The sequence below is a fragment of the Dasypus novemcinctus genome, chromosome 1 (genome assembly GCF_030445035.2).
Source record: "Dasypus novemcinctus isolate mDasNov1 chromosome 1, mDasNov1.1.hap2, whole genome shotgun sequence".
NCBI lineage: Eukaryota > Metazoa > Chordata > Mammalia > Cingulata > Dasypodidae > Dasypus > Dasypus novemcinctus.
In genome coordinates this window covers 65,316,550-65,388,638 of record NC_080673.1, presented here as the reverse complement: position 1 = coordinate 65,388,638, position 72,089 = coordinate 65,316,550, and positions in this window count along the sequence as shown.

Below are 72,089 nucleotides of genomic sequence, written 5' to 3'. Positions count from 1 at the left end.
CTAACATAGCAAAAAGTATTTAGCAGATATGAATGATTGAAAAATCTCAAGATGAGGAGACTTTCCTGGATTATGAGCATGGTTCTGATGCAGTCACAAGTGTACTTTTAAGTGACAGAGGAAGACAGGAGTTTAAATGTCAAAGTCATGATATTAGAAAGATACAACCTACCATTTCAGTCTTTGAGGAGAAGGGGGACATGAGCCAAGGGATGTGAGTGGTCTCTAGAAACTTAAAAAGACTATAAAACAGTTTCTCCCTTAGAGTTTTCATAATGGAATGGAGCATTGCCAACACATTGATTTTTAGGACCGTAAGACCTATTTCAGATGTCTAACCACCAGAACTGCAAGATAAATTTGTATTATTTTTAAGCCAGTAAGTTTGTGGTAATTTGTTACTGCAGCAATAGGAAACTAATTAAATATCCAAGTTAAATGAATATATATGTCCACCAAAAGCCATCTACAAATAAATTCAAAACAGATTTAATCATAATTACTTAAAATGAATACAAGTCTTACTAAGTGTAGAATGAATAAATATATTATTATATACTGTATAATGGGTATATAAATTGTTACAAATTAACAACAACTAAAGAAAAAGAATAGAGGTAAAGATAACATCAATGATATTTAGGGGATTTGAATCTCTGGACTGACAATGTGATAGCCAGGTCCTGAGCCTCAACAGACTCCAGCACCTACAATCTGATCTATTGGACTTACCACACTCAGCTAAGATGGAGTTGAAGAAGGACAACCACCACACCATGGAGCCTAGAGTGATTACAACTGAAAATGGGAGGATTGCATCCAGCATCCATGTGGAATCTGAGCCTCCTCTTGACATAGAGGTGCAATGGACACAACCAATCCAATGTCCACATAGAAGAGGTGGCATTGGATTGGGAAAAGTGGACATGGTGGACGATGGGTATGGGGAAAGGCAGGAAGAGATGAGAGGTGGAGGCGTCTTTGGGACATGGAGCTGCCCTGGATGGTGCTTCAGAGGTAATCACCGGACATTGTAAATCCTCACAGGGCCCGCTGGATGGAATGGAGGAGAGTATGGGCCATGATGTGGACCATTGTCTATGAGGTGCAGAGGTGCCCAAAGATGTACTTACCAAATCCAATGGATGTGTCATGGTGATGGGAACGAGTGTTGTTGGGGAGGGGGAGAGGGGGGGTGGAGGGGTGGGGTTGAATGGGACCTCACATATATATTTTTAATGTAATATTATTACAAAGTCAATAAAAAAAAACATAAAAAAAGATAACATCAATGAATCTCACAGGTATAGCTATAAACAAAAGGAATAATATACAAAATAATACTTAGTGTGTGATTCCAATCCTCCTTATTGGGAGAAAAATAAAAAAACAAATTATAAAACAAGACAGAATAGTGATTATATCTAGGAATCTGTTGATTTGTTCTTTGACTGAGAAGCCACAAGTTTGTGTGTTCTTGGGTGCCAGATTCTCCTTTATCTTGATCTGAATGAGGTTACATGGATAAGTATATACATATACATATGCACAGAATTATCAATCTCCATGCTTAATATTGGTGACTATATATATTATACATGAGAAAAAAGATATTAATGAATAGCAAAAGTGTCAGCAGAAGAAAAATAAAAACTTTGCTTTCTGTTTGCCTGCAAAAATATCTAAGAAGTAACTTTAAATGAAAACTGCAATGTCATTTACACATTAACCGGTAGGGATCATCTCTCAAATTCTCCTGCTTTCTAATAATTACTGCATAGCTAAAAATTGTATGTGTTCCATCACTTAAAAATAGAATGTTATTGATCCTCCAACTTAAATTCCTTGATTTCTAGTTGTCTTCTCTAATCACCTTTCTTGTTGCTTCATCTCCATGTTTGTTGGGCTTTGGTTAATGACCACTTTCCCCAAGTTTAGCTCTGTAATTCTTTTAAAAATCCCTTAATTCAGTAAGTTTAGTTGGTACAACCTGACTCTTGCTATCTTGTATTAATACTCAAGAAGACCCATGTTTGAAACTAACACACAGATTTTATAGAACATGACATATCTAATATCAATTATTATGATGATTTTCTTTAAATATTTTCTTGCAATTTTCATAAAACTCATAGGTTATATATTCCTTCATTGAACAAAATTAGGATGAATTATTAGATGCTAAATTCATTGAAATTCACTTCATTTTGATTACCCAAATCGAAATTAAAAAAATTTCAAGTGTAAAAATTAATGAATGAAGATTCTTTACCAGATTTACTTTTACTAATACAGAGCAACTATGAATTTTCAACATTACCAGAACACTTAAATGATGGCAAATTTACTACTGTTATTACATAGATGCCTTGTTTTCTAATGTTGATCATCTCAAAATCCAACCGATATCATGGGAATACAGATTCACTACATATAAAATGTTCTGGTAAGGTTTAGATTTTTTGTCTCTTTAGGTTGTCTCTTAACGCTCTGTCAACTGGATATGTAATGAATTTGTACAGCCTTCTAAATTATACAAAATTCCAGCTCAACAGAGATAATCAATTCTCATTTTATTTTCTTGAAATTTTAACCTGTTTACTCATCAAACTTGTAGCTTTCTTTACACTGAACATCTTAAGACTCCTATTTTGTCTATTTTTGATGTTCTTAAATAAAGTTTATAATATAAGGCAGTAATTACAAATAAATTCCACCAAGTATAAGAACTGATCACTTTGATCATTAAACTATTTTCCTTGCATATTGATTGTAAAATAGTGTTCTTTGTTGTTTGAATGTAATTATTTCAATGAGTGATGCATTTTCTTATAGAAGACTAAGAAACCGATTTTTGCAAGAAAGAAAAAGAAATGATAAATCTCTAATGTTGGAAAATTAAATCGTTAACTTCTTCAACCATGAAATACATGATTTAACTTAGTAGGTTAGCATATACATTTTTTTTCCTATAGAAATATCTAGACATTTATCTCCTGACAGTAGTATTAAAAACTGAAATGTCTATGTATTCTTTTTTTTAAATTATTTATTTATTATTATTTTTTTAAATTACATTAAAAAAAATGAGGTCCCATTCAACCCCACCGCCCCCACCCCCCACTCCCCCCACTCCCCCCACAGCAACACTCTCTCCCATCATCATGACACATCCATTGCACCTGGTAAGTTCATCTCTGAGCTGATCACTGCACCCCATAGTCAATGGTCCACATTAGGAAACTTATTGAAATGAGTGGGGATTTGATTAAAATTTAAAAAAAAACAATAAAACTACAACCTTGAAATTCATGTTATTATGAACATCAGATTCAAAAGGGGGAAGAAGTTTTTAGAAAGCAGTAACATTTATTTTTTTAAAAAATATAGTGGTATTAACACTTTAATTTGGTTATACATCAAAAAGTAGATTTTTGACATTTTAAAAAGAAAAATCATAAAATTTCTCTTAAAGTACCACATTTAAATAAAAATTTTGCTTCTAGTTTACTGTAATTTGGTTTTCATCTTCTGTGCAACCGTACAGAAGATCCTTGAATTGCTTATGTTTATGCTAAATTATCTATGATATAGATTTAAAGGTGAATATTTTTCATAATGAGACATACGTTTTAGCATTTAGTATTTAGGAAGTATAACACAAATGAACCTAATATACACGTACATTTTATATTACTGGCATTTTAGAAAGGTAACACATACTAGTATCTATCTCTTTAGACTAATGTACAAAGATATTACAGTTGTCAAACCTCAACAAAATAGAAAAGTATCATCACTTATGTATCTATTCTGCCATAGAAAAAAATGCCATCATCTGTGTTTTAGAGCCTCTTTTATAGGTTGAATTAGCCTCTGAATTTCTATCATGTATATGTTTTGTTTTGTTTTTTAATGTATATGTTTTATAAAATCTTGAAAAGTGACTTTTTTTCAGATTGCAGCCAGGTTTAAAAATAAATCATAAATAGCTTTTCCTGCTCTTAACAAGTTTAGCTTTAAAAGGAAATTAAATTTTGAAGATTTCTGATTGGCCAGGGAAAAACAAGTTCAGAAGGAAGGAGAGGAATGGAGTATAGTGAAAGATAATAAAATAGTCAGAGGACAAGTGGAGTAAAAGCAGTTGGATTCAAGTTGTCATTTGAAGGTATCTTAAAATATTATAAAGAATTTTTAAGGTTAAAATTTTAGAAGCAGTATCTTCTGGAAACTTCCTCATAACAATTAAAATGCAGATCATAGGAAGTTTGGGACATTGCTTCTCCTTTTCTCTGGCGCCTGTCAAAAAACAATATCACTCATAACAAAATTTCCCAGGTCTTTTTAAGATGGTGGTGGTGTAGGGACTGGCAGGGCTCATCTCTCGTACAAACACAGCAAGAAGGAAGGCAAAAGCTGTCTCAAAAGCAGATCAGGTGAGTGCTGCGCATCACACAGAAAGCAGAGGGGTGGGGAGATGGAGAAACCAAAGCAAAAACTGAGTTTTTGTTTAGAAACATCTCACTACTCAAACTGCTTCTTGGCTTTGTGTCAATGTAGGAACCACATTTCTCTTTCCTCTTCCTGCTACCAGTGAAACTCCTATATTCGCAAGTTTAGCGTAGGTGAAGGCCTCATACATAAAGGCGTTGATTTTAATTGTAGCTCCACCTGAAATATAACTAAGTAAGTTTGTAAATTGGTGGCGATTTTTCTAAAAAATGTGGACCACGTTTTCATGTAATGAAGAAAAATGGTTTATATGCTGTCAGGGGAAACAATAGTAAAAAGCACACTTTTCTATAATGAGATTGTTCTGTTTCTTAAGAAACAACAATGGTAATAGTTACTGGATTTACTACTCTACCTTCTAATAAAAAACATCTGTAGACAGCGATTCAGGAAGTTAAATTCCTCCGAACTGAGTTTCCATTAGTTTGCTTACAGATGAAGATAATCAAGGGAGGCCCTGGGCAATAATAAAAGTAACAGGGGATTTTCTTTGTTACATCAAGATTTCCATTCTTTCTCTTCTCTTCCACAACTAATCTAGTTTGTTTGTTTTATATATTTATACTTCATATGGTTTACTTCATTTACCTGCAAATATGTTTATATTTAAACCTATCTTATTTTGAGATGAAACTTATTTGATGTCTTGTAAGAAAGATGATTTTGATAAGAACAGTGTGAGGAGAAAACCCTATTGATTTCATATTTGTTTAAAAGAATTTTCCATCCTTCATGTGATTCACTTATCATATTGTCAATGTCATAATTTAAAGTACCTTAATGAGATGTAAATTTATTCATAAAGTCAGATTAATTTTATAGTAGTATTTATATAAATGTTCAGTGTGTTTATGTTGAAATTATAATTGATAATAAATCAACATTTATATTGTATCTTACAGTTATGAATGTAAATTTTCACAAGCATTGTCCTTAACATCTGATTCTAATGATCATATAAGATTTGTTTCAGTGTATCAATCTTTTCTCAGATTGCATAGTATTTTGGAAAAATTGTTTTTTACATTGCAATAATGTATTAGTGAATTGCATAAAAGGAAAATAAAGAGAAAAAAGTCTTGTTCCTTAATTCAAAATTGAGAATGATATAAGGGACTTTAATTTTGTGAGTGGGAAGGCATGATATAAAAAATGCTATTTTAAAGGTAATGTATATATGACTTTGTCATCAAGCTAATTCTTGTTTTGTAGAGCAGGTTTTATGTAGTGAACATTTAATTCTAATATTTAGGGCACATTCTTCAAAGGTGATGGTAGGTGTATTTCCCTTAAAGCCAAATAGAACATTATTTTTAGCTATCTGGAATGTTGCTTGTTCCTGTTCAGAAAGCAACCCATATAATCAACTTCAGAACTTAATAGTTTTCATGAGAATAGGAATATAGGAAGATAGACTAAAGAAAATCAAGTGAATGCAATAGTGCACTTCACCTTTGCAATTAGGTAATTATTCCTTAGGATGCTATAATCCTGCAATTAAAATTTAAAGATAATTTTAGAAATCCTAATTAAAATTAATTGAATGGTTCGATTATAAAGAAATGCCAAAAATACTTTTATAGACCTTCCTTTTTATTAGAAATGGATATCTTCATTTGCCTTTTGCATAAGAAGTTAGGATTTTCTCCATCATTAAAAAAACAATTTGAAAATAATGTATATTTTAAGAATAAAATACTGTAGTATTTGTCATTTTTAAACAGCCAAAGTATATATTTTGAAACATTCATAAAATAGTATATGTAAGGCAACATATATTGCAGAGATATTGATATAACATATATGAAGCATTTGGACTGACATAATCAAATCTGGATTAACTTGTACATATTATTAAAAAATGTAGAGTATTTTATTGCTAAAATTCTTCATATGACCTAAATACACACACACACACACACACATTTTAGTTGGGTAAAATTACACAGGATGACATGAACAATTAAGTATATTATTCAATTGTTTTGAGAAATGCAAATATATGTGAAATCTACACCCTTATTAAGAAATAAAACATGTCCCATCACCCCAGAAAGTTCCCTTGCGGCCTTCTCAATGCATTCCATTTCCCTCCAACCACATAACTCAGGACATAAAAAACAAAACTAAAATTATGATTACTTTCAATATTCAACCAAAGTTACTTATTTTATAACTTTACTATAGATATAGTAAAACAGTTTTTACTCTTTTTTTGTTTCACCTCTTTCTTCTAGGATATTGTTTTGGGTGTTTATTCCTGTTGATGTATGTATCAATATTTCATTTCCATGTATGACTTAATAGTATTCTTCTATATGTATGTGCTGCATATTTATTATTGATTTACCAGGTGAATGACATTTTAGTTGTTCCAGTGTTTATTATGACTAAACCTACTCTGTACATTCATGTGAAAATATTTGTGTAGAAAGTATGTTGTGTAGAAACATGTTTTATTATGTCAGTTAAGTAGAAAGCTCCATGTATTTGAATATACTTATGAATGTTCCACATACATTTGAGAAGGATGTATATTGTGCAGTTCTTTACATTTTAGTAATGTCAAAGTAGCTTAATAACTATTGAAATGTACTATATCTATACTACATTTTCCTCTGAATGTTTTATTAGTATAGAGAGAAGGACATTGGCATTTCCAACTATAATTGTGGACTTCTCTATTTCTTTAGTTATTTCAGATTTTGCTTTAGGTATTTAGAACTTTTTTATAAAGGGCAAATGAATTTAAGATTGTTATGTTCTCATAAGTAATCAATCATTTAAGCATTATAAAGTCCACTTCTCTATCTCTTCTAACTCTCCTTATTTTGATATCTAATTTAAAAATTTAATATAGCCATGTAGTCTTTGCCCTGATTACTATGGACATATATTTCTCTGTCTTATTACTTATTTTAAAGAATCTTGGTAACATGAATTTTAACTATTTTAAATTTAATTAATTACATTTACAATCTTGTGCTACCATTACCACCATTTATTACTAAAACTTTTCGTGACTCCAAACAGAAATTATGTACCCACTCAATAATAAATTATTGTCCCCACTGCCTCAGTCCCTGGTACTCTAATCTACTTTCTATCTCTATGAATTTGCTTATTGTAGATAATTCAAATAAGCAGAATCACAGAATATGTTTCCTTTCATTTCTTGCTTACTTCTCTTATAATGTTTTCAGTGTTCATCCATACTGTGACTATACCATAATAGCATTACTTTTGATGACCAAATAATATTCCACTCTGTGTCTGTATTACATTTTGTTCATCATCCCATTATATTTAATATGATTTTTAAGATCAAAGAACATCTCTCATAGTCAAATTTTCAGCTTCTTTTTAGCTAGTGTAACAAGATTTTCTTTTGAATTATGATATATTTTCATTACATTTAACATAATTATTGATATGGTTCAATTAAGATCTACTAACATACTCTTTCCTTTCTGTAAACCCTCTCTCATTTCTTCCCATTACTGTTCCCATACTTTGAATTAATTATTTTTAGTTCTTTTTTTTTTAATTTAGAAAAGTCTTGGTAATTGAACCCAGGATCTTGTACATGGGAAACAGGCACTCAAACCACTAAGCTACACCTGCTCCCCTAGTTCTAAATTTTATCTCTTCTAATGTTTTTCTGCCAAATATATTTTGTTTGTGTGTATGTATGTGCTTTCTCTAGAATGATTTAAATATACATCTAATCTTATTTAGAAAGAGACAAACCCTATACCTGATCATCCACAGCGGAGCCCAGAGGGGGAGGCAGGAACCTCTACATAGATAAGCCCTCATCTTGATTCACCACATGACAGGACCCCAAGATTAATAGTAGCATTTTTGTCTTAGGAAACCCATGGGATATGCATTTTTTATATGTGTCTTTTTTTGTTTATCTCCTTTGATTAACTTTATGTAAGGGAAACACTTTTCTACTAGTCAGTCTTCTGAATTTTGCTCATATGAAAGTTTATGAAACTAATATGAAAGTTTAGTGAATAGGTTCTGAAAAGTAAAATCCCAAGAAATCCTGTCATATTAAATATATCAGAGTACACATGCATCACCTCCATTAGTATTTTAAGACAAAAATGAATCTGAGGAAAAAAAAAAAGTCAAATTATTTCCCAATCGTCTTAGTTTACCAAAGGGCTGTTGATGCAAAGAAATGGGTTGGCTTTTTTAATGGGGATTTTATTTGGGGTAAAAGCTTACAGTTCTGAGGCCATGAAATGTCCAAATCAAGGCATCATCAGAGATGCTTTTTCACCAAAATCAGCTACTATTAATCTTGGGGTCCTGTCATGTGGTGAATCAAGATGAGGGCTTATCTCTGTAGAGGTTCCTGCCTACCCCTCTGGGCTCCGCTGTGGATGATCAGGTATAGGGTTTGTCTCTTTCTGGGCCTCCTCTCTCAGTCTTGGCTGCTCCACTTTCTTCCTGAGTTCAGCTGTGGGCTATCAGGTATATTGGCTCATCACCTCAGCCTCAGGCTGCTCTGTGGGCCCAGCCCCTTAAGGGCTCTTTTTGTGACTCTGTGCTCTGTTGCTTCCAGACTCTGGGAACTCTCATAGTCCCTCAGGGCTCCTCTGTTTTCTTTCAGTCTTCTCTCTAACAAGGAGGCTTCCTTTTACTTTATGTCTCTCTCTCTGTCTCAATTTATTTAACACTCAGGTAAGAGGGCAGAGGCACAAACAGTCATGACTCACTGATGAAGTCCCATCTAAAGGGATCCACAGCCACAAGAATGGATTCATTCAGGAACATAACCTTTTTCTTTTTTGGATTGATAAAATAACTTCAGACTGTCACACCAATATATTTCTAAGCAATTAGACAATCTCTGATAATGGGAAGAAATAAGGTGTCACAGATAGAAACATTCAGGAAAATATATATTTTTTAAGATATGTAAGTAATTTAAAGATAGTGAGAGTGACTCAAACAGACAAAAGTTTGGAAGAGGGTTTGATTTTAAAACTTGTAACTAGTAGGGATAAAAATTGTATTTTGGCTTATTAACTGAGTGTGTTTCCTGAATCCTAATCTTAGAACTAAAGAAAATGACAGTAGGGAAAAACATAGCCTTACTGTCTGTATGTTCCAGAAATAAAAACTCAGGCAAACAGCTATGAATTTAAAGGGAGGAGTCATTGCCTTAATGAGAAATTCAGAAAGGGAAGACTAAATTTCAGAGGATAAGATTTCCAAAATCTTGGATAAAAGAAAGAGCATATTTGTGTGGGGTAGGCACTAATATTTCCTGAACAATATAAAGGAGGATTTCTAAGAGAAATCTTTTTTTGAAAGATAGAAGTCATCAGAACCATATCTCTTTGTTTTCCTTACAGAGTACTTACCTCAATAATATAGGGATAAGACATCAAAAAGAGGAAGCCAGTGGGCTTGAAGTATCAAAGTACAGAGATCAAAACTAGGAGAGTAACTCAAATTTAGGGTTATATCCTAAAGCATGGAAATCACAGAGATGGTGACTTTCATCTCTGCCCCTGAACCACTACCTGCTACAAAATAATGCTGTCATAGGGTTGACTTACAGTAGAGAAGGGTTAAAAAGCAGCAATAGGATGACATAAAAACAGGTATGTACACACATGTACAAATGTACAAAAAACAGCTTGTCACAATGGAAAGAATATATTAGTTTGAAACCAGACAAGTTAGCAAATCACAAGACCAAAATCCAAATAATCCTCAGAAGAATATGAAGCAATTCAGAGTTGCTATAAAATAATATTTACACTGTCCAGTTTTGAAACGTAAACTACTAGATGTGCAAAGAATGATAATGTATGCCTCAAATTCAGGGCAGAAGTCAACAGAAACAGATCCTGGTAAGTAGGCAAACACTTCAAAACAACCATCGTAATGACTATGTTCATATTATTAAAAGAGTGTAAGCTTAAATATTGAAGGAAATTATCCTCTCAATGAAGAACAATAAAGGCAATATGAAGGATAAATGAAAACTATAATAAAAGGGAAACTTAGACTTAAAGTACACAATAAACGGAATAAGTATTTTCTAGATTAGCGCACCATCATGGTGAAAAAGGTAGAAAAACAAATCAGTGAAGGTGGAGATAGATAAATAGAAATTAACCTAGCCAAGAAATAGTGAAAATATGGAAGAAACTTAAAAAAAAAAAATCCTAAGAACATTGTGGAGCAAAAGAAGTGGCCAAACAGCTGTGTAATTGGAGTCCCAGAGGGAGAGCAGAGCAATAAAAGGAGCAGAAAAAATATTTCAAGAAAGAGTGGTTGAAACTTTCCAAATTATAGAAAATACTAATTTACAGATCCACAAAGTACAATGAAATCCAAGAAGGATAAACAAAAAGGAAATCATTATATATATCATATTATATATACATATATATATATAAAAAATAATGAATTTCTGAGGACAAGAAATAAAGAAAAAAATCATAAAGCTAGCCTAATAAAAGCAGCATACCCCATACAGAAAACAGTGAAAGATAAATGACTGATTTCTTGTTAGAAGCTATAAAAGTAGATATTGAAGCAACATTTTAAAGGTGCTGGAAGGAAAAAAAAGATTGTTAACCAAAATATCTATATCAAGTGAAAATATTTTTTCAAAACTGAAAGGTAGAGCCATTTTACAATAGTGAGAAATAGAGGTTTTTATCAGCATACTTGAACTAAAAGATACTTTCAGTGAAGTTCTTTATTTTGAAGGGAAATTGTATATTAATATAACTCATGTCTATAAGAAAGAATAAAGAGTATTGGGAATAATGTGTTAATATTAACATATATAAATGTAGGTGTATGAGTATGTGTGCCTCTGTATTTTTTCATTTTTATCTTGTTTCATTAACATGGCAATATATAACAAAACTAAAATTTTACTGTTAGGCTTACAATACGTAGAGTACATGAGACAAATGTATCACAAAGTTTAGGTGGATAAACTGAATCTTGCTATTGTTTATAAAAGGCATAGTCAGATATTTAGAAAATATAAAGAAATGTACAAGAAAGCTTTTATGGCCCAACAGTGAATTTAACAAGGTCACAAAAAAACAAGATCAATATAAATAAATGAAGTGCATATATATATACCATAACCAAGCATTTTGAATTTTAATTAAAATATACCATTTTCAATAGCATAACATGAGAAATATGGGATATTTATAAAAATATTAGAAAATATTTGCCAAATTTCTATGTTGTAAATGAATTAATTATAATAAAAATAATGATTTAAAATTTGCTGGGAAAATTTAAATAAGATCTACTTGAATAGCAAGCTACACCATGATAATGCATTAAAAGACATAATGTTGTTAGGATGTTAAGATGTCAAAAGTCTTCCATATATATCTTGGCCCAGTGTTAGGGCGTCCATGTACCACATGGGAGGTCCGCGGTTCAAACCCCGGGCCTCCTTGACCCGTGTGCAGCTGGCCCATGTGCAGTGCTGATGCGCTTAAGGAGTGTCGTGCCACGCAGGGGTATCCCCCGCGTAGGGGAGCCCCACATGCAAGGAGCAAAAGAAAGTGCAGCCTGCCCAGGAATGGTGCCGCCCACACTTCCCATGCCGCTGACGACAACAGAAGCGGACAAAGAAACAGGACGCAGCAAATAGACACAGAGAACAGACAACCGGGGGAGGGAGGGGGAATTAAATAAATAAATAAATCTTAAAAAAAAAAAGTCTTCCATATTGATCTATAGCTTCAGTGTAAGCCCAGTTAATATTCTGGCAGAATTTCTTGGGCATTGAAACAAGGTGTATAAAAATACAAATATCCTAGGGTAAGCAAAACAATTTAGAAAAAAAAAGAATATTATAAGAACTATACTAATTAATTTCAAGAATTATTATAAGATATAGTAATCAATTCAGAGTGGCATTTTTATAAGAGAGAGTCCAGAAATACACACATATTGTCAATTGTTACTGGCAAAGGGACCAAGGAAATTTAAATGGAGAATAATGTTTTTGAAAATAGTTATGGAATAAATAGTTATGGAATAATATGCAAAAACAAACAAACAAACACAAAAACACTTTAATTAAACCTCAGGCCTTACCTCATACTGCTTTCAATAATTGACTTAAAGTGTATCATGAACCTAAGCATGAGAGTTAAATATATAAAACTTCCAGAAATAAATTATATTTGATATTTTCCCATCTTTTATATGTTGGTATTTGCTATGGTGCTCAATTTTTTAGTCCATGAGCTAAGGAATCAGATCAGCTAAATCAAATACTGTAAAGTGTTGAGCACAGTATTTCACAAATAGAACTGTATTACTCTTTAGTTATAGCTGTAGTTTAAAAATATTGTTTATTCAAAGTCACTTTTTGATCTGTATCAGATAAAACAATAATAAGAATACATATGATAATTATTTTAGCCTAAATAAATAATTTAGCCTAAATAAATAAATATTTTAGCCTAAATAAAAGTTGCAACGAAGAAATGAAAGAAAAAGTCCTATTTGTTTAATTGTACTTAGCATTTGTTAAGTCTGCAGTTCAATTATTATTAAATAATTGCCAGGATATTAGCAGCATTTTATATGAGTTTTCAAGTATCAAATTATAGTATTGTTAGAAAAAATGCAGAGCAAAATTCTGATTTCACTCCTTGTGACTTTTTGCGAGAATTAATTTATTTATGGGTAACAAAGCCAAGTAGTACATTATGAAATTTAATAAGAGTCTTGCATGAGGTCTTCAGCAAAATTGAAGCAAGTGAAAATGTGGGAGAAAATATTAAGATCTAAGGATAAGAGAAAAGAGAAGAAATAAAAATTGTGTTTCCTTGTTAGAAGATTTTGCTAATAGATATTTCCTAACATATCCATATAAGATGGGCATGTTGTAAAACAGTCATCCATACTGTATTAGTCAACCAAAGGGGTGCTGAGGCAAAGTACCAGAAATCTATTGGCTCCTCAAAAAGGTATTTATTTGGGATAGAAGCTTACAGTTACCAGGCCATAAAGCATAAGTTACTTGCCTCACCACAGTCTATTGTCACATGTTGGGGCAAGATGGCTGCCAATGTCTACCAAGAGTTCAAGCTTCTTGGTTTCCTTCTTCCCAAGGTTCCTTTTCACACTGGGTTCAGCTGCTGTGCTCTCTTCACAAGGCCAGCTGTAGACAATCAGGTGAATGGCTCTGTTCCTCTCTCTGGGGCTTCTGCCATCTCTGTTTCTTTGTGTCCTTCTCCTGTGTGTTCACTTCCCAGGCTCCAGCTCAAAACTTCAGCCTCTGTTCTCTGTGGTGCAGTTTTTTCTGTGAGTTCCTGATTCTATGACTACTGACAAGGCCCAATAAAACCCTTAATCATTATTTAATCAAGTAAACCTCTGAATCCAATATAATCTAATATGCCCAGAGGAAAAGACCAGTTCACAAACATAACCCAATATTTATTTTTGAAATTCATAAATAATCCCAAACTGCTACACTCCACTCTCTGAATTCCAAAAAAATTACAATATTCAGAAACCTTATTTCCGTAATAATACTCATATCATAATTAGTTTAAAGAAATACAGTTTGTCTTGGGGCAAAGTCTTGTCTGCTGGAGACCTCTGAAACTTACAAAACAATTTATCTGCTTCCAATACACAAATGGACCAACAAAGAATAAAAATTTTCATTACAATAAGGAGCAATTGAGAGGGAAACATGAGTCATGGATCCTCTAGAATTCAGTAAACTTGAGGATATACTTCATTAGATGCCAAAGTCTAAGAGTCATTCTTAAGACAGTGGTTTCTCATGAGGTCCACCCATTCCACAGACTTGCCCAATGACCATTTTCTTGGTTCCACCCTCATCAAGCATCTGGGTGGTGGCCAAGCTCCAGACTTCACCCTCAAAAAGCATTGGGGGATTGCCATACCTTACCCAATCTTTGGGTTAGAGACTGTATTAGTCAGCCAAAGGGGTGTTGATGCAAAATACTAGAAATTGGTTGGTTTTCATAAAGGGCTAGGAGCTTACAGATACCAGGCCATAAAGCATAAGTTACTTCCGTCACCAAAGTCTATTTGGAGCAAGATGGCTGCCGATGTCTGTGAGGATTCAGACTTCCTGGGTTCCTATGTTCCTGGGGTTTGCTTTTCTCTGGGTTCAAGGTTCCTTTCTTCCTGGGACTGGCTTCTCTTTCCTCTGTGTGCTTACTTCTTGGGGCTCCAGCTTAAGGCTTCAGCATCAAACTCCAACATCAAAATTCCAACATCAGAAGCCCTCAACTCTGTTCTTTGCCAAGTCTTTTATCTGTGAGTCCCCACCCCTTGTAGGTCATAACTCAATCATAACCAGGTACAGATCAGATTACAAACATTATCCACTATCTATTTTTGGAATTCATAACCATATCAAACTGCTACAGAAACTTAACCCCCCTAGGACAGTGAAGTGAAGGCAACATCTTCTCTAACCTTTGGCATACAGGTTCAACACTCTCAGAGCAGCAAGTTGACCACCTGCCCTTCCCTAATCCATGGAGGACAGGTGTACCCCCCTTAGATCTATGAGGTGCAGAACTTAGCTGTCCTAATCTATGAGGAGTGTGCTCCATACTCTGTGTACCCTGGGGTGGCAAAATTCTCCCTCAGCATTGGGTGGGAACATCCACCCTCTTCAACTGCTACTGCAAACTCACCCTCTCTGTACACATGGGTGGGTTTCCTCTCTTGGCCCCAGGCAAAGTCTTAATTCTAGATCTCAGCTTCCACGGTTTTGCTCTTAAAGCTGTTTCTCCTTCAATCTCTCCTTTTCATGTCCCTTTTAGTCCAAGTTGACTGTGGTTTTGTTCCTACAGCGTTCTCAAAAAGCTTGTTGGTTTAGCAAGCAAAAACCAGGAACCAAGGCATCAAATAGTAAGATTTTCCACAAATCTTTCCTAGATAATGGTGTCTTCAATCCTGATTTACAAGTTCCAAGTTTAGTTGAGTCCTCAAATGGGGCACTGACTTCTGGGGACTTGATTTCCAGAGGCTTTGAATTTCTAGAATCAGATTCTGGATTCTTTGTGCCTAACAATTCAGTCATCAGCATATCTTACTCATGAAGCAATTTGCTGTAAGCTGCAAGTAGAAGTCAAGCCACATTCTCTAAATTCACTTTTGAAAGTTCTTTAGCTAAATGCCCAGGCTCACCATTTTCAAATTCTGTCTTCCATAAATCACCAGAAGTCAATCTTGGTAAGTTCTCTGTGACTTTAAAACACAGATTGCCTTTTCTTCAATAATAGTTTCCAATAATAGTTTCATCATTTATTTCTAAAATGTCATGAAAAATCTCTTTAGAGTCCATGTTATTATTAACAGTCTCTTCAAACACTATAGGTCTTTTCTACCAAGCATCTCACAATTCTTCCCAAAAAATGCCCCTTACCCATTTATAAAGCCATTCCAGCATTTTGGTAATTGCAAAAGAACGACCCTAGTTTTTTGTACCAAATTCTGTATTAGTCAGTCAAGGGATGCTGAGGCAAAATACCAGAAATCTGTTGGCTTTTATAAAGGGTATTTATTTGGGGTAGAAGCTTACAGTTATCAGGCCATAAAATACAAGTTACTTCCCTCACCACATGTTAGAGCAAGATGGCATGCCAGTGTCTGTAAGGGTTCAGGCTTCCTGGGTTCCTCTCTTTCCAGAGATTCCCAGGGCTTGCATCTCTCTAGGCTCAGTTGCTCCAGCCAACTTTAGACTGTTAGGTGAAAGACTTGTTTCTCTTCCCAGGGCCTTCGGTCTTTCTTCACAACTAAGCTCCTCTGTGTGCTTACCCCAGGACTCCAGTTCGAGACTCCAACGTCCCTTCTCTTTGATGCAATTTCTCTGTAGGTTGGTGGATGGGAACTCAACATCCTACTGACATGGTCCAATCAAAGCCTTAATCATTATTTAAACAAGTGAAAGTAAAACCTCTGAATCCAATATGCTCAAATATGACCAGATGAGAAAAGACCACTTTACAAACATAATACAGTATTTCTTTTTGGAATTCATCAATAATATTAAACTGATACACATACCATTGATTACAATGCCTGAATTAAACAGAAGATGTTTTGTATTTCAGAATGTTTCCATATTTGATAACAGTGATGTGACAAGCAAGAAAAAATAACTGGAAAATAGAGCATATTTTTCTAGATGTGGAAAATAGATGGACAATTTTTATGTTAGGAAATCAATATAAATTAAAAGTAACATGACTGTCTTGAAATAAATTAGAAAATATAGTAAATGTTAAAATCCGTTGCTACAAATTTAACAAAGTGAAAAGAGCTTCCTTCCTTTTCAAGTATATAACCAACCACTTCAAACAACATCTCAGAGAAATAATGGAAGAACAGGTACTTGGGATTAGGCCTGTATTCAAAACATTATTCTTCCCAATTGAATCAATATGTCCAGTTTTTGACCATCCATGGCTGGATTTCCAAATTTTCTTAAGTACTTATTGAAGAAAATAATATAAATAATTGTTCTATGGAAATTTACTCTTGGACAACAGGTAAAGCAGAAGGATTTAAATACCTTTGAGCATCTTTCCATGTAATTACTGGACTTGAATTTGAAGTAACCCATTTTCATAAATAGGTGCAACACTTGAGAGTACAATTATAGGTGTGTTGTTTTTCAACTTAAAGTTAGAGAACATCACTGCTTCCCATCCCTCTTTTCCATAAATCTCAATTTACTCTAAAATATAAAAAATAAAAGCTTCATGATGGAGGAAAATAAGGAAAACTATATCTGAAATAGATGTAAATAATTTAAAATAAGGAAAGTGAAAATTTTAAATCAATATTTAAAAAAGCAAGTTATAGTGAAGCATTGTAAGGAAAAGTAATTGAATTTAAATTTCTGTTTAGATATATCCTATGTTTGAGTTTATTTTATGTCATGCTGAGATTATTACTAGCTGACAGTTGACAGGAGTTGGGGATTGTGGCTAAATTAAAGTGATAACTTTGTAGGTGAGGTGATTATGTACTTAGATGTGCAAAACATACATGAAAGAACCTTGATAAAGGAAGACTTTTTTCATCCACATGTAAAAAGTAAGGGCCCATTAATTATAAAGAATAATATGAGAGGACAGATGATGCCAATCAGATTGACAAAGGATATATAGGGGAGAAAAATCCCAAAGAAATAGAAAAAAATAAATTTAGCTCCTAGGAAGACATGTAAATAACAAAGTAGGCTGGGCTATTCCCCCCAAACTGGTTGTTTCTTATTCCATCTTACACAGCTCTTTGCATCATATTGAATGCTCCTTAACTGAAACTAAGAGCTAACTATTATGAACTACCATTAAAACGTTTTCTCATTATGAAATAAATGTTTTCTTCATGTCCTAAAATAGTGGGTACAAGGAACAAAATGTGCCCATAACCAAATTATTAAAAATATTACTATTTTTGCAGTCTTTACTGGTAGCACTCCTTCTTTACTTTTATATCTCCAGTGTTTTAGATCAAATCCCAAGCATCTTATTTTTATAGATACATACTTTATGATTTCATGCAACATGTTAACATGAAAAATAACTGTTTCCTTTAATTACATCATTCAAAAGATTTAAAAAAATAAAGAAATAAACGAGAGAGCAAAAGTTCAGAAGCATTATAGGAATGTGTGGATTTTATGGCATTTTCAGTGCTTATTCAAACAAAGACCAAACAAAGGCATGAATTATTATAAAACAATTGGAAATTTAAATGCCTTAATGGTATATAATTTTGTGAATTATTTTTCATTTTTAAACTTTGAAATAGTTCTGTTATAAATTTTAATTAATCATTTTCTTTTTGGAATGCAAAGTAAATTATTAATTAAATTATTTACATGATGTGATCATTGGTATTGACTACAAAGTAAATTAGAATGGAGGAAAGATATTAAGTGTAAATGAAAAAAATTGGCTACCATGCTATTGATAAAGTTGGGTTATGAAAACATGGATGTTATCCCTACCTTGTTATCTATTTGAAAATGTTTGTAATAGACATATTTAAATTACTCTAAACACTATAAATTAGGGTTGCCAGATTAAGTAAATATAATACAGAACCTAGATTTAAATTTCAATTTTAGGTGAACATGAAGTTAATTTTCTGTTTCAAGTTGTTCCTTGCAACATTTAGGAAAAAAATATGCTAGAAATTTATTTTTTTATATGAAATTTGGATTTGATGGGACATCCTGTATTTTATCTGACAAACTCTACTATATATTGTCCATCTATAACTTATTGATTTGAAAAGAATATAAAATATCCACTCATCATATTTAATTGTTATGTATCATAAGTATATTTAAGTCAAAATTAATCAAGAATGTTATTCTGCATTTGTTGTACTAAGATATTCATTTCCATAATGTCCCACAATCAAAATTTGGCAATTGATTCCTTTGGGTGTAATTTTGCTAACTTCTGACTCCTGTATATTTCTGTAGATTTGAAGCGAACTCTTAATAAGATAACTTAGTAGAAATTAGCTAAATTTTCTTACTTTTATTTTCTTAAATTGTAGCATTTTGGAAATATAAATATATATATATATAAATATATACACAGTATATATGCACAATAAATATATACACAGTGTATATATATATATATTATAAATATATAAATATATACACAGTAGGAATTACAGAGACGTTTTCTATGCCTTCCCAACAGAATTGATCTTTGGACCATATACTAGATATTATTATGAATAGGAATCAATAAATTTGGTCATGATTCAGTTATTTCTGGATTCTAGATCAGTTGGGTACAAAGCCAGTCAACTTGTCTCAGTTCACAGGCTTGTGTTTAGATTGGTTTCCGGCTATGTGATGTTATCAACAGGTTCCACCTCATAAAGGGAAGAAATGGGTATTCAGAATAATTCCTCTCCCTTTGACCTGTACTACAGGATATGTCTTATTCCGATCTATACTTGGGAAAAGGCAATCACAGTACATCAATATAAATTACAAGTGTCCCTAGAAAACTTCTTGAGGTGTAGAGATCTGTAAGATTGCCATAGTTGTGCCCTTGAGCTTCAGCAGCTAGCTCAGAGGGACATTGTTCCATGGCTAATTCAGTCTCCATTTGTCTTCAAACAATCCACAGGTCTTGTACAAGCCCTTTACCAGTGCTGAGTCCTAGCACTTCCATCATTAATTGTTGGGTCTGTCTGCCTGGCCTACTTCACTGAAGTTTTACAATTTTTCCAGTCTGATTCCCATCCCTTTCCTTCCTATTAGAAGATAATTCACTCTAATCTATTAATACTTGTTCTAGATAATAAACCTTTTATTTCCCTCTCTATGCTATTCCTCATTACAAGTGAATTCATCTTGTTCCACAATGCCTGGACTGGCAACTACCTCCCCTAAAGTCTTTTTACGTTTTGGGGGCCACTGTTATTTAACCCACCATACATGTTGTTTCATGTGGATGAATGGCAAGAGTACAGTTAGGATATATACTTTTTACCCCAGAAATGTTGGTAGGGTTAGATGAATGGAAATTACACTTGGATATAATTTAGTCTGCATGTGTCAGAAGGTCTCTCATAGCCTTTGTCATCTCAGAGTGCATGATTCTCCAGATGTATGAAGGTTCATCATGTGATGCCTGCTGCTTTATTCCCACGAGCAACCCATTGTCCTTTCATTATGTTTGATAGCTTTCCTTGCAATAAACCATGGGTGCTATATTTGAGCATAAAGCACTCTGGCATGTTGAGTATGCAACTTTTATTTCCTGTCCCTTATAACCAGGGTCCTTTCTAAGCATTCAGTCATTAAGGCTTATAGTTACACAATTATCAGTCTGTCAGGACTTGTAGACTGCACAGTCTAATGGCCTGGTGAAAAAGAAATTCCCAGAAATTCCCTCCTAAATGATATCTTTGTAGCAAATTTAACCTAAAGTACAAGCATCAAAAGATATTACCACACCACTAAACTTATACTCAGTTATCAACAAATGTTCCAGTTAATCATTACATCTTATGATCAAATGTCTCCTAAAACAATGCCATTCAGTTTTATAGACTTCTGTATGACCTTGTCTGTTTCCAAAGAGCAGAAGTGGTCTTCGTCAATATGTGACTTCACATTTAGCATATCTGATATAATTGTGCTAACAGCAAAGTTAAGTCTTTTGCTCTGAGCCTCCCTCAAGATTCCAACATAATAGATTTATTTCATTGCATAACTCTTTATTCATTCCTATATTCTCAGCTTCTATTTCTCTTCTCTCCATTTGTCACTAATTTTAACCCAAACTTTCGCACCTGTGTAAGGGACATTAGTTTCTGCCACTATGCTGGTCCAGACTGCCAGCAGCAATGCCAGCCTAGCAAGTGCTTACCTCAGTCCATTCCCATTCATATAAGATGGGTTTACATAGGTACAGAAATCAGTGAGATCCCTTAAACACTAGGCAACACAGAAATTCATTATCCACTCCAATTTGGCAATGTGGTAACGGCTCAATCTATCCTTTCAGGCATTAAGTTATTCTGGCATAAAGATATGATGGTATTCCAACAGATTTTTGTTTAAGGATTATCCATGCTTCTAGCACCTGTGGGTTAGCTCTGTTCCCAGGAACATAGCATCAGATAGAGAGAAAAAGGAAACCTGAGGTTTTATGGAGAACATTTGTATAATTGTTAACAGTATCTTCCCACAAGTCATCATCCTTAGATTCCCTGTAAAAGTGAAGGAATCTATTGAGTGGGGAAGCTTCCTTGACCTCAATCATGATATGCGTGAACACATTCATTAAGGTGTGTGAATCAGATTTTCCTGCCTTTATTCATGTTTTAGGCAAAAATAGTTCAATAACCCATGGTAATTCTCTACCAAACCACTTGTCTGAGAAAGATATGCAACATTATATGTCCATTTGATTTGATATATCTTTGTCTGTTGTTGGACATAATGCTTTTTAATGTATGTTCATTTGTTTGAAGAAATGTAACATGGTGATCCCAACTGGTACAGTATCATCTGTTCTAATGCATTTATAATGCTGTGAGCATTTTTATCTTCCACTGAGTATGCAAACCTCAATTCAGAGTAAGTGTGTTTCCTGTCAAGACCTGGGGCTAATGATATTTGTCCAATGAAGTCTACTTGCCAGGTCTTGCCTGTGGAAATTGACTTATAATCATTTTCAACCTCTGTAACCCTAGCTGACAGACAGTTGTTGACAGTTTGCCTTAGAAGTTGCAGGAATGTTGATGATCAGCCATCTGGTCTTTTTTTTTTTTTTTGAGCTTTAAGGTTTTTGTTTTGTTTTAAAACAGTCTGTTCCCTGTTGGGCCATCTACTCATTGATTCAACTCCTGTATATCCCACATTCACAAATTTACATGGCTACCTGAGGAATGCTCCAGGAAGCAGAAACACCAGGATATCCACTTGCTGGTTCCAATCATCCTCAGTTATTGGCAAGAAGTTCTTCTTTTGGAGAATCAAAGTGTTGTACTTTAAAATGCCCCCTAAATTCTCATTGTGATTTTAATAGGGTGACTTCATGTAGATATCCCTCTAATAGTCCAATTTTCCATTATGTGTCTTCCTGACCATGTAGCCAGACCATTGTCTACTGTCTATGAGTTGGAATACACCTAAATATCGGGGCTTTTGTTTATTTTTTAATTAATTTATTGATGTATATCACTCATGCATAAACATACATAAACAATTAGTGTTTAATAATAGTTGTGAGCTTACAAAACAAATATATATAACATCATACAGGACTCTGAACTCACCCTACCACCAATAACTTGTATTGTTGTTAAACCTTTTTAACTAACAATTAAAGAACATTGTCAAAATATTACTACTAGCCAAAGTATTTTCCCCCCAAACAATCCTATTATTATCTTTATATCAGTTATATATGAACATGCATAAACAGTTAAATGTATAGTAAAAGTTGTGAATTTACAAAGCAAACATGCATAACATCATACAGGGGTCCCATACATCAACCCTCCACCAACACCTTGCATTGTTGTGAGATGTTTGTTACAAATTATGAAAGAATATTGTCAAAATCTTACTACTAACCATAGTCCTTACCTTACATTTGGTGTGTTTTTCCCCCAAACCCCCTATTATTATTTTTTAATATATTTTTAATAACAGAAGTTGTATACTTATAAAGCAATCATGCATACATGCAGAATTCCCAAACAACACCCCTCCATTGACACACCACACTGTGGTGGAACATTTGCTACAGATAAGATAATATTGTCTGATTGTTACTATGTCCATAGTGTACATTTGGCTTACATTTTCTATACTGTCTCATTATCAACACTACATCTTTTGCATAGATGCAAGAATATTATATCATTACTGCTAACCACAGTTCATAGGTCACTCCAGCTGGATTTTTCCCAGGCTTCTCCACATTCCTGACAACCTGCAGTAGTGAGGTGCATTTGCCCTAGCTCACAAAGGACACTCTTGAATCTGTACCATCAACCACAATTTTTCATCCGCCTCTTGGTTTACTGTTCCTTGATTATTCTCTAGCATTCTGTCAATTGACATTTACATACCTAGATTACCATTTTCAGTTACATCCCCATTTATAATCCAGGTGTTTCTCACTATGTATTACCATTCACTCTATACATTTCCACACTTTTACAGTAAAGCTAATTAAAACTTCTACATACATTAAACTTCAGTAGTTCATCTCAGTCCTCCTCTTATCTCCTTTATGAATCCACCACCTACCATCAGGGTTGGAAGATATTTTCTACAATTTCTTCTAGAAGTTTTAGGGTTCTCAGTTTTATTTTTAGGTTTTTGACCCATTTTGAGTTAATTTTTGGATAAGGTGTGAGATAGGAGTCCTCTTTCCTTCTTTTGGCTATGGATATCCAATTCTTTCAGCACCATTTGTTGAATGGACTGTTCTGCCTGAGCTGTATGGGTTTGACAGGCTAGTCAAAAATCACTTGATCATGCATGTGAGAGTCTGTTTCTGAACGATCAATTTGGTTCCATTGGTCTATGTGTCTGTCTTTATGCCAGTACCATGCTGTTTTTACCACTATAGCTAGGTAATATAATTTAAAGTCTGGAGATGAGGGTTCACTTTTCCATTTTATGATGTTTCTGGCTTTTCAGGACCACACATCCTTCCAAATAAATTTGATGATCATGTTTTCAATTTTTTTTTCCAAATGCTGGTGGAATTTTTATAGGAATTGCTGAGAATCTGTATATCATCAATTGGAGTTAGAACTGACATCTTAATGAAATTTAGTCTTCCGATTCTTCCAGTTATTTAGGCCATTTTTTTACTTCTTTTAACATTGTGTTGCAGTTTCCTGAATACATGTGCTTTACATTGTTGGTTAAGTTTATTGCTGACTATTTGAGTTTTATCTGTCATATTTTATTTTCACCACTCTTTTGACATTTTCAGTTACTTTTATTGATATAATCTTCATTTCTAGATTCTCTTCTAGGCCTCTCTCTCCTGTCTTTTCTTTTCAAGCTCCAGCACAGACTTCAGCATTTCCTGAGAATCTGGTCTCTTGGTTAGAAATTCTCTCAGTTTCTGTTTATCTGTGAATATTCTAAGCTCGCCCTCATTTTTGAAAGACAGTCTTGTTGGATATTAGATTCTGGGTTAGAAGTTTTTCTCTTGTAGTATCTTAAATATATCATATCACTGTCTTCTTGCCTCCATGGTTTCTGGTGAGAAATCAGGACATAATTTTATTGGGTATCCCTAATATCTTATGCATTGCTTTTCTCTTGCTGTTCTCAGAATTCTCTCAGTCTTTGGCATTTGTCATTCTGATGAATATGTGTCTTGGAGTTGGTCTATTTGGAATTTTTCAGATGGGAGTATGTTGTGCTTCTTGGACATGGATATCTATGTTCTTCATTAGGGTTGGAAAATTTTCTATTATTTCCTCAAATATTCCTTCTGCCAATTTTCTTTTTCTTCTCCTTCTAGGACACCCATGACATGTATGTTTGCATGAATTTTGCTGTCATTTAATTCCCTGTGATCTTGTTCAACTTTTCCCATTCTTTTCTTAATCCATTCCTTTTTCTGTTTACTTTCAGAGGCCATTTCTTTAAGCTTACCAATCCTTTCTTCTGCCTCCTCAAATTTGCTATTATATCATTCCTATATTTTCTTTTCATTTCATTTTTTGTACCTTTCATTCCCATAAGATCTGCTATTTTTCTATGTATGCTTTCAGAATCTTCTTTGTGCTTATCCAGTGTCTTCGTAATATCCTTAATCTCTTTAGCTATCTCATTGTTAAGGAGATTTGTTTGAACATCTATGGTTAGTTGTCTCAACCCCTTTATATCATCTGGAGGCTTATCTTGCTGTTTAACTGTGCCATAGCTTCCTGTTTCTCAGTGTGGATTGTAATTTTGTTGGTGTCTTGGCCTCCGGTTTACTAGGCTATTTATTCTGGAGTAGATATTCTCTTTAGTTTAGGGCTTCCTGCCCTTTCTCCCTTGCTAGTTGCAGTAGGAGCCAAGTATGTAGTTGGTGTTGTAAGCTGTGGAGTCTCAAACTGCCCTCCTTGTGCCAGAGATTGATAAAAGCTTCTTCCAACTTTCTCCTTTGCCAGGGTAAGGGACAGAGTCATAGCTGTGTGGAATAATCCAAGTCATGCAGGCCTAGACTTTAACTATCCAGAGAAACTAATGAAGCTTCACTCCCTTTTCTCCCTTGCCTGGGGTGAGATGGAGCTGCAGGTTTGGGCAGCAATCTATGCATTGTGAGTCCAAGATGATGGCAGTTGCCCCAGTAGACTTCTGATTATTCAGTCTGTGCCAGCCAAAGTCACCTGCAGTTACCTGGATACACTGGTGCAGGGCGCACCAGTCTTCTCCCTGCCAGAGGCAAGGCTGAGGCCTAGGCTAAGGCTCCAGGCTGATCTGGGTGAAAGAAAGCAGTTCCTACCATCACTGTGATTTTCAGTTAGTCTGGCTTCCCCTCAGGCTGGTGGTAGAGTGAAAATAGTGGCCACCAGCCCCTTTCTGATTCACACCCCTGCTGTTCCCAGTGTCTTATCTTAGCCAGCTGAGTCTACCAATCAGTAGCTGAAATCAAAAGCCAACTGTCTCATCTGCCCCTGTTTTTGGGAAATGGAGCTTCTTATTCCAGTCATAGAATAGCTCCTGGGGCAGCTTCTGCAGCCTGAGTAGGATAACAACTGGCCTTCGTGCCTTGGCTGGTAGTTTCTTGGAGAGGCTGGCACAGGTCCCTACTACCTTTTCCATGCTGGAGGTGGCACTGGGGCCTAGGCTATAGCTGCAATCTGATCTGAATGGAAAGAAGCCTGTCCCTACCAGCACTGGGATTTTCAGTCCACCCTGCTTCCCCTTGTGCCAGGTGTGGAGTTAAGATGGCAGCTACCAGCCTCTTTCTGGCTTGCACAGTCTCAAACTTTAGCTCTTGTCAAAATTATACTTTAGCCCACTGAATTTACTCATCAGTAGCTGAAACTGGTGCCCAACTGTCTCTTCTGCCCCTGTTTTTGAGAAGTAGAACTTCCAATTCCAGCCACAGAACAGCTCTTGAGGTGGCCTGTGCCTCTAGTGGAAGATGGGCACTGGCCTCCATGGTATGGAGTGACCTACATATGAGCCTTCTCTGCAGATGGGCAGTCTCCCCCTTCCATGCCTTCAAGGATGTTGTAGGATGCTCTTCTGGCCTCCTGGAGCCCCCAAACAGGTGCTTTAGCTAGCTTCAGATAGCTCTGTGTGTTTACTAACTCCCCTGTAGCAGGAACTGACTGTAGGATCTCCTTACTCTGCCACCATCTTGCTAGTTCTCTTGGGGCTTTTATTTTTGTTCAGTTCTTCTATAACTGCAAAGGAAACAGAATGCAATTTAGCCCAGTGAGATGATTTGTTCTTATTTTCTTCAATCAGAGTTTTTCCATCAGCAGTCATTGAGTAATGGCATTCCTCACAGGATATAATTTATAAACCTTGAAACTTCCATTTGTTTTTAACTAAGCACCATTATGTTCACCAATCAAAAGCTATTCACAAGGTATTGCTCATGTGACAAGAGATTCCAGTGTGGTGTACTATCGTAAAATGATTTTTTTTTTTGACATCTGGTAAAATCAGGTGGACTTCAAATTGGCCTAAATGCAAGTTCTCCCCTTCATTCTGGGCATGAGAATTAGGTTTCCTTATCAAACAACCATCCTTATCAAAGATGCCAGTCAGAAACCCTGTTTATCCTTAAGCTACAAGTTTAAGTTTCCTGCCAGTGTGTGGGATTATCCAAAAACAGACTATCATATTTTCCAGCAGGAACCAGGGGATATTCCACTCCCTTAGTACTATAAAACTTTCCTCCAAGAATACCTATGTGGTAGAATGAATCATATACCTCAATTTAGATCTATTCTTGATCTTAATCAACATTCATTTGGGTGTGGACACAACATAAATAGGATATCCTGAAGATGCTATTTTTAGTTATGTTTTGGGTCAATTGAATACAAAGTAAGAGAAAACCATTGGTAAGGGTTAGAAGCAAGAATCCAACTAACTCAGAAGAGAAAAAGAGAGCATCATCATGTGATGCAAGGTATGGATACAAGCCAAGGTTCTCTGGCAGCCAGCACCATAATATTCCAGACTTGGAGTGAAAGCACCACCTTGCTGATGTCTCAATTTGGACATCCCCTAGCCTCAAAACTGTAAGCTAATAAATTTCTGTTATTTAATACAAACCTTTGTGTGGTATTTGTCTTAGCATCTGGCAAAGGGAGACAGGGTTTTTTTTTGTTGCTGTTGTTGTTATTCCAGAAAGTGGAGTGCCACTATTAAAAATATCTAAAATTGTGTAAACTACTTTGGAATTGATTATAGACAGAGGCTGGGAAAATTGTAGGTTGGTTGATAGAAAAAGCCTAGATTGCCCTGAAAAGACTTTTGGTAGAAATAAGAATATTAAAGGTACTTCATATAAGGCCTTAGAAGGAAGTGGTAAATGTGTTATTGGAAACTGGAGGAAAGGCAATCCTTGTTATACAGGAAGCAGAGAATCTGGCTTAAATATGTCCTAGTGTTGGATTTAAAATGGAAGTTGGAAGTGATTAAGTTGGATATTTAGTTGAGATTTCCAAGATAAGGACAGAAGGTGCAGTCTGGTTTCCCCTGTCAGCTTATAACAAAATATGAAATGAAAGAGATAAGTTAGAAATGAATTCTTAAGCACAAAGGAAACAGCAATTGAGTTGGGAAATTCTCAACCTATCCAGATAGTGTTCTCTGAGACTAAGACAAGACTTGATTCTAACAGTTCTCTCTCTGGGTTTCTAGGAAGTTAGTCCCAACAGAACAGGGCACCACAAGATGGCTTAAATGATGAGCCTGTTGCAAAGAGGGTGTGGCTGAACAAAGATCCAGTCAGCCACTTAAAAGGAGATCAGGATTGGAAATAGACTTAATCAGGAAGGATCAATGGGAAATTTTTTCATCTGATGATTTAGACCCCCTGAAATGCAGGTAAAGTTGAAAGGTTCTTATGAAATGTGTATGAACAAAAGCACTTCCAACTTGTGCTGAATGGGACAAAGAAAGATAAAATGAAGGAAATATGGCTTCAAAGTCAGGACCATGGAAGCAGAAGTTTGGACTGAAAAAATCTCCTCTAGTGAAGGAGGGCCCATCCATGTGTATGAAAAGGGTGGGTCTCTTCTGATTTTGGGGCAGGGGCACCTGCCCAGGTGCTTGGAGGGGACAGGAATTCTGCACCAGGGATAGTTTGGCTTCCACTTCTAAGACAGAGAGGGTGGGGTCAACAATCTAGTTTTTGGGCAGAATGAGGTCTTGACACCAGTTCTTGGATATGTTGGGGTTTAGACATGAGAACAGGGCTGTTGTCCCAGTGCTTGCAAAGGGTGAGGCTGTCACTTTAGAAGTCCAAGAGTACAAAGCATCAATCCATAGTTGAAATTTAACCCAGTCCTGCTGGGACTTGCTTGAGTCCCATAACTCATGTTTTCCTTATTTATCTTTTCTGGATTTGGAATGCCTATCCTAATCCTATCTCACTATTTATTTTGGAAACACATCATTTTTTAAATATGATTCAAATGGTCACAGATGGAGAAGGATATTGCCCCTGAAAGGACCATACCCATAACTGATATTGATGAGATTTTGAACTTAAAATTTTTACCTAAATGGCATAAGCTTTGGAAATGCTGTGATAGGGTGAATATATTTTTCACATGAGAAGAACAAGTCTTTTTGAGTCTAGTCCAAAGGGTGGACTATTGTACACTGAATTTTTAAAAAAGATTTATTTTTTATTTATTTCTCTCCCCTTTCCCTCCCACCCCCCATTTGTCTGCTCTCTGTGTTCATTTGCTTTGTGTTCTTTCGTGACCACTTCTATCCTTATCAGTGGCACAGGGAATCTGTGTTTCTTTTTTGTTGTGTCATCTTGCTGTGTCAGCTCTCCGTGTGTGTGGTGCCATTCTTGGGCAGGCTGCATTTTCTTTTGCACTGGGCGGCTCTCCTTATGGGGTGCACTCCTTGTGCATGTGACTCCCCTATGCGGGGGACATCCCTACGTGGCAGGGCACTCCTTGCATGCATTAGCACTGTGCATGGGCCAGCTCCACATGGGTCAAGGAGGCCTGGGGTTCCAACTGCAGACCTTCCAAGTGGCAAGCAGATGCCCTATCCATTGGGCCAAGTCCACTTCCCTAGACTGAATTTTGTACCTGAATTTTGACATATTCTTTTTTCCATTTTTAAAAATTATTTATTTATTTATTTATTTATTTACTTATTTTTATAGACACTTTAGATTACACAAATGTTACATAAAAAATATAGGGGATTACCATATGCCTCACCTCCCCCCCCCAACTTTCCCACATTAAAAACATCTGTCATTGGTGCAGTACATTTGTTACAATTGATGAACACATATTGAAGCATTTCTACTAACTGTGAACTACAGTTTACATTATAGTTTATACTTTACCCCACACAATTTTATAGGTTTTGACAAAATGTATAATGGCCTGTATCCAATATTACAATGTCATTCAGGACAATTCCAGTGTCCCAAAAGTGCCCCCATGTTACACTTATTCTTTCCTCTCACTCTCTTCAGAACCTCTGTGTCCACTGTCTATATATCAATAATAAAAGTTCCTCCATTGCTAGAGTAATAATAAGTCTATAATAGAATAACAATAAGTCTACTTTAGTCCATTGTTCATTCCCCAATCTGAAGTAATTTGGGATAGTGATGCCCACTCTGTTTCTATTTGAAAGAGGGCTTAGATCCCATCTACCGATGGTTGGAACTATCTTGCTTGCTGTTGCAGACACTCCATGCTCCCTGGGCTGTTCAAAATATTCTTGATCCTAGTCCTCATTCCTGTGGTTGTGAAGCCTTTGTAAGGGGTATGTCTTGAAGATGTTGTTTTACCTAAGGTGTGGTGCAATTGAATCATGTTAAGCTTCCATCTGGATTACTGGAAGCCTTATAAAAAGAAAGAAACCAGAAGTCAGTTAAAGAAAGTCACAGGAAGGAGACAAAATAGAAGCCAAGAAACTCAGAAGAAAAATGAGAGGGCATTGCCACATGATGCAAGCCAGGGGTAAAAATCAAGGAACCTGTGGATCACTGGCAGCCAGCACCAGAATGTTGAAGACTCTGGAGAGAAAGTATTGCCTTGCTGATACATTGATTTTGGACTTTTCTTAGCCTCAAAACCATAAGCCAATAAAATACTGCTATTTAAGCCAACTAATTATTTGGTGTTCATCATAGAAAACTAGCAAACTGAGATACCCTACTTGTTCACTCAGTTTGCATGTACAACACCTGTGTGGCTGTAATCTGGGCTATAAATATATGTGACTAAGAAAGAAGGAAGCCAGGAGAGATAGCAGGCAAAAGATTAGAAGTAGTCTAACTTGCCTGAGGAGATAAGAGGGCAGGGAGAGGCAGCTTAGCTTTCAGAAGAATACCTACCCTGTGGAGTGTGTGTAGCTCCGTGGATAAAAACCTACCTCACATATACTAGGTCCCTGTGCTCAATCCCTGGTACCATCTAAGAGGAAGGATCCGGAAAGTGATTGAGTAGGTTGTCAGGCACCCAGATGGCATCTTGTGACAGGTTACTTATAAAATGAGGGGTTTTTAGGTTTTTGATAGTTGTTTTATAAATTTTAATTTTTAAAATTATTTAAATTTTTTCTTTACTTTGTTCTCTAAAACTCTAAAACTGGGTAACTTGTGGAGGGCAGCCTGCATGGTGATTAAACTGGCAGCTTGAGATGTTTCTTAGTGGCCTAAGAAGGAAGCTTATTTTTTCTGGGTTGTTTTGCTTTGTTTGTTTTTCCTCTTTTTCTTTTCCTTCTTTTTTCCCCTTAGTTTCTTTCCTTTCTTTCATCTTTTTTTCCCTCTTCTATTTCTTTTCATTCATTCCAACTTCTCTTGTTTTTTCTCTCTCCTCTCCTCTTCTCTTCTCTGCTTTCTGGTCATTTATTTTATTTTATTTTCATTTATTGTTGCATTTATTTCTTGTTTCATTTTTTTATCCCACCATTTTAATTCTTATTCTTTGTATTTTTCTTACAATTTTTTTCACTCATTATATAATTTTTCCTGACTGTATTATGATCCTTTTTCTGTATTCCTATTTTATTATTACTCATTTTTTTGGTATTCTTTTATCTTTCCTTTTCTATGGTCTTAATATTTTTTCAGGGAAACATGAACAACTACAAGTATATATAATAAGTGTAATGGAGTGTCAAAAAGGAACCTTAACAAAAACAAAATAAAACACTAGAGTAGAAAGAGAAAGTAAGCATCTGAATTAGTCTATCAAGATAAACAGATACTGAATTGGAAAAGCTAATTATGAAATTTATTTGGAAGGGCAAAAATATATTGAAAAAGAAAAATGAAATTGGAGGAATCATGCAACCTGACATTGAAGCATACTACAGAACTACAGTGATCAAAACTGCATGGTATTTGTACAAGGATAAATATAGTGACTGATGGAACTGAACTGAGAATTCTGATATGGATCCTTACATATACAGTAAATTGATATTTGACAAATTGATATTTGACAAGTCACAAAGGCCCCTCAACTCAGACAGAATGACTCTTTCAGCAAATGGTATTGCAAAAATGGGGTATCCATATCCAGAAGAAAGAGAAAGGATCACCATCTCCCACCCTATATAAAAAATAACTGAAGATGGATCAAAGATCTAAATACAAGAGTCAAGACCATAGAGCTCCTAGAAGATAATGTAGGAAAGCATCTAGAGATCCTGTAGTAGGGAATGATTTCATAAACTTTACACCAAAGCATGAGCACTGAAAGGAAAAATAGATAAATGGAACTTCCTAAAAAATTGAACATTTTTGTGCTTCCAAGGAGTTTTTCAAGAAAGTGAAATGTAACCCTACTCAATGGGGGAAAATATTTGGTGACCATTTACACAATAAGATCTTAATATCCAGCATATATAAAAAAATCTTACATCTTGAAAAAAAAAAAAACTACCCATTTGAAAAATATGAAAGGGATTTGAATTGACACATTTCCAAATAAATTCAAATGGTAGAAAAGCACTTGAAAATATGTTCAACAACAAGCTATTAGGGGAATGCAAATCAAAACTACAATGAGATATCATCTTATACCCATTAGACTGGCAGCTATTAAAAAAGCAGAGAACTAAAAGTGTTGGAGAGAATGTGAAGGTAAGGGAGCACTCATCAAATATTGGTCGTACCCTTGAATAGTGAAGCCATTGTGGAAGATGGTTTGGTGGTTCCTCAGGATCTAACTATAGAATTGCCATATGACTCAGCAATGCCAAAGCTGAAAGAATTGAAAGCAGGAGAACAAACAGATATATGCACATCAGTGTTCATAGCAGCATTATTTACTATTGACAAAAGTTGGAAGTGATCCAAGTCATCAGTGAAAAGATAAGCAAATTGTGGTATATACATACAATGGAATATTACTCAGCTGTAAGAAGGAATTAAGTATTAACACATGGACAACACGGATGAATCTTGAAGATCTTATGTTGAGTGCAGTAAGCTAGTCACTAAAGGCTAAATATTATGTGACTTCACTGCAATGGCTTAAGCAAATTGAACAGACTCACAGAGCTAGAGTCTGGAAGATAGGTTATCAGGAAAAAGAAAGGGATTAGAGTGTGTGAGCTGATGTTCTATATGGGCCAAACCTATGATAAGGTGAAAGAGAGTGGTTGGGCAGTGGAGGGGGATGAGAGTGGTGCAGTGATGTGTTTGGGGTCAACAATGCTGGGATGTGAGAGTGAGTATGGTGGGGGTCTGGGTTGGGTTGGACTATCAATGGAAATGGGGGAAGGGCTGCAGGAAGGAATAGAAGAATTCTTGGAATTTGTAAGTCTATGTTTAAAACTACAAAGTTGGGAATGTTCTTTTGGCAAATATGACAGGGGAAGTTTACTGGTGCAGGGCCTTGGGGTGGGGGGCATATGTGGGATAGGGCACACATGGGACATACTTCTGTGGAATAAGAAAGTGTTCCTCTTGTCATAGGGTGCTCAGTGGGTGGAGACCTATACAATATAGTAGAAAATATTAAAATCCCATCCTGGGGAGTCCTGCTATGTTCTCAATTAGAAGGATAATAATCTCTCAAGAGCACAGGCAGTGCTTTGTAAAATAAAGTAGACAAATATGTCAAGCCCTCAATATTAATGCACTTAACTATGAGCCTTATTCATAAAAAATTGAAACATAGTGGTTACCATAGGCTTCAAGGGGAGGAGGAGGGAAGAATAGAATAAATGGAACATAGGGCAATTTTAGTGCATTTGGGATTGTTCTGCATGATATTGCAATGATGGATACAGGCCCTTATATATTTTGGTAAAACCTGTAAAAGTGTATGGTGCAAAATGTAAATTATAATGTAAACCATTGATCATGGTTAGTAGCTGTATTAGTCAGCCAAATAAGTGCTGATGCAAAGTACCAGAAATCTGCTGGTTTTTATAAAGGATATTTGTTTGGGTAAAAGCTTACAGTTACAAAGAACTAAAGAGTCCAAATCAAGGTACTACTACAGGAGGTAATTTGTCACATAAGTCAGTTACAATGTGTTGAAGCAAGATGGCTGGTCTGGTCTCTTTCCTTCTTCCTCTTAAGGTTCTGTGGCCTCTACTTCTTCTGATCTCACCTGTAAGCTGGCATGACATTTGTTTCTTTCCAGGCTTCCTCAGCTTAGCTGTTCTGTTCTCTTCGACTGCAAACTATCAGGCAAATGACTCATCTCTCTTCCTGAGGCCACATGTTCAAAGTTCTCTCCTTTGCCATGTCTATGGAACTCTTTCTTCCTATGACTTCTGTGTCTTCTTAAATGAGTGCCCATTTATATCAGTCCACCAAGGGCATGGGGACTTAGCCTGAGTTATACACTACTGTTGTGGTCAAATCAAAGCCCTAATCTTAATATAATTTTCTCTAAGACATCTCAGCAGAATCTAGTACAATCAAAGTGAGTCACACCCAGAGGAACAGAACAGTTTACAAACATAATCTTCATTTTTGGGATTTATAAATAATATCAAACTGCTACAGTAGATATGCTTCAATATTTGTTCACCAACTACAAGAAATATACCATACTCATGTAAGATGTTATTAATAATGGTAAATGTGAGAGAGTGATGGGGCAAGGTCTATGGAAATCCCTTATTTATTTTTTTGTGAATTTTCACTGTAAAATAGAGTGAAAAAATAAGACACTAGGGAACATACAGAAGAAATCATCACTGTACATAAAAGTAACAAATATCACAGTGATGAAAGAAACAATGCAATTTTAAAAATATTTTGTCATTTTTAAATTATTACTACTATATTTTATTATTTTTATTCTTTTAACTTTGATTTGGGGATGGTTTGGATTGCAGAAATGTCACAATTGTGGCGGGCGGGATCACTGCTGAGGAATATTGGTGGGGAGGGGTGAACCTGGGGCACGGCCCTATGGAATATGAATGTGTTTAAGTGGTCAAGGGTGTTGTAGACCCATACAATAACCAAAAGAGTATTGAATTCTCATCCTTGAAAGTCCTGCTACATTCTCTAATAGTGTGGTAGGAATCCCTAGAGTACATGGGCAGTGCCAAGTGAAGGAGGACAAATAAATATTCCAGGACCTTGATATTGATACTTATACTTATGAACCTTGTTCTTGTGAAAATTAAACTTAATGTCATATTATATATTGCTTAAGACTTACCGCCTGTAAGTGTCCTTGTTGCTCAAATGTGAACTATCTCTAAGCCAAACTTAGCATGTAAACTCACTACCTTTCCCCAATGTGGGACATAACTCCCAGGGATAAGCCTCCCTGGCATGGAGGGATTATTGCCAAGTACCAACTAGTGATGCATCTGGAAAAAGATCTTGACAAACAGGGGGAAATATTAAATGTGTTTTTATGGCTAAGAGATTTCAAAGTGAATTGGGAGGTCATTCCAGAGGTTACACATATGCATGTCTCAGTGATCTCACTGACTTCCACAGTAAACAATGCCTCAAGCAGGGGGGCTCCTAAGGGCTCTAGAGATATCTTGAGACCATACACAAGTCAGACAATGCCAGAAATTTGGTATTCAGCCAGTGGGCCTTACCTTGGAATATATGTTCAATTACAGAGTTAGACTCATTTATAGTTTTCCTACCCATGGCTCTTCTGCCCCTTTTATTTGAACTTCTAATTAGTGCTATTCTATTTAAATTTATGTCCCAGAGACTTAAATCTTTGTTCTGTTCATATGCAGTTTGAGCCCTGAATCTCAGCAGAGTTGCAACACCTACTCTCCAGTTCAGTGGACTCCCAGGACAAGTAAAAAATTATCATAATGGACAATGCCCATCTCTCAAAATAGACAGTATCTACAATTGCATACAAGATGGTTCCATCTAGAAGGCCTATAGGATCTGAGACCCATCTCAATAAGAAACAGAGTGGGCATCAATATCTCAAATCCTCAAGATCGAGGACTGTACAAACATAAGGGGAGAATGCACCTATGCACTAAAGTATACTCATTATTATGCTAGTATTGGAAAGCCTTTTAGTATTGATATAAAGGCAGTGGTCACCAGAGGTTGTGAGGGAAAGGAGAGTGAAGAATAAGTGAAACATGTGGCATTTTTAGGACAATGAAATTGTTTGCATGATATTACAATGACAGATACAGATCATTATACATTTTTTCAAAATCTGTAAAATTGTACTGTGCAAAGCAAAGTGTACACCATAATGTAAACTACAGACCATTGTTAGTTGCAATACTTCAGTACGTGTTCATCAGTTTTAACAAATGTGCTGCACTAATGAAAGATGTTGTTAATGAGAATGTATGGGAAGGGGAGAAGGTTGGGTATATTGAAATCCTCTATATTTTTATGTAACATTTATGTAATCTAAAGCTTGTTTAAAAATAAAAAAAAAGAAACCTTAAAAAAGGAAAGGATGGCTTCCCCTGTCCTCAGTTCCTTATCATTGCTGCATGAGCAAAAATGCTGTGGTAGGCCACTTTCTGCCTGACTCCTTGACCCCATGAGGAGTCTTTTGAGATCACCCTAGTGAATAGCAATGGAAGTTTACACTTTGCAGGTGTCATCACCACCATTACATGTGATGGAGTTCAGTGGAATATTGCTTCTTTCCATCCTTTAACCAGGATGTCCCTGATAAAGAACAGGACCAAGAGGTCAGCACAAATAACCGAACTTTAGACAGTCATTTTAACACTGGATTTCCTGGTCAACAATTTTGTACCGTCTGTATTTTTTTTTAAACTCTTGGACAATTGTCTTTAGGAAAAACAAAACAAAATGAAATGAAACAAACTCTGGAATTTCTTGCTTCACAAATATTTCCAAAATATAAATCATGGTAATGGATACCACTAAATATCCTAAGGCCACATTATAAGGTCTTACCCAAATGCTCTGATCCCTTTCTGAGTCCCAGATATTATTGATAGTGTGCAAGATACTCATTTCACCTCTCAGAATACACAGTGCTGGGCTCCTGAAGAAGACATTCAATGGAACTTCTAATTCCTTTTTGACTCCAGTCAATCTGTTTAATTTAGAGGGCTAATGAACTCTTATTTAGAACTCTAATTAAAGAACTCTTACTAAAGAACTCTTAAAATAGGTCACAAAATGGCAGACAGACTCCTGCTGAGTGCCATTATTGCCACAAGCATTTATAGTCTAACTTCAAACCGTTTGGAACATGATCTCCCTATGTAAATGCCACTCAGTTTTCTTATTACCTTTATTGACCTTAAAGGGGGGCACCTTTAAAGTTCATGTTCTTAGCATTTGTCTTCTCATGTGATCCTTCTCTGCCTAGTCAAGTGCCTACTTCACTTCCTAGGGAGGGATTTCTCCTACTCCTTAAACATCTGAGTCATCACAAAGCTTTAAATTGATGCCAACACATCAAGGGGTCATTGTGGTATAAGGTCTAAAATTCATATGCTGTTTTGATAAAATTGGGAGTGCCTTGAATACCCTAACCTGAAGTAAGCCTCCTCATTAGCTCCTGTGAGTAATTTCACCTAGGGAAATAACTCTCCTTATCAAATGAACCAGGCACAGTTCCTGACTTGTATTGAGTAGCATGTTTCAAATCCCTGCCATTCCATAGAATTATTCAAACAAGCCTATTCCACCCACTCACAGGAACCAGGAGGCACACTACCCTTTTGATAAAACAAAGTTTACCTCCCACAGCCCCCCACATTCACTGTGTTCTAAAATGCTTCTTCCATATGGCCCTGCATGGTATGTGGTTGTGTCTTCTCCATGGCTTTAAGTAAATATAAATAGACTTCCATCAGCCTCATTTCTCCAGTGTTGCCTTCTGCATTTAACCATCATCAGAACACTAGTGCAGGAATCCCTCCTTCACACCTGGGAGAAGAGGAGGTAATAAAAACATCTGACAGCTTCTCATTGGTTTCTAAGTTAGATTCTAGAGGTAAAGATGCAACATTCTCAAGAATACAATGAATATCTCCTTATATTACTCTGGTAACTCTTCCTGTACAAATCATTTTAACTTTACTTTGGAACTCTTATGGGCATGTCCTCCCTCAGATGGTTTCTCTGACATTAACAAGACCCAAAATTATTTAATATGTCAAGATTATCTTGTGTCCTTTAGTCATAGGGGAACTTCCAGTTAATGCCAAATAGCAGATCAATAATTATCTCTCAAATGATTTAAACTATACTGTTGCATCTAAAAATTTTTCTGGCCCAAAATCCCAGCAGTCATTTCTGGGTGACATTTATAGTATTTTGCAACAAGCATCAGTCTGCATAAGTTCAGGTTGCAGAAACTATCAAAATCTTATCTGAGTGCAGATTTTAAGGATGCAAAAATATTAATTGTGGTACTGCTTTTAGCAGTTTGAACATAATTTTCTTCTTCAGGCCCCCATTCAAATACAGACCTCTTTGGGTATTTTTATGGATAAGAGTTAGAAAAATCCCCTTAAGTGAAAAATATATCCTCCAAAATTCAACCAACCCAACCAACCTCTGTGCTCCTTGCTTAGTTCGGGGGATAGGCAACAACAGAAGTTTATTTTCAATTGCCTATGAAATGTCACAGTTGGCTCTTCCCCAAGTTATCCCTTAGAATTTCACCACTTGGATGAATAGGTGGCCCTTTGCCATTTTTATCAGCAAGACTTTGTTAATCATGGGGTTCACCATTGCATTTAAGAGTAGTATTAACTTGTTCTTCCGTTGCAGATATTACCATGATATAAAAAATGTAGTGCATTATCAAAATCAGGACCCACATCAAATGTATATACATTCTAATCAAAACATGACATTGAGCTGGTGAATCAAAAAAACCCTGTGACAATGCAGTAAATGTAACTTGGGATCTTCCTATATGAAGGCAAACTGTTTTTGGCTCTTTCCTGAGAATACCAAAATCATTTTGCTTGTATTTTTTGCACTATTGAAATCATATAATGGACTTCAAATGCTATAGGTGGTAATAATTTATTCAGGTCTTGATAATCTGCTGTTAGTCCATATGAGTCACCTAAATATTTTATGGGCCCCACAGGACAATAAAATTTGCTGGAACCAGTCCTCTACTTTCAAATAAGTCAATTAAATTGGTAAACTTTTTGTCAACCAGGTTTCAATAGTGTCCCAAATTTGTGAGCTCAGTCAATTCCATAAGTTCCCATATAGCAGGTACAATATTGCCGACTGAAGGACGAACTTACATACTTTTGTTTTATTTTTCATTATTAACGAGGGGAATTTCATTCCAGTCAGATTTAGTATCCATCTCAATAATATATTTGGGTAAAAAGATGAAATCACTTCACATAAAGTCTGTCGAATTTTCACTTAGAAAACTTTTACTTAAATCCCATCAAGTCTTGAATGTAGTCCATATTAGGACAAACATGTTAAAATCATCCTTGGTTCTCATGCCAAGGAACTCCAAAAAGGTTTCTCTCCACTCTCTAACCATTTTACCCAGGTATGTGTACATGACCTTGGTTCACCAGCCAGGATTCGAGCCAGGAGACACTGGCATGCCAATCATAATCCCTGATTGATTTGCCAGACCATCACCTCCATCATTTCAAAGTCAGCTTTTTCTGGCCTCTTTTCCTACCAGCTTTTGAAATTCATGTACACTGTGGGAAATAAAACAGATTTGTTCAAGATCCTTCAATGTTGGGGGAACAACAATTACTCCAACTTCCGATAGTGATTCATTAAGGCATTTGTATCTGATCCATCAATGTAAATTTTATTCATCCAATTCCTTACTGAAAATTTAAAGTCTTATACCAACCTTGGATATATCTGTGGACTATCTACTTTTTCTTTTCCTGTTTCTTTTGAATTACTTTAATTTTCTTGGTGTCCATAAGAGATGTATGGTGAAGCTGAGACAACATGCATGATATGAATTCTTATACCATTGCTTGATGTGCAGCACTAAGTTTACATGATAGTTCATACAAAAGTAAGCCAAATAATTACAGCAATACCATCAGCTGGGTAAGGGACACATTAAGTGGATAAACATATAGACCATCAAAAAGCCAATCCAGCATGATTTGCATACACAGCATATTAGCCACTTCATTTGGGTTGTTCACTTGACATTTAAAATAGGAAGGATGATTGTAAACAAACTTACTGCATTTTTTATTCTGTCCACCAGGCTAATTTTTTCCTTGGAAATAGCCTGCTGTGTATTTGGATCATGTACAGCCATCTATGATTATTCAATAGTAAGCTGTGGTTTCTGCATCTACCCAAATAACCTCCTCCATTTTATAGCATTCAAAACCAAGGACCACCACCCTTGCATCTCCCCATCACTGACTCCCTGCATCAATGATCCTCCTCTGCGATTTTTAAAAAATGAAGCCAACAAAATAACCAAATACAATTAAAAATAAAATGAAATAATGATAGTTTTAAAAATAACAAATAAAATACAAAAAAAAATTGAAATAATAAAAAAATTTAAGGGAATTTTTTTTAGCATTGTCTTTCATCACAGTAAGATCTGTTGTCTGTATGTACAGTGACATTGTCTTCTGTTTATTCCCTTAGTGTCTTATGTTTTTGCATTTTATCTTCAAAGAAGCTTTAGGTTACAGCAACGTTACATAAAGAATATAGGGGATTCCCATATACCCAATATCCTCCCTCTTTTCCCCTTTCTACTACTAATAACATTTTACATGTGGATAGTACATTTGTTAATCCACACTTAGGGGCAATGCTCCAATATGTGTTTATCAATTGTAACAAATGTACCACACTCATGAAGGATGTTGTTAATGTGGGAAAGTGTGGAAGGGATAGGTAGTGTTGCATATGGGAATTCCATATATTTCTTATATAACATTCATGTAATCTATCATAAAAAATTTTAAATGTATACACATAGTTTATGATATACATATTAAATGTTTATTTATATAAACAAGGACACGGCTCCTATGTTAGTCACTCAACATCCATTTTAGTAAATGCTCTTAATGAGCCTAATACAGTCAATTGAAAAATGACTAATTCCTTCACAGAATACTTTTTGGTTTCAGCAGTTTCTTGGATTTGCTCCACCATCTGATTTCCTTCTAGAAGATGTGAAGTCGTTGAGGTGCTATCTCTTCAAGCATAAATTTTCCCTTTGGTAGTGGCTCTGAGTTCAATGTCTGTAGCTTGACCCAGTCAAAATTTAAGCATCTGAATCTAACTTAATACTTTCCTTTTCTTGCATTTTAGCTATTACAGAAGCAAAAAGTAGCCAAAAGATTTTAAGTTCTGCTAGTTTCTTATCACTTTGCATTTTATTATATAGCCAATGAGACAACTTCTTGGGAGTTGGGCTTATCATTTCTAAATTCCATGGGGAATTTTAAATCCATTAATTGTTCACAGCATACCTGTTGTCTTAGTCCATGCTTGACAGCCAATAAGGTAACAAAGGTTCTTTATCCTCCACCCTGTCATCATTCCTTCTCCAAAACAATTCTTTCTTTATGCATCTCTGAGTTAAGATTGTTCTAGTGAATTCCATTTCCGATGCCAACTGTGTTGGAGGTACCCAGACCACCATCAGTCTTGATTATTTACTAGATGAACTCAGCACTCAAAAAGCTTTTATACTTTCGGTATGGTTTATTTCAGTGCAAAGAGACAGATTGTGATTCACAAAGAGAAAGGCATATGAGGAAAAATCCACGAGAAACCAGGTATGAGCTTCCAGGTATAGATTAATTGATGCCTTTAATACTCTTAGCAAATATGTGTGACAGAATAGGCAGTGTTTCCAACCAGCGAAACTCACCTGAAATTTGATGTTTAGGGCTCTTATTGAGGGTCAGTCACACATATGCAAATACACTCAAATAAACATTTTTAAACCTAGATTTACAGTGAGGCAGAAGGTGGAAGAATAAAGTTCAAATATTGTATTTTGCCAAAAAATTAGAAATAAAAAAAAATCTTACTAAAAAGGAACAAGAAGTGAGAAGAAAAGAGGAAAGTAGAAAAAGCGAATAGGCCAGACAGTGAAAAGTTAAATTAAAAGAGTGGAAAACAAGGGCTTAGAAAAATGAAAACAGTAGAACAAAAAAAATACAAACTTTCCTATGTACCAAAGCATCCTATTTTCAAAAAAAAGAAAAAAAATCTATAAAATAGGAAAAGAGCATAATTATAAGATAATACATATAATCATAAAGTAGTATTGTGCAGTGGAGGATGGATACGCCAGTCATAATAATAAATTTGGATGGGTAAATTCACTTACTTAAAAGCGAAAATATGTTCAGTCTGGTTCACAAACCAGTACCCAGCTATATGCTATATATAAGAGACACACCCAAAACACTGGGTTTCAGAAACAGTAAAAATCAAGAAATGCCAAGGATATACCAAACAAACTTTACCTAATTTAGTGATCCTAACATCTGGTAAAGTAGAATCAAGAGAGTAAATATTATACATGACAAAAAAGGCACTTTCATGCAAAATAGCAAATTATATTTTGAAAATATAATAATTATAGTAACTATATAACAAAAAGCCCACCAGAGCTGATTTTTATGAAGAAAAATCTGTAAGTGATGAGAGGAAACATGAGCAGAAACACACTAATAGTAGGAACATTTAATAAACAGCCCTCCATACAAGACACATTGAGTGGACATAAAAGAAATTTTAATATTTATTTATTTATTATATTTAAGCTATAAATATCCTAGTCAATTATATGGATCATGTAGAGATATTTTATCTATATCTATCTGATAAATGAGCACACCTACTTCTTATGTATTCATGGAATATTCACAAAAATTACTCATATAATAGGTTACAGTGAAAACAGTAAATTTCATAAACTAGAACTATGATAAACACTATCTATAAAAATATAATAGAACTTGAGATGATTAACAGTATAATAAAGAGATGAGCCTAAATTTCTTTTTAAATAACTCCTGTTAAAAGACGTAAAAAATTGAAATTACAAAATTTCTAAAAAATGATATTCAAAACATTTCACATATATATGGGATATATGGGATATATATCAGAATATATGGGATATATTTAAACTAATGATCAGAAGGATATTCATATTGCAAACAATTATATTAGTAAAAATAAAAGCATTTGGCTAGATTATTAAGTCCTGACTCCAAAATATCAGGAAAGAAGATCAACAAATAAATGATAAGTAAGCACAAAAAAGGAAATAATTAATATAATAGCAGAAATTAATGAGAAAATATTAGAAAAGCTGTAGAGCTAAGCAATATGCTTAGTAGTGTCTTTATTTTAATATTAACAAAGTAGACAAATCACTACCTAACACAATTAAGAAAAAGGATAAAACAAAAAAATATAAAATGAGAAAGGAGGAGTAAATACTCTAAAACACTTTTTAAAAAATCAAATTACTATTTTGCAAATCTCTGTGTGTATCACTTTGAAAATTTGGATGCAATAGACAATTTCTTAGGCAATATTGGTTTTGAGTACCCATTTAGAGATACAATGCTTCTCCCTTCCATAGAAAGACCTGAAACAATTATTAAAGACCAAATTTCTAATAGTAGCACCAGATGCAGATGCATCCACACTGGGAATTTTTGTATCAGGCCTTGAAATACTGAGTATTTTCATTGTTTTGTAAAATTTTTAGAGCAATACAATGAAAGTAAAACTGCATTAAATTTAGAGCTCAAATTTGAAAATTTATGACTATTGATACAAACACATTAAATAAAATATTAGCAAACAGAATTCAACATCAAATTAAGTAAATAAATACACCATGATTTAGTAGTACTTTTTCCTGGAAGTAAGAGTTTGTTAAAACTAGAAAATATATTCATAATATACACCCTATTAATAGATTAAGGTAGGAGGAATTCTAAAATGACCTTCACGACGCACACCTGCTGTTGTTCATAAAATGTCCTCCCCTTGAATGTGTATGAGACTCATGGTTTCCTTCTAACCAATACAATATGGGAAAAAAAAAAAGAGTTTTTGAAGTTGTAATTAAGATTTTAAATCAGTTGATTTTGAATTAATCAAAAAGGAGATAATTGTGGGTGAAACAGACTTAAAAAGGTGAAAAATCTTTTACAGAGGGCTTTTGCCCTCCTGATGTCAGAAAGATTCTATGTGCTACCTTGATGAACTAAATGTCCATGTCAAGGAAGCCCATTTTGTGAGGTACTTCTAGCATCCTCTAGAATCTGAAATCCTAGGACCAGCAGGGTCTCCAGCTGAGAGGCAGCAAAAAAGACTGTTAGTCATAGAGCCTTAAGGCAATAAACTCTGCCATCAGCCTGAGTTTGGAGGTGGAATCTTCCCTAGGGTGAGCCTGTAGATAATGACATACATGGTGAGACACTGAATGCAGGATCCAGCAAAGGGTGCTGCTCTCCTGACAGAAAGGGTGAGACAGAAAACACGTTTTGGGTTATTTTTTTCTTAGCTACAAAATCTGTGATAATTTTTAATTTAAAAAAATGAATACAGATTTAGGTAAACAAATATTGATAATCACTCAAGATGATGAAATAGTCTTTGACAAAAGTCAATGGCCAATCCTGATGAAACTTTTCAAAAAAAATAAAAATTGTTGTATGCTTTTTTAACATGATAATATACCCATCCTAAAGACAGTATCTTAGTGGTGAAAAACTAGAAGCATGTCAACTTAGATTAGGAACAAGGCAGAGATGTTCATTTTATTCCCTGTAATTCAACATTGTAGTAAATTCACTAGCCAATGTAATTAGACAAAATACATAATTTTTAGACATAAGATACGGTAAAGAAAAAGTATATTTGCAGATGAGTAATAGTATACCTATAAAAGGGTGGAGAATGAATGATTAAAAACTAGCTCAAAAATAAATTAATCATTCAGCAAATTTGCGGAGCATAAGCTTAATATAGGGACACAAATTGTCTTCATTTAGGCAAGCAATAGCAAGTTAGAGGACAGTTTGTTAGAAAAAAATCCATTACAAACAGCAACAAAGAAGATAAAATACTGTAGGAATTCATGTAAGAAATGTGCAAAAGAACATTTGAAAATTCTAATTAAAGGCACAAAAGTAGACTTGTAGAAATGGAAAGTTATCACCTATTCTTGAAAATAATGACTTAATACTATAAAAAAAATTTAAAGTCAATTTTTCCTCAGTTAATATATGAATTTCACTCAGTCTCAAGGAAAATACCAATAACTTCCATGGGAGATTATAAGTTGATATAAAAATCATATATAACAAAAATAAAAAAATAGTCAAATAAACACTCACACATTAAAATATCAAAGGGGCAGTGCCCTCTCAAGCATGAGAACATATTTTAAAGCCTCAATAAATAAAACACTGTGGTGCTGGTGCATGAACTGAAAATGGAAAAGAATTAAAAGTCTAGAAATTGATACAGGTCCATGTGGACTTTGAGTATATGACAAAGTTAACATCCCAAATCACTGTGAAAAAGATAGGCTTTTTAATAAATATTGCTCAAACAATTTGGCAAGCATTTGGAAACAAAATAAAACAAAAGTAGATTCATAGCTCAAAACATACACTGAACAAATTACATGTGGATCAGTGATCTAAGGATAAAAAGTGAAACCCAAAACATCGCAGAAAAAAGCATGGATAAATTCCTCTTAAACCAGAGAAAGCCTTTTTGACAAGAACTTATAAATTCAGAGACAGTTAAAAAAATTTGATATATTTGACAATTAAATGATGGATACATTTCTAAATATCATATGGCAAAATAACCATAAAAATCAATAGAAAATTGAAAAACTGGGAAAAATATTTGCATTGTATAAACCAAAGAATATACTGACACTCATATACTCACAAATTAAAAGGAAAAAATCCAAAGGCCTGATAGGAAAATTTGGAAAGAAAGAAACAGAAAGTTCACAAATAATATAAAAATGGTTTTAAGCACATAGAAGTAGTCCAAATTCACTCATAATCAGATATAAGCAAATTGAAACAAATTTCGTTACTGAAGTTCTAAGAAAACAGGTACACATATATTTCTTCTGGTAATGCAAACTGTAACAAGCCTTTTGAAGAGTACTTGGTAATATCTAAAACACTATTATACATATGCACTTATTTTGATTCAGCTATTTCATTTCTAGGAAGGTTAACCCTTAAGTCCATGAAAATACATATGAAATATTGCATAATATTTCAAAATGTCAGAAATAATTAAAAAACCCTTACATGGAAAATTTGCTCAATGAACTATGAGAGAGCCACACAATGGAATACTATGCAATTGTAAAAGATGGAAGTGCTTTGTATTGATTTTCATAATATATCAAATGATAGAAAATGTGCAACAGAGTATCTTTCATGTAAGAATAGAGGGGAATTTATAAATTATATATGTATATATTATATATGCATGCATATGCATATGTATTTTTTAAAAAGAAATGAGGGATACACTAGACACTAAATTGGTTATATATAGTGGATGAGTGGAAATGGGGTGGAAAATGGAGATGCAGGAATGAGTTAGAAGAAATGAGGAAGGGAATAAGGTTTCTCTGAGTATACCTATTTATATGTATTGGACTTTTAGAACAATATTAATGATGTTTCACTTTTATATGATTTTATATTCCAGATAATGGTAGTACATATCAATATTGATTTTCTGATTTGGCTATTTATATATACCTAATAAATAAACATTCACATATAGGCAAATTGCACCAAGAATATACAATACTTGTGTGTATTGTTTCTGCAAAATTTTTGCATCTAAACTTATTTCTGATTAAAATGTAAAACAAAATAAAATAAAAAGCAATTTTTATTGCTTGAGTTCCGTGATGTGAAATTTGGCTTCCATGTTTGGGATATAGAGTCTCTCAGTTTTTCTTTTTCCCAGAATTAAAGGTATGATGATTACCTGGGACTTCTTTATTTATCTATGCTTGGGTATTTTAACACTTAGTCATTTAACATCTAACATCAACATGAAGATTTCCATATTTCTATTCCACATATCTGCTTGGATATGTATAAATATTTCAAGTTCGAGTCATCCCAAAGGGGTCTTTTGGGTCTTCTTCACAATGACATCTGTTCCTCCTCAGCTATTTAGTAACACAGTAAATGACGTTTATATTCTTCCAGATAATAAGATCTAAAATATCAATATCATCCTGGATTTCTTCCTTTCTCTCACAATCCATATATTTTAAACACATGGATCCCATTTTCAAAATACATTCAAAATCTAAAGACTCTCCTCCATCCCATCATTATCGCCCTGTTCCATGTTACCACTCTCTCTTGCCTAGACTGCTTCCAGATTTTTCTCACCAATTTCCAGCTTCACAATTTCCAGCTATGCATCCCCCTTCTGTACCTGGCTTCCTGCCCACTCGACCATCACCACCCCAGAACAACATTTTTCCTTCACTTAGCAAAATAGTGATACAATTAAAATATGTCACATCAGTTTACCCTTTTGCTTAAAGCCCTCTCACGTCCTCTCATCTTAGAATAAAATCTAAACGTACTAATCTTGTATAGCTCTATAAATTGCTACCTCAGTTTGCATCTCTTGTCATCTCTAAGCATTCTCTTAACTGTTCATTTAAGTCACATTGCCCTCCTTGATCTCTCATGAACATCCTTTAGAGTCTTATCCATACTATTTCCTCTGTTTGCGATCTATCCTTTCATGCAATTTTTTGAGATCTCTGCTTAAGTAATTTGATAAATCTTCCCTGACCAGGAAGCTTATCAAGGGTTTTTCTTATGTGATTCACAATTCATTTTTATGATTTATTTACGTTATGTCATTTATCAGCTCCCATTGGCTTTCTCCCCCTGCAGAGTGGAAAGCAAAGGGAACAAGTCACTTGTTCTCCTTACTGCTGTATCCACAGTGCACGGAGGATGTCTTGACATGTAGTAAGCTCTGACTAGTTGTTGGCTGAATAAATTTAATCAATTGAGTTAATGTGAGAAATGTGTATGTTAAGGCGAGATCATTTTCAAGACTGATTCAGAAATGGTGTACGTCCTCCATCAGAATGGAACATTTTAGGAGAATACTAGCTAAGAAGGAGATGACCAGGGATGGGAATCAACTGTCCAATAAAATAATTTGCAATTACTTGCACTTCTAATTTCAGAAATAACAAATTAAAACTCCTTCTTTCTTACACAATGGTAAAACACTATTCTTAATTTATTTATTTGCTTCTTTATTTAGCAGTAAATTTTATATAGAAACATATATTTCAACTATTGTTTATTGGTTTTGGAAGCAATTCATTTAAAACAAATGAAATAATTCTTAACACCTGAGGAAGATGAGAACACTTCCTAAAAAAAGATGAAAATGTGGGCATGTCTCTAAATTTGTTTCTAATATACTATTGTCAGCACAAGGGAACTTTATTCTTTATTCTGCTAAAGTCTCAGACAGATGGGAACAGAGCATTACATATTACATATACTGATCCTTTTATTGTTAATTTTAGATACCCATCAACTTTTAACTAAATAGTGGCAAGACTTTTTAAAAGACTGTCTAATTAAGGAAAATGGGATATTTTTCTCTTCCTTATTAGAGTGTTTTAAAATTTAAACTCTTTAACTTCAACATTAAAATCAACAGTAATTTATATTACACTTTTAAATTTTTCATGCTACTGGTATTATCACATTTTATATGAAATGATATAATCTTTAATATAATTTGGTTATTTTAAGAATTACATTTGTCTTTTATATTTAAAACATGATTTCTGCTGTAAAAGCCACTGAGAAAATAAGCTTTATGTTTTCTATTATCCTAAAATCATTGCTATAATGTAATAATTACTATAACTAGTAATTTAGTTCATGTTCAACATGTGTTCTGACTCATTTTTCACTTATGTGGTTAAATACCTGGGAAGCATATTTTTCATCTCTAAAATTAATGCGTATATAATTTTATTGGCACTGGGAATTTTTTACCTTGTTTATAACCATTAATTTAACTTTCTCTTCATTTCATGGACACAAAGGAAATAGAGGATTTTTCACAAACAAGCTAAAAAGGATTCTTGGAGCAGGCAGGAGGTCATTAGCACCAATCCAATTATGAAAGATGACTCCTAACACTGTCTAACAGAAAAACACGTTGAAGGGGATGGAATGCTGACATAGCTAGGAGGGGGTCACAACTCGGTGTCTGGCATTAATTTATTTCATCCTTAATTGCTTAGAAAACATAGGTATGTTCAAAAGAATAATATTATCATTCTTATGTGTAACTGGTATATTTTCTTACAAAATGAGATGTCTAGTGATGTTCCTCAAGGAGTGGATACATTTATACTTTAATATTGATAAAACCAGCTTCAAAAATCAGAAACTATTGCGTTGCAGATTTTTACTGTTATTTTTAATATGACACTGACATATTAATGATTCCTATCTGGTGTCGGATATATTTGTTCTCTTTCTAATACTTCTGTCCTTCACGTTTTCTCATGTGTATATTAAAAAAGTATACTTACTGACCTCATCGAACATTATAGTGTCATCACTTTCACTTTAAATTCACACGTCTCTATTCAGCCTGTTTACATTTTATAAAATTCCTTTATGTTTCAAATAGCCTGTAAGATATGTTTCAGTCTTTGAATTGTGTTTGAATACAATATTAGCATCCTCTGAAAAAAAAAATCGACATTTTAAAAATAAAATTTTATTGAAATGTACCATATATATGCATATACCTAATCAGTAATTGCATAGAAAAAGTTGTGAACTTAGAAAAGCAAACATACATATCATCATTTAGGACTCTCCTATATCACCATACTACCAACACTTTGCATTGTTGTGAAACATTTGTTACAGACTGTGACTAACTATAGCCCATATCTTACATTTGGTGTATTTTTTCCCCTAGTCCACCCAATTAATAACACCCTCTATTAGTATTATATGTTTGTTATAGTTCATGAGAGAATGTTCTCATGTTTTTTCTGTTAACCACAGTCCATCTTCCACTACTGGGTTTCCTTGTTCTACAATTCCATGCTTTGCACAATTCATTCAAAGTGTATATTCAGTGGCTCATCACAGAGTTATACTGTCATCAACTTAGTTAATTTCAGAATGTTTTCATTACTCCAAGAGTACAAATCTGATACTCCTTATACTGCCAATTGTTATCCCTTAGAATTAATATATTTTTGCCATTGCTACAAAAATACTACAATATTACTATTAACTACTGTCCATAAGTTCCATTAGTTTTAATTTCACATGTATCACCGTATTCTTAACCCTTTGTATATCTCTAACACCACCAAAATCACTATGATATATATTCCCTAAAGTATTCTCTAGCTTCCACTCAATTGACATTTAAATCCACAGGCTACCACTTTCAGCCACATATATTGGCTTTTAATTTAAAAATATTTTAAATGTATCTGTTTTCTTTTATAATTTTACTATACTTCATTTCTTGCTAAAAATATTAAAGTAAGAAATGATCAATTATATAACACATGTAATGCGGGAATTAATATAGACAATTTAAAAAATTATTTACTAAGTTGGATAACAATGTACATTTCCCAACACATTTTAATTTTAATGTGTGATTGTTGAGGATTCTTGATTCAGGCACATTGCTCACACTTTCTTACACTGCAGAAGTAAACACCACCAGAAGAACTGATAATCTCTCTTTTTGCATAAAAAACAAATAAAGCATACTTCCTCCAACCCAGGCTTGAGACTCCTTCCTGTTGCTGCCTCCTCTTTGCCTTGTGCCAGTGCCAGCTGCCTCCTAATTCCAGAGGCAGATTTCAATCCTCCATGAACTCTTGTAGGCCTGTGTGAGAGGCTCTAATACACTTTTAAAATGACCAAAGCATTGTTCTCAGGGCAAGTGCATGTAATCCTTGAAAAATAATCAGAACTGAAAGCAGAGAGAGATGGAAAAAAAAAAAAAAGAGCTTACAGAGTGAAAAGTGAAGGAAGGTACTAAAGTTGAAGAATTATAGCTGATTTGTATTTTCCCAGAATACTTCAAGACTCAATTCACAGATTTTCTGTACTTCATTTTATTTTCTGTTTATCCCATGCTTCCATAGTAATTTCTTCGTATTTTTTCTGTAGCATTTACAGCAATTTTCCTTGTGTAATTTAATTTTTGTGTGCACATGTCATCTCCCTCACTAAATTATAACTATTTGATGGAGTCCTCAAATAATCTAGCACATGAATTGTTCATTGATTTGAATTGACATCTGTTCTCTGACTAAGGAGAGTATATGCCTATTTTCTGCATCTTTTTCTCATCATGCTGTCATAATTGTGATCACTAAAAAAAACAATTTAAGGAGAACAGGTTGTAAATCAAAACCCAATCCAGGGAACAGAGGTGCAAGAGAAAAAAAAAAAGAAACAGTTCAGGAAAGAGGAGGATCGAGTTGCTACAACTGTGGTGCACAGTGGGAATTAAAGGGTCAGAGCACAACAAAAGTTTACAGCAAAAGATCTCTTTATTACTTGCACAGAAAGAAAAGTCCAGAAAGGGCAAATAATCCCCTTATCATTTATCCAGCAAAAAGACACATTTTATTTGACATTTGGAGCAGCTGAATAAAGGTGGCTTTCCAAAATTCAACAATACATAGGAAAACATACTTAATAATAAGAAAGTTTATGAATAATAAGGCAATAGTAAAAGTAGAGGCGGCTGTCTACTCCTTGGCTTATTGACTGTTGAAGAATATTTTAAACACAGTAAACATTTTCTTTTCCTTATGTTGTTACACAGTGCAAGTCAGATTTAAAATTTCCATAATTATTAATGGCCAAACAAGAACCCTTAAAAAAATGACAATGCCTCATATAATTATCAGTACTTCTAGTGTCACTGCTGTCCTCTCTGCTCCAATGCTTTGACATAGGTCTGCACTTACTCTTTATCTTTCCAGCTACATCCCATTTTATTTGAATAAAATGTATATTTTGAAGAACTGACAGGGACTTGAATATTTCTTAGAAATAAATTTTATCAAATATGGCTTCTCATTAAAATGTGTTATCATAGAAACAACTTTTGTTAACAGTATATACAGTAGGATCATTATTTATAAGTTGATACAATTTAACAGTCATTCACAATGCTATTTTAGTCTGTCTGGTTAGGGAAAATAAGCCTATTTACTTATTTTTCTTTGAAATAAGTGGCTTATTTTCTTCGAATATTATTGGCTTATAGCTGTGGCAATAAAGTTTAAGTGTCCCTATGGAGGTAAAATAACATGGCGTCTTCTGTTTAGTTGTAAACCTTTTATCACTCTTCAAGTTTATTATAATTATTAAGTTCCTAAAATAATTGTTTTCAAATTTTCCCCATATAAGAGAGTTGATTATATTTGAGATATAATTGAATAAGTTGAAATAAAAAAATTTAACAATACCAAATGCTGAAAAGGATTTTGAGTAACAGGAAATCTGATGCACAGCTGGTGAAAATATAATATGTTAGAGCTACTTTTAAAAAACCTTTGTTAGTTTCATATAAAATTAAACACAGACAAACCATAAGAACCAGAAATGGAGTCTAGGTATTTATGCAATTGCTTTGAAAACTTGTGTTCACATAAAATTCTATACATCAGTGTTTTAGCAGATTTTTTTCCATAATCACCTCAAACTGGAAGAAACCAAGATGTACTTCAATAGACAAATGGATAAACAAACTTTGATACAACCATAAAACAGAATATTCTTTAATAAAAAAGAGGAAACTATTAATCACCCAATAACATGATTGAATCCTAAATACATTTTGCAAAATGAAAGAAGCCAGACTGAAAAGGCATTCTTTCATTCATATGAAATTCCAGAAAAAGTAAAACTATAGGAATGGAAAACACATTTGTGTTTTCTGCGGTTGAGGAGAAGGGTGTGGTTGACTACAAAAGGGAAAAACAGGAAGTCCTTTTATAGTGATTGATTGTTCTGTATGTTGTTGAGGTGGTATTTGTTAAACTTTGTTAAAATCCATAGAAATTTACATTGCAACAAATGAGTTTTAATGCCTCTTTAGGCAAGACGCTGGGACATGGCAAGATGGATGCAGAATACCCAAAATAATACAGCTCTATTATGAGTGTATGTCTGAAGGACATGGGAACAAGAAAAAAAAAAAAAAAAAAAAAGGAAATGACCCAAGTAACCTTTGAAAACAGTGTTTTGTCTGAAATTGTAATGTTAATACAATAATAAGTTTCCAAAAACACTGTCTATACTTAAAGTTGTTTCTCAAGGGGATACCATTGAAACTGCTTTGCTACCACTCGGGTTGAATAAATAGTATATGGTGGTGGATGATGGATGATGGGAGTTAAGTATATCTATCACTCACGGACAGTGAAAACACAGATATGCAGATGAAAGGATGGTTAGAATGTATCATATATAATGGAAGTGAGATGGACAGGAAAGGACATTAGTGGAGCAACTAGTGAAATCAAATTAAGGTTTGGATTCCCGCTAATAGCAATGCACCAATATTCAGTTCTTAGTTATGGCGATGTATCTTGGCGATGTAAGATATTAACAGGGAAACTGTGCAAGGACTATGTGGGCATCCCTGTAGTATTTTGGAAACTTTTCTTAAACTTAAAACAACTCTAAAAATTTTAATGAAAAAAGAAATCAATTAACTTTTAATGAGCTAATCTAAACAAGACCTTTTATAAACATGTACATGCATATGTGCAAAAGTATACATGCATGCATTACATACATTACTAATAAGCATCATTAAAACACTATTACATGAACTCTTTCTTGCTATATTCCATTACTTTCTATATTCCAGACTCCTGTGTACATTGTGCTAATTATTTGCATAGCTTTGTTCATTTCATATAAATGATGTAGGTATTGCTATAGCTATTTTAGGCGTTAAAAATCTCAAGCACAGCAAGATCAAAGACTGCCCTAAGGTGAAAGAGTGAATAGAAAGAATTAAGATCCAAAATAACAATTAATGATTGTTAATGATTGACTTTCACTTCGGTTAAATGACTTCACGGTTATCACAAGTCCAGAAAGTGGTAGAGCCACATTGGATATCAATTGTTTTACCTTATAATGATCTCTTTCCAGTAAGTAACAGTGTCATTGTTTTTTTTTACCCTAATATAAAAACCTTAATAGGATGTTTCTCAGATATTAGACATAAAAAGTATATTATTTCATTAATGTATATACTTGCTCAAATAATTGTAATTTTTTAATTAAAGTAAAATTATTGTATAACTGCGACCCTTCAGAATGTTTTAATATATTTTCATTAATAATATAATGACAATATAATTCACTTTTCTTTTAATATACATTTTACCTTTATCTAAATAACTAATGTTAAAATAATAGTATTTTGAAATAGTAATTTTAGAACAATACTTATATATAAAGGCTAGAAAATTCTGAAATTTGTAAATATACACAACTTCCCTAATTCTGGCATCCCATTTAAAATGAAAAAAATGTTACCTTAAATTTTGCTTTATATTAGCTCAATAAAGGAAATTTTCTTTGTGCTTGAAAATCTTTCGGTTATATAAAATTTTGTACTAGTGATTTAATGCACTCACTTCCTATACACTTATGCCAAGGTATTTACTTTACATAGATAATAAGTTACCTTGAGCTAAAGCATGGGAAATCAAATTTGAATATTATCTCCAATTAATTAGTTTTTAACTAATGGGTATCTTCAAAATTTTTTAAATTTGAATTCTGGGAATGGCATGCTATTATTATATTCAGTAATAATGGATAATTATAGATAATTTACTCTGTAACACAAGTTCTAGGTAACTTTTAATGCAATATCTCTTCTATGCCTTGCAAATACTCTATGAAGTAGTTGTTAATATTATCATAATTTTCTGGTGAAGAAACTGAGGCCTGGGTAATTTACATATTCAAATTACCCTGCTAGCAAGTGACGGAACTAAGACTAAACTAGAAAGGCTAGTTTGAACTTTGCCCTTAATCGCAATCTCAACTACTATTCTACAACTCTAAAATTTCTTGTAGCAAAATTATAAATGAAATATGTTTACCCTAATTTTATAAAATAAGTAAATAGAATAAATAATGTTGCCAAAGTCACACATCAATTAAATGGTTAAATCAGGATTTTTAACCAGGCTCGCTCACATACTTCTCATCACATTCCATTGCTTATCATTTAGCTATTCCATGGGAGACAATATTTCTATTTATCAATTCCTGTCTACTCACAAATGGCAGCCTATTATTGTGAGTAAACTAAAGTTTCAAGATTCTTTAAAGAAATAATTTCTTTATCTATGTATAATATGAAAGATGTATCATCTAATCATTAACTTTGTGGGTTCCATCAACTGTGTGATGAGGAATCTACATGACTCTAATTAGATGTAGCGTAGAGAAAGAAAAATTAATAAGTGTCACTGCATTAATAAATATGAAGATAAAATAAAATTACTTAAAATGACAATTATATTTAGGTGCTTGTATGTAATTATTACAAAATGAGCTGCATTTTAATCCTTTTATAAATTATCATTGAGATATTGAAAAAAAGTAAAAATCTTTGATGAATTTAATATGATTTTCATTTAAAGGTCTAAAAATTTAGTGTCAAAATCAAACCTTGATATATGAAATAGGGTTTCCTTCTCTAGACCTCTTAAATCATTAAGGAAATGTACCAATTTGATTTGTTAGGGTGATGCATATGCCTGACATAGTAGACATTCAGAAAATTTTTATTGACTAAATGAATATATGAAAGAATATTATGTTATGGAATTCTTTGCTTACACAAGCCTCATTAATATTTTACCAATGATTATAGAACAAATTAGGTTCTATTTTAGCTAATCATTATGACAATACATGTAAAATAAAGACAATTGGAGCCACATTACTCAAGAGAATTTATTAATTTATCAATATAATTCAAACTGAAGTGAGACAAAATTATTTTTGATGAATTTTCCTCAAACCATTTTTTTATTCCTAATTATAAAACAATGAATATTGTATTATTAGTGTAACTTACTATGTCCCTGAGCAATTAGTATTCAGAAATATGATTTTTAAAAACTAATTAATATTCCAAATATGGATATGATATACTTCATGATCCTTTCTATTGTGCTATTAAAGCAGTTTCCAATTATTTTATGTTAACCTCCATTTATTATTTTATGCATTTATTTACATAAACCTCTACAAATTAAAAAACAATTCTTAGAAATAAAATTAATAATTCCAAGGACATAGACATTTGGAAGATTTGCATATGTCATCAAATTGACTCTTGAAAGTTATTTCAGCTTACACACCAACTGGAAGTGGATGAAAATGTTATCTTTACACATCCATTCAGGTCATCCCAGGAATGATACCTTTATCTATATATAATACAGAATAACTGAGATCATGCCAGTCAGTTCGCCAATCTATATTGAGCCCTATACTTTGTATCTAGTAAAAAACATAAATATTTGCAGAATAATAAAGGAATAATTGTTCATTTAGGTAAAATATCACAAATTTGATAAGTGAAAATAGCATCCTTTTAATTTTTTTCATTTATTTTATTGTATGTTTGAAACATCTTTCCTCACATTTTTGTAATTGTTTTTTTATTTCTAATATAATTAACTGCTTCCTTTTTTATAAATTCAATGTATTTTTTTATAGAACACAATGAATTTTCTAAATACATGATTATACCATGTTGGGTTAATGAGATTTAAAAACATATTGCACTCACTAGGACCTTTAGTACAAGGTAAACAGGCGTAGTGATAGTAAGCATTCTTATCTCATCCTAAATATCAAAAGAAAATATTTAAACTGCTCACCATTAAATATTGTATTTGTTGCGAAGATTTTTGTAGAGAATCTATTTTAGATTAGAATACACTTTGATTTTTTTAAGCTTCCAAGAAGCTCATTTTTTTTTAGTTTTTATTTTTTAAAAGATACTTAGATATTATAAATGTTACACACAAAAAAATAGGGGATTCCCACGTGCCCCACTCCCCACATCTCCCACACTTTCCCACATTAACGACATCCCTCATTAATGTGGTACATTTATTGCAATGAATAAACATATTTTGGAGCATTGCCACTAAGCATAGATTACAGTTTTCATTTTAGTTTACACTCTTTCCTGCACAATTTTTGTATTACATAACAAAATATAATGGCCTGTAGCTGTCATTGCAATGTCATTCAAGACAGGTCCCAAGTCCCCAAAATGCCCCCATATTATGCTTGTTTTTCCCTCTTGTTGCTCTCAGAACCTCCAGTGGTCACTGCCTCCACATCAATGATATAGTTTTCTCCATTGCTAAAATCATAATGAGTCTATAGCAGATCACCAGTAAGTCTACTTTAGTCCATAGTTCTTTCCCCAATCCTGAGGATTCTGGGATGGTGATGTCCACTCCACTTCTAGTTGAGAACTGGCTTGGATCCCATAGGGTCAATGGATGGGACTCACTTTCTTGCAGTTTTAGACTCTCTCAGATCCTTGGTATGGAGGTTGTCCATCATCATCACCTTGTTAGTTGTCGTGGTTGAGACCAGTGAACAGGGGAGAAGGTTTTGCAACTATGTTGAGATTCAGGGCCCAACTGACACAAGGACAGCCCAAAGATTTAAGTGTCTTGGACATCCACCTACCAACTCTAGTACTAATTATGGATTTAAATAGAAGGACAGAAGAACCATGTGTAGGGAAACCACAACTGAGTCCAACTCTGTCCTACTAGGCAGCATAAATTCAAAGTAGGGCCCACTTGCAAGGCACCTAACTTTTGAGCTATCTGCCCTGACTATAGTGTCTAGATATTTCCAGAGCCCTCAGGAGCTCTGCTATTTGGGGTAGCATCTACTTTGGCATTCAATGAGATTCTACTGATATGTGCATAAGTGTAGCCTCTGGGATGGTCTCCCCCCAAATTTGAAGATTTTAGCCATATAAACTCATTTATCTTTATCTTTTCCTCCTTTTGGTCCATGTCTTTTTCCAGTTGCATTTCTATTGGTGCTTGATTGTAATCCCTTGATGCCAGGTAGGCTCATTCTGGGAGTCCTGTCCCATGCTGGGGAGATGGTAAAGTATTTATATGCTGAGTTTGGTTTAGAGAAAGGTCATATTTGAGCAACTAGGATCCTCTCAGGAAGTAATTCTTAGGCACTGTAATACTAGGCTAAGTTTAAATTTCAGGAGTAAAGGTATACAATCACAGTCATCAATATCAAGGACCCATCAATAGACCATCTTCCTTCACTAGTCATTGCCCCTGTACCCAGGGGATTCTTACTGTTACATTAGAGAATGTGGCAAGGCACCCCAGAATGGGAATTTGATATCCCTTCAGCTACTGTGTGAATCTCCATTGACTGTGACAATGTCCCGTGAACACTTGAACATATTTATATGCCTTATATGTGTTCCCAGATGAGCTTCCTCCTTATATCCCCTATGACTGACACCCCTCACCCATGATCCTCCTCTGCCACAGTTGTTTACCCTTCTGTGATTCAAAACCTATTAAAAAATGAGGCCAGTAAAATAGTCAAATACAATTATAAGAAAATTAAAATAATGATAGATTTAAAAATAAGAAATAAAATTTTAAAAATTAAAAAGAAAAAGAAAAAAATTGGGATAATAAAATTTAATGAAAAAAACTTTTTAAAAGTTTTTTATTTGACATTTTGCCTTTCATTACTATAGGATCTGTTACTTGTGTGTACAGTGGCATTTTCTTCCATTTATTTCCCCTTGAATTACTTTTTTCAATTTGTCTTCAAAATTTTAGGTTACAGAAAAGTCACATACCAAATACAAGGGAGGATCTCATTGTATCTGTTATTGTAATTGGTTCTCATAGCTTCCACCAGTTTAGCTAGTGCTCCTTTGTCTTCTGAGCTGACTTGCATGAAGGTAACCGAGGCACAGGTCTTTCTGTGGATAAGCCATCTTAGCCTGACCTTTCCCTTGATGATGCAATAGGGAACAAGGCAGACAGGAAAACAACCAGCTGTAAGACAGCATCATCTCTGGGGTATATTTTGATCAAAAGCAGTAACTTAAAGGGGAGCTTGGCAGCAATTGCTCAGGGTTAAAAAGCTCATAGATTTGCACTTTTTTTTTTTTTTTGCTTTGTTTTTTTAATATAGGCATTTGTGGCAATGAATTGCTCTCTCAGTACGGCTTTTGTTTCATCCTATTGTTTTTGATATGCTGTGTTGCCTTTTTCATTCATTTCAAGGTAGTTATTGATTTCTTTTGAGATTTCCTCCTTGACCCTCTGTTTGTATAAAAGTTTATTTTTAACTTCCATATCTTTGTGCCTATCTGGTTTTTTGCTCCTTACTGATTTCCAGCTTCATTACATTATGGTCAGAGAAATTACTTTGTATAATATCAACCTTTCTGAATTCACTGAGAGTTATTCTGTGGCCTAGCATGTGATCTATCTTGGAAAATGATCCAAGTGACCTAGGTAAGAATATATAACCCACTGTATTTCAGTGTAATGTTCTGTATATGCATATTAGGTCCAGATCCTCTAATGTATTATACAAAGTCTTTGTTTCTTTATTGATTCTCTGTTGAGATGTTCTATCTAATGGTGATAATGGTGTACTAAAATCCCCCACTATAATTGTAGAGGCATCTATTTCTCCACCTAGTTTCTCAAGTGTTTGTTTCATGCATTTTGAGGCACTCTGATTAGGTGCATAAATGTTTAGGATTGTTTATTCTTCTTGATAGAGTATCCCTTTTATTAATATATAGCATCCTTTGTTGTCTCTTACAATAGTTTTTCATTTAAAGTCTATTTTGCCTGATATTAGTATAGTTACTCCTCCTGCACCTTTTTGGTTATTGTTTGCTTGTAAAATTGTTTTCCAGTGATTCACTTCCAGTCTCCTTGCATCCCTGGGTTTAAGGTGGGTTTCTTGTAGACAGCATAGGGATGGAATATATTTCCTTATTCATTCTGCCAGGCTGTGTCTCTTGACTGGTGAGTTTAATCCATTAAGATTCAGTGTTATTACTGTAAAGGATTTACTTACATTAGTCATATTTTCTTTAGGTTTATGTATCCCATAGGTTGTTTTTATTTCTGTTTTTATCTTTTTTAGCTGTTCTTACACTCTCCTCTCCTGTTTGTTTTTTGTTTTTTTTTTGATCTGCAGAACTCCCTTTAGTATTTCTTGAAGGGCAGTTTTCTTTTTTACATACTCTCTTAATTTCTATTCATCTGTGAATATTTTGAGGTCTCCCTCCTTTTTGAATGTCAACTTTGCTGGATAGAGAATTCCTGGCTGAAAGTTATTTTTTTAGCACTTTAAATATTTTATACCTCTCCCTTCTTGCCTTCATGGTTTCAGGTGAGAAGTCAGCACTTAAGCTTTTTGAGTTTCACTTGAATATGATGGTTCTCTTTTCTTTTGCTGCTTTCAGTATTCTCGCTTTGTCTTGAACATTGGAAAACTTGATAAGTGTATGTCTTGGAGTAGGCCTATTTAGGATTTATTCTGTTTAGGGTGTGCTGCACCTGCACATATATGTACATCTCCCTCAATAGGGTTGGGCAGTTTTCAGTCATTATTTCCTCCAACACTCCCTTTATCATCTCTTCTTCCTATAATGCATATGTTAGTGCCTTTCATATTGTCATTTATATCCCTATGTCCCTGCTAGATTTTTTTTTTCTTTTTAAGTATGTGTTCTACTATCTGTTTTGTTCAGATGTACTGTCTTCCACATTGCTGATTCTTTCCTTTGCTTGTTCAAATCTGCATTATGTGTCTAGTGTATTTTTTATTTCTTGGAATGTTCCTTTCATCACCATCATATCCATTATCTTTTTATGTATGTTTACAATTTCTTCAGTATATTCTCCCAGTGTCTTCTTAATATCCTTAATCTTTTCCTTCACTTCATTGAGTTGATTCATGATTTTTGTTTGGACATCTGATTAGCTGTTACATGTTCTGCATCTCCCCCGGGTTTTTAGTTTGTTCGTTGGACTGGGCCATGTTTTCTGTTTCTTAGTATGGGTTGCAATTTTTTGTTGGTGTTAGGTATCTTGATGTTTATCTTGTTGTTTATCTTGATGGGTTTATTCAGTTGATTCTATGGTTTTATTTTGTTTTAGTGCATGTGGTAAAGTTTCTCTTTTACACTTCATTCCTCTTATTCTATTTCTTTGTTCTTGTCAATGTACCTTTGGAAAAAAAAAAATTTAGTACCAGAGAAAAAGAAAGAGATAAAGAATAAAAGTAATAATATTAAAAGGTAGAAGAGGACAATATAAAACCTAGGAAACTGAAAAATTAACATGAGTAAGAAGTATAGAGGAATAAGATTAGAAAAGTGGAATAGAAACAATGAATTAAGAAACAGAATAGAGAAAAATATATAGAATGAATTACAAGACTGGATCAATGGGAAAGGAGGGGGAGAGAAAAAAGAAAAGAGATATAACAAAAGAAAGAAAACAGAAAAAGAGAGAAATAAAAACAAGAAAAATTGAAGGCCAAACAAAAAGAGGTAGAATAAAGAACAGAAACAGAAACTAAAAGATATAAAGGAGAGAAAAGAAAAAGGGTAAAGAAAGTAGTAAATAAAAGATTAAAAAAAACAGAAACAAAGGAAGGGCAAACATAAACTAGAAACAAGACAGTTGTGACTCATTTAAAAAGAGAAAGAGGAAAGAAAAAAAGATTTAAAAAATATATAAACACAGAAAAACAGCCTTCTGTCTTAGACCCTAAGGATCTTCTGAGGCTGCTGGTGTTCATGAATCAATCCCCCTGCAGCCTGCCCTCTGCAGGTTTTTAACCAGGTTTCAGTAAGTTAAGTAAAAAAATTTAAAAAAGGAACCATTTAAAGAAAACAGGACATCCAAAAAAAAGCTAATACCAAGAGGATATCTGTATGTTCACTGTCATTAAGTTCCAGCTAGATGCCTGATAACCTGGTGGATCACTTTTCTAAGCAGAGCAGGGAATTTACCAGGGACCTCGTTTATGCCTGGTAGGAATTCTTCCAGTGAACGAATCTGTCTCTTTAGGTTAATGTGCCTTTGGGAATTCTATCCATCCCCTTTCCCTCCGCCAGGACAGATTCCCTGCAGTCCTCTGGAGTCCTGCTGATCAGCCACCCGTCTCTTTCCTCCCTGAGGTAATTCCTGTCTTTACCTAGGCGGCCAGTTGGGACCACCTGCCTGAGAAGATCCCCCTCCCCTCTCCCTATTGAGCTGGGGTCTTTTCTGATATTCAAGGGGGGCCCAGCATGGTAAACTCACTGCACAGAAACCAATGTCCACCGTCCAAGACCCCTCTTCCTCCCAGGGAGTCTGCCGTCGTACTCTGCAGGCAAGGGAGCAATCGGCTTGGCCTAGGCGATCCGCGCTGAGGGCGGGGCTTATGCGCCTCTTTCTGCCAAGGGTCACCCAACCCACCATTTCCCCCAGGCTTCCCTATGTGTCCAGTACCTCCCAGATGACACAGAGCACCTTCTCATTCAATATATATCCAGAGGAGGTGGCAAGAGGAAGACACCCACTCCCCTATCAGATACAATTTGCCAGTTTTATCCTCATTTAATATCTCAGGGATGGGTGAGGGAACTCCTTCCCAGAGGCCGGAGGGTCTAATAATTCACTGTCGCGGTTGTTTCAGCTTCTTCATCTCTCTGTCCCTCACTCTGCTGGGAGCCGTTAAGCAGTGTCCCAGTCTGCTGTACCCCAAAGCAGGTCCCCACAGAAGCCTCCAGCTCGCTCCATGTTTTAGGGAGAGCTGTGCCCTATCTGCCTAACCTGTCGGCCATGTTCCCTTAACTGCTTCTGAACACACTTGCCTTGTATTTTCTGGTGGTATTCACCTTGTCCTTAATGATTTGTGAGAAATATTTATGTATAGACGATTTTATTATTTCTCTACTGCTATTTTAAAAAATTCCACACATTTAGAAGAGTAAACTAAGTTCATTTATGACCTCAGAGTTCTGCAGGTCAGAAGTACAGAAGGCTTGACTGGATTCTTCAGTCTCACCAGCATGAAATCAGGCTTTTTGTCTGTAGGCTGTAAGGGGCAATCCCCTTCCACTCTCATTCAGTCACTTGGGGTTGTAGGACAAAAATACTTTTATTCTTATTATCTGTCTTTTGATAGTTGCTCTCAGTTTCCTCATCACAAGTCCTACTCCAATCTATAAAACTATATTAGCAGTCAAATCCTTCCTACTTTTTGGGTCTTTATAACTTACCTCACTGTGACCAGCTTTAGAAAACTCCCTGGTTTTAAAATCTGATGTGATTAAATTAGGACACCCAGAAAATTTCTTTTGATTTACTCAAATTAAACTGATTAGTAGCCTTATATTCCTTTGCAAAAGTCCTAATCAGCATGTGCCATCCCATTATATGCACCCTCCCATAGGTTAGGTGGGAAATTTGGGGAGTCATTTAAAGATTCTGCCAAATCCAACACCATGTTATTCATATATTTTGCAAATATTTTCTTAATTTTCTTTTTCATTTCTACTTCTTTACAACTACTTGCTTTCATAATTTTATTTTTTACAATGATATTCACCTTGTATAAAGCAAAAATAGCAAACTGTGTTCTAACATATTTGTTTAAAAACCTCCCTTTTACATGAGATTGATTTTAGTTATAGTAGAAATACAGAAACTATCCTTTCTTCAAAATTATGATAATAACTTACTTAGACAAGTATCATCTATAAGTATTATTCTGTTATCTGCTGATATAAATGTCACTTTTTTCATGAGCCAAAATTTTATAATATATAAACTTCTTGATCAAATACAGTCTTTTTAAGTCTCTCCTATTGATATGATTGTCTATTATTTAGTGCCACCTGTTATTCTCCCACATGAATGTCTTTATTAATTTTCCAAGTTCAGAAATAAACACTATGGACAAGCTGAATTATAATTTTGTGTACAAATGAAAGAATTCTATAAAATAATTTGAGAACCACTGGCGTTTTTGGGAAATTTTTCTTCCCATCCTTTAGAGGAATGATCCTGTAGTTCATTTGTTAAAAGTCTTTAATTATATTTCTGTCAGGTATCATTACTTTCTTAACTTTTATTACACACATATTTTATTTATTCCTAAAACAGTTACAAAAGAATAGAGTTTAGCTAAAGTTTGTATATTCAGAAGAACAAAAACTTTAACCTCAAATAAGCAAATAAGAAATGGATGCATCAAAATAACTTTATTCATAGGTGACATTATCCTGAACATATGAAATCCTAAATAATCCACAAAAAAGTATTACAAACAATAAATAGACTCAGTATTTTTGGAGAATATAAAGAAACTAGAGAAAAACCAATTTTATTTCTATATTACAGGCAAAGAACAATCTGGCAATAAAATCAAGGAGATAATTCTGTTTTAATATTTTAAAAAATACTAGGAATACATTTAATAAAAGAAGTGCAATACTTGCACACTGGATCAGAAAATTCAATATCATTTAGATGGTGATAGTTCTCAAATTCATCTACATATTCAGCATAATCCCTTTTAAAATTCTAGTGTACTTTTTTTCTTTCAAATATTGGTGAGCTGACCTTAAAATTAATGTAGAAATGCAAGGGTGCCATGATAAGCAAAATCATCTTATAAAAAAAGACAAGAGATGAAGGACTCCCATTTCTTGTTATCAAAAGTTTCTAACCAATTACAGTAATCATGGTCTCTGTGATACTGGCACAGAGATAAGCATATGGGATAGATTTAAGATCAATGGAATAGACTTGAGAGTCCAGAACTAATCCTAATCTTTATGGTCAATTGGTTTTCATAAAAGGGGCAAAGACTCTTCAGTTGTTAGGAAAAGTCTTTCAACAAATTGTGCTAAAACAACTTTATATCCATGTACAAAAAATGAATATATACCACTCCCTAATGGAACACAAAAAATTAATTCAAACTGGATTATATATTATATATGAATCAAAGACTCTAATACTCTTATAACAAAACACAAGTAAGTCTTTGAGATCTTGGGTTAGGCAATGATTTCTTAGATATGACAATAAAAGCAAAAGCAATAAAATTGAAGGTTGATAAGCTGGATTTCATCAAAATTCAAAGCAAAAAATAGATAAATAAATTATTAGCTCTAAAAACTCCAAGAAAAGACAACACATGGACTGACAAATCATATATTTAATAAAGGGTATGTATCCAGAATATACAAAAACTCAATAACCCAATAGTAAAAAGTCAATCTAATTTTTAAAAAATTGAGCACATGATCTAATTGGACATTTCTCACACCAATATACAAATGGCCAATAAGCACATTAAGGATGTGCAACATTATTAGTCATTTGTAAAATGCAAATCAATACCACAATGAGATTCCACTTCTGACATATCAAAATGGATATAATAAAAAGTGGACAGTGAGAAGTGTTGGAGGGGAACATATGAATAAATTGGAATCCTTACACATTGCTGGTGGAAATATAAAATGATGTATCCACTTCAGAAAACAGTTGAGTAGTCTTAAAAATATTAATTATAGTGACAATGTATACCAAGCAATTCCACATATAAATATCTATCCAAGGGAAATGAAAAAAAATACATATGAAAAAAACTTGTACGGAAGTGCTCATAGCAGTCATTTTCAAAATAAATGAATAAACAAATACAGTGTATTAGACAGCCAAAGGGGTGCTGATGCAAAATTACCAGAAATCAGTTAGTTTTTATAAAGGGTATTTATTTGGGATAGAAGCTTATAGACATAAGGCCATAAAGAGTAAATTACTTCCCTCACCAAAGTCTGTTGCCACATGTTGGAGTAAGATGGCTGTCGGTCTCTGCAAGGGTTCAGTCTTCCTCTTCAAGCTCCATGGTGCCAGCTTCTTCTGGTCTCACCTGTAGGCTGGGAGAAGTCTCATCTCTCTTAAGGCTTGTTTCTATCCTGGCTCAGCTGCAGCTGTACAGTCTCAGAATTATTCTCTTCCTGGGGGTTTCTACTGTGTCTACAGAGCTGTTTCTATTTCTCTGTGTTCTACTCCCATGTATTTACTTCCCAGAGCTCCAGCATCAAAAAGTCCAACTCTCTTCTCTGCCCTGTTGTTTTCTCTGTGAGTCTCTGCCCCCTTGGTAGAGACAGGGACTCAGCATCCTACTGATGTGGTCAAATCAAATCCCCACTCTAATTTAATCAAGTAGAAGTGAAACCTATGAATCTAATACAACCTAATACACCCAGAGGAAATGACCAGTTTACAAACATAATCCAATATCTATTTTTGGAATTCATAAATAATATCAAACTGCCACATGTGATGTAGTCATATAACTCAGTATTCTTTGGCAATACAAAGGAATAAAATACTGATACATGCTACAGCATGGCTGATACTCAACAACATGCTAAATAAAAGAAGTTAGTCCCCAAAACCATGCATTGTATGGTAACTTCTAAAATGAAATATTAAGAATAGGTAAATCAATAGAGAAATATTTAAGTTTGCCTAGGAGTGGTGGATGAGAGAAAAGGTGAGGAGGGGATGGGAAGTGTCTAATAATGGGTATACATTTTCAGGGTGAAGAATAGCATTAAAAATAAACTAGCTTTCATATTTAATCCAAAGATCTATAAATCTCTTTTCAAATATATTTATCATATTATAGTAATTTTATAATGTTTTCTTATATATAAGTAAGATGTGCTCCTCATTGTTGTTCTATTTTATTACTATTTATAGATGTATTGTTAATTTTAATTCTCCATATCAACTTTATGACCATTCTTTCCAATTAAAAAAAAAATCCTTACTAAGGAATAGAAGTTAAGGCTTAAAAGGTACAGGGTTCCTATTTTGAATGATGGAAAAGTTTTGGAAATGCATGGTCGTAATGGTAGCACATCATTATTAATGCAATTAACAGGGCCAAAATATATATCTGAGTATGATTAAAAAGAGAAATGTTAGATTGTATATATGGCAACAGAGTAATTTTAAAAATCCATGGAACTATACGACACAAACAGTGAATCTTAATTTAAATCATGGGCTTTAATTAATAGTACAAATATAAAAATATGCTATCATCAGTTGTAACAAATGTTCTTCACCAATGCAAAGTGTTGATGGTGGGGTGGTATATGTGAATCCTGTATTTTGTGCATGATTGTTCTGTAAACCATAACTTTCTAATAAGGAAATATATAATTTTTAACGCTGCTTCTCTCCATGACATTGGTCAGATTTAATAAGATTCCATTTTTACATCCACATTTTAAGGGAGGTATGAAAAATTGAGAAAAGCACAATAAATGAGTTACTAAAATGATTAGGGTAGGAGGCAGAGAGAAAGCATAGGTTGAGAAAGAAAGCATTGTTTTGATTGGGAAATTGAAAATCAACTTAACTGCTTTTAAGTAAATTAGATTTCAGTGAAAGAAGGATGTTAAGCAGCACTTCATCTTCCATGGGAAAGTAAACAGAGAAAATTAGTATAAATAGCTAACAGAGACTTAGGCTGAGTAAAAGGAAGAACTGGATGGAATTGGTGGTTTTTAAACTCCAGAGATTCCACCATAATAGATTGTGGACTTTCTTTTAATGATAACCTTTTAAAAATGGAATTTTGCCATTTGGCTTGGATGAATGGTTACCTTATTTCATCAAGGCATGATTCTGAAACCCAAAACAACAGAAAACCCTTAAGATCCTAATTAATACTCTTTAGTATTTATATGTTAGTTGTTGGGGGATTCATATCTATAGGTCATTAGTTATCATTTACATACCTAATTTGTCTTTCCAGTCACTTAGATTTTATTATTCCTATAATAAAATGTTGTATATTTCTTCATATAACTAGTTTCTTGTCAAATTTATTGCTAAGTATTTTGTGTTTTTCGTCATGAATGATATTTTTACATATCCAGATCCCTTTGAATTTATTCCTGGAAAAGCTATTATTTATGTATATTATCCTACCTCTAGCCACTTTGTCAACTGGTGATAATTCAAGTCAAAACATTAGCATATCTATCTATATATGTGCCATAAGACAAATCTAAGGAAGTCAGTGATATCAGGCATTCCTCACTAGTTCCTACATTCAATTTAAATTGACTTTAATGTTTTGCCATTAAAAATATTTTCTGAGTTTTTGTTTAAGAAGTCTTGATTCTATACAGAGTCCTTTTATTTCTTTTTTCTTTACAAATGTCCTTTGAAGTGGATGATTTTATCAAATTTTTAATGTATTTAAAGTTATATGATTTTCTAACTTGATTTGTTTTGTAGTAGAGATTAGGTTGATAATATTAGTTTATTCTCTTATACATTATATGCTATTATGATGTTTTCAAAACAGCCTGTGTCATATAACCTGAAATTTCTACTAACCCATTTTGAGACTAGTATATGGATTTTTCTCCTATTTGTACTATGTTTATTATATTTTGTCATGAAATATTTTCTCTGATTATGTGAATATGATCACACATTCTTTGTTCTTTTAAAAATACAATTTTTACATGTCATATCTGTCACAGTTATTTTATCCTTGTTGCTTGAATTAAGAAATACAATAAATTTATTATAATGGTATTATAACTTTAAATTATTTAAAATGACATATTTTTCTGGTAGGCTTTTATCTATTGAGTTTTTCTAAGTATATATTCATACCATATGTAGATCATAAGGGTTTAGTTTATTTTCTTTCATTTTTATGCATTTCATTTATTTTTCTTGCCTTAGTTTCCTAAGACAAGAATAATATTGTAGAAAAATAGAGCAGAAATCCTTGTCTTGTTCATAAACTTGAGGGTAATTTACATAACATGACCATTTAGTACGTTGCTAGATGTAAGTTTCTCTTAGAATATCATTATCATTTTGAGGTAATTCTCTTCCTAGTTTAATGTGAAGTCTTTAAAAATTTTTCTAATTGCTTTTTATGCTTCAATTTTTAAAATCATGTTTTTTTCCTTTATATTTGATTAGTGTGGTGAATTATATTGATTTTCAATTATTAAACCAACTTTGCATTCAAGAGATTGAACTTGGCCATGATGTGTGATCTTTTCCTTTTATTTTGGATTCAATTGTTAAATTTCTATAAAGGATTTTGGAGTCCATTTTTATGGGGGATATTGGTTTCTCTCTTTTTTTCTTTCTTTTCTTTGACTTGGTAACAGGGTTAGGTGATTGACAAAATGAATTGGGAAGTTTTCTTTCACCTCTTTTTTTGAAAGTTTTGCATAGAATTGTTATTTCTCCAACAAACATTTGGTAGAATTAACCAGTGAAGCCATTTAAGCCATTTTTGTTTCTTCATGGGAGTGGTTCTGTATATAACTTCATTGTCCTTAATAGATGAGTTCTTCATGCTAATATTTCTTCAGTTTTGGTAATTTATTTTCAGGTAATTTGTCCATTTATCATTATTGAATATATGGTCATAATTATTTTTATAATATACTTACCCTGACCTTTTAATGTATGATCTTAAGTAATAATTTCTCATTCCTGATATTGGTATTTTTAATTTTTTCTTTTTTTCTTTATCAATCTCACTACGTTATATTTTGTTTTATCTTACTAAAAATTATATTAACATTTCAAAAGAACCAACTTTAAACTTTGTTGCTTTTCTTTAATATTTTTCAAGGTTTTAAAATTCATTTATTTCCACTCTTATTTTTAATTCCCATTTTCTATTTAGATTGAGTTTAATTTGCTTTTCTTTCTTTAACCTTTAAGGTGGGAATATTGATAATTGATTTCACACTTTTCTTTTATTTTTTAACTAGGTATTTTTGAGCAATAAATCTCTAAGAATTTCTTTAGCATCATCTCACACATACTGAAATGTGTTTTTAAAATTTTCACTCAGTTTGAATATTTAATAAATTACATTATGCATTTGTCTTGAGCTATAGCTTAATTACAAGCACATCTGTTTAATTTCAAATTGGTATGTGGATTTCTGAAAATAAAATTTATTGAGTTTTATTTGTAGTTAATACTTTTGAGTTCAGAGATTACTTGCTTTATATTAATCACTGATTATTTATTAATCCTTGTTTCTAGGCCACCATTTGGTTTATCTTGTTGAATTTTCCATGTCCAGTTGCATAACATGTGTACTTTGTAGTCCTAGGTGTTATATATTGCATTCTACAAATATTAATAACTTATAGTTTATTGATAGTTACTCATACCTTTTATATCTTTAGTGATATTTTTCTATTTGTGAAACCAATGCTAACAAGAAGGGCTTTCAAATCTCAAACTACAATAATACAATTTACTTACATTTTCTTTATTCCTTAAGCTTTTCTTCGTATATTTTAAGGAACGTATTAGAAGATTCCACATTGTTCAATATCCTAAGAAGTTAGGGAACCCTTAATAAATATTATTCTTCTAATTTCTTACTCTGATCATATGAATTAAGTGATAACTCCATCCTACAAAGTTGGGTATGGAAATCGCACAGACTGTCTTTAAAACAATGTTTGATAACTTCAAAACCAACATTTTTTCTATACTAATGATATTTTTTGTTATGTTTCTGATGGAGCATGTTGATACTATTCAGTGGAGATGCACACAATGCAGTATTCAAAAAGTTGCTCAAATTATAAAACTGTATTTTATTCTTCAAGGAAAAAAAAATGACTATTTTACCAGATTCAGAAGACAATAAATTTCTTTTTCTTAGGAAAGAATTATAAAACATGAAAGCCAACATTTCGAAGAGTCAATAGAGCTGAATAGAATTATAGATATGGGGGTCACCTTTTTTATTTTTAATTTCTATTCTGATATAAGGCTTTGTTCTTTTTGTGATTAATTTTGTTCTTCCTTGAAAACTTTGGTAGAATAGGCTGACACTTTCAACCTCAGTTGTTGTTTTTGTTTTTGTTGTTATTGTTTGTCATTGTTGCTATTTGCCTCTTGAATTGGCAATGAGCACCATTTTTTCAATAATTAGCATAATTTTAAATTCATGCTCTTAAACTAAAGGATTATGAGTTGTACAAAGTTGAGAAAATAATTCCAAATTGCAATTACATTTCATATAAGAAGCCAAAGAGAAAACTCAAAATATATGCACATTAAATGATTTGTCTGAAAATATAAAATATTGTCTTTTTCACATTAGGTTGTTATTTGAAAAGTTCTTTTTTAAAAAGTCAGTAATGCTTGTGCATTTCATTAGAGAAAAGAAACTGGGAAGGGACCGCTATGTTTAAAACAAAGGATGATGTATTCCATAATACTTATCAGATTATAGGCTGATTATATTTCCCCCATGCCAACACAGAGAAAGAAATGGGATGACAGAAAGTGTCCTGAGAAACAATTTAACCATTATCTTTAATGAAATTAAATAATGCATGAGGGACTGCATATTGTAATGATAAATATGCATTAAAATTCTTAACAATGCAAAGAATTAGGTGATACTTTTGATTCATCTACAGAGAAATAATTTTCCTCTTTTTAAAAGTTATAGATTACCCAGATCACTGTACAGATGGCCTCACTGTCAAAAATGGTGTGTTTTCTCAGGAACAGTATCACTCTGATGTTAAGCCACAATAAATTTCCTATGAAATGATTAAAAAATATTAGATCAAAGCAAACAAAAATACAGAAATGAGATAATAAAAAAAAACAGTGTTTCTAAAGTCACATTGAATGCATTAGGATATATTGTGGTTTTTAACTGAAGACAAGTGTTGACATATTGTCCGTATTTTAAATTTAGATAAACTATTTTTCTGAAAATGATTTTGTTCCTACTATGTTGAAATTGCTCAATATTTTCAGACTTCCATAACATCAATGAAATAGCCATTTGGAAGTAAAGAAATCAGAACTAATAGAATTGTTTTTAACCATAAGTTTGACCCCTTATGTTTACCATAGCATAGTCTGTACAATTAAAATTAATATTTAAAATTGGTAATATATTTGGGCCATCTAATATTGCTTCCATGCATGGCTTCACAATGTTCCACCAAAATATAATTAATGGGAACAGATAAAGTAATAGCAGTTTGGTAACACAAACTTAAGTCCTTAAGCTTCAAAGTTGACTGGAACTAGTTGCTAGACTTTATTAAGATAAGACAAACAAAGAGAAATTTAGAACATTAAAT